The sequence below is a fragment of the Nicotiana sylvestris genome, chromosome 8, assembly GCF_000393655.2.
Source record: "Nicotiana sylvestris chromosome 8, ASM39365v2, whole genome shotgun sequence".
In the NCBI taxonomy this organism is placed as follows: Eukaryota; Viridiplantae; Streptophyta; class Magnoliopsida; order Solanales; family Solanaceae; genus Nicotiana; species Nicotiana sylvestris.
This window is the reverse complement of record NC_091064.1, coordinates 13,135,210-13,207,298: the sequence shown is the minus strand read 5'-3', so window position 1 is coordinate 13,207,298 and position 72,089 is coordinate 13,135,210. Positions and strand designations below refer to the sequence as shown.

The 72,089-nt window shown below is 39.9% G+C and overlaps 3 protein-coding genes and 1 pseudogene across 3 annotated transcripts; 1 reads left to right on the top strand and 3 right to left on the bottom strand.

Moving 5' to 3' along the window:
• Positions 1-20,454: 20,454 nt before the first annotated feature.
• On the top strand, positions 20,455-20,937 carry LOC138874702 (uncharacterized). The gene has a single exon (XM_070153480.1). The coding sequence runs from the start codon at positions 20,455-20,457 to the stop codon at positions 20,935-20,937; it is 483 nt and encodes a 160-aa protein (XP_070009581.1).
• Positions 20,938-26,610: 5,673 nt separating this feature from the next.
• On the bottom strand, positions 26,611-27,009 carry LOC138874701 (uncharacterized mitochondrial protein AtMg00810-like). The gene has a single exon (XM_070153479.1). It carries the CDS (start codon positions 27,007-27,009, stop codon positions 26,611-26,613), a length of 399 nt encoding a protein of 132 aa, XP_070009580.1.
• Positions 27,010-27,935: 926 nt separating this feature from the next.
• Positions 27,936-29,482, bottom strand: LOC138874700 (uncharacterized). Its single transcript, XM_070153478.1, has 4 exons — positions 29,073-29,482; positions 28,616-28,931; positions 28,300-28,369; positions 27,936-28,243 (listed from the first exon to the last, which is right to left on the bottom strand). The coding sequence occupies exons 1-4, from the start codon at positions 29,480-29,482 to the stop codon at positions 27,936-27,938; spliced, it is 1,104 nt and encodes a 367-aa protein (XP_070009579.1).
• Positions 29,483-31,412: 1,930 nt separating this feature from the next.
• Positions 31,413-32,281, bottom strand: LOC138874699 (phenolic glucoside malonyltransferase 1-like; annotated as a pseudogene).
• Positions 32,282-72,089: the final 39,808 nt, after the last annotated feature.

Below are 72,089 nucleotides of genomic sequence, written 5' to 3'. Positions count from 1 at the left end.
ATGGAAGAAACTCATATTTTAATACTAGAAAAATAAGTGATAAGTAGCAAGTTAAGGCATAGGAAGCAATTAAAGCATGTAACAGTTAAGACATGGAATAAAATAATTAATGGAATACGGGAAAAGCATGAAAACAATTATTTTGATGCCGTATATACACTCGTCACCTCGCATATACACTGTTACACGTGTAATTCACATAATACATAGCTTAAGGGTCCTCCCTCAAATCAAGGTTAGGCCCAACACTTACCTTGCTCCGCAAGCAAATCAACGCTCAAGCGGGACCTTTCCTCCAAAATTTACCTCCAAACCACCGAATCTAACCAAAATCGACTCAATAATATCAAACAATACTAGGGAAATCAATTACAATACTAATATCTTTATACTTTTCCAAAAAAGTTAACAAAAGTCAACGCCGGGCCCGCTTGGTTAAAACCCGAGATTCAGACCAAAACCCAATTATCCATTCACCCCCGAGTACGATTATGTAATTAGTTTCGAAATTCGACATCAATTTGAGGTCTAAATCTCAATTTTATAAAAATCCTCAATTCTTCCCAAATCCCTTATTTTCTACTACGAAAGAACACAGATTAAGGTTAGAAATTAATGGGTGTTGATGGAAATAGAAGAAAACGATTAAAGTATACTAACCTATGAAATGTTGATGAAATTTCTCTTCAAAATCACCTCTAGGCCGAGCTCTAATGAGAAGGTGGTAAAAAAGCGGTGAAATCCAGTGGTTGGGACATTTTAAATAACTAGCGTTAGGTCTTCATTGCGTTCGCGAAGGACCTGACGCGATCATGAAGCACTACGGCCCAAATGGCCTTTGCGTTCGCGATGGCTCTCCCCCTATCCATCGTGTTCGCAACCCAATGATCGCGTTCACGTAGAACATCAGCCCCGCTCCCCCCAAGAATCCCACAAACATTTGCGTTCGCATGTGGGTGGTCGCGTTCACAAAGGGTAAATCCCCCAAAGCATCACGTTAACGTAGAGTAAATCCATCCCTGCCCAGGTTACTCTTTGCTATTGCGAAGAAGAACACACCAGGTAACAAGAGACCCCAAAAGCTAGAAATTTTCTTAGTTCAAAACATCCGTAGCCTATCCGAAACTCACTCAAGCCCCTCGGGCTCCAAACCAAACATGCACAGAAGTGTAATAACATCATACGCACTCGTTCGTACGATCAAAACATCAAAATAATACCTAAAACTACGAATTAGACACAAAAACAAATGCAATTTTGAAAGAAACTTAAGAACTTTCAATTTTTCAACCGGACATCCGAATCACGTCAAATAAACTCTGTTTTGCACCAAGTTTTGCAGATAAGTCATAAATACTGAAATGAACCTATATCAAGTTCTGGAATTGAAATGAGAATCTGGTAGCAACAAAGTCAATCTTCAGTCAAACTTAAAAATTCTTTTAGCCTTCAATTTACTAGTTTTCAATAAATTACGTTAAATCAAACTAGGGACTTCCGAATTCGATTCCGGGCATACACCCAAGTCCCAAGTCACGATATAGAACAATCAAGACCATCAAAATACTGATCTGGGTTCGTTTACACAAAATATTGACCGTAGTCAACTCAATGAGTTTTAAAGAATGATTTCACATTTTCATCAATTAGTTTTCAAAATTCCTCTCCGGAAAAAGACACAGACTATGCACGTCAATTGAGGAAGGCTAAAAGAAGTTATTTGAGGTCTCAAAACACAGACATGAAGGGTAAAACTATAAATGACCTATCGGGTCATCACATTCTCTACCTCTAAAACAAACGTTCTTCCTCGAACATACATAGAAAGGTACTTGAACTGGTGAAAAGGTGTGGATATCTAATCTGCGTGTCCGACTCAGACTCCCACATTGCTGCCTCAATCGGCTGACCTCTCCACTGCACTCGAACTGAAGGGTAACTTTTAGACCTCAATTGCTGGACCTGCAGGGCTAGAATGGCCATCGACTCCTCTTCATAAGTTAAATCCTTATCCAATTGAACTGTGCTGAAATTTAACACATAGGACGGATCACCGTGATATTTCCAGAGCATGGACACATGGAACACCGAATGGAATGCTGAAAAACTAGGTGGAAAGGCCATCATGTAGGACACCTCACCCACTCTCTCAAGAGTCTTAAAGGGTCCGATATACATAGAGCTCAACTTCCCCTTCTTTCTGAACTTCATCACACCCTTCATGGGTGAAACCCGGAGCAATACTGTAACGACCCGACCGGTCGTTTCATGAGTTATAGCCCTGTTTCCCCCTTTTCTATTTCTTTATGTGTTGTTCAGCTGCATTATGTGGTATCAGGTGTTGATTCGGGTTCGGAGTGGTTTTGGAGAGGAATGAGACACTTAGTCTCTTTTGAATAAGCTTAAGTTAGAAAAGACAACCGGATGTTGACTTATGTATAGAAGGTCTCGGATGTGAATTCTGACGGTTCAGTTAGCTCCGTTAGCTGATTTTGGGCTTAGGGGCATGTTCAGAATGTAGTTTCCAGGTCCGCGGTAGATTTAGGCTTAAAATGGCGAAATTAGAAATTTGGCATTTTTCGGTCGGGAAAGGAAATCTTGATATCAGGGTCAGAATGGAATTCCAAAAATTGGAGTAGGATCGTAGTGTCATTTGTGACATGTTTACAAAATTTCAGGTCATTCGGAGGTGATTTGATAGGTTTCGGCGTAGTTTGTGGAATTTTAATGTTTATAAGTTCTTAGGCTTGAATCCGAGGTTGATTTGGTATTTTATGAATGATGTTATGGGATGTGTTGGCATTTTTGGTAGAGGTCCCGAGGGCCTCGGGTGTTTTTCGGATGTCCAACAGGACATTTTTGGACTTGAACAGTTAGCAAATTTTACTGGTTTTCTGTTGCAGAAGATTTGCTCTTCGCGATCGCAAAGAGGAGTTCGCAATCGCGTAGGCTTAATTGGGGTAGAGATGGAATTGTTCTACATGATCGCAGAGATGAGGTCGCGATCGCGTATGTGTGAGATGTTTTGCTTCACGAATGCGTGGCCAGGGTCGCATTCTCGTAGAAGGAAGTGAGCTGGTGATAAGTGGAGGTGGTTGCTCTATGCGACCACATGAAGCAGGTCGCGATAGTGTAGGTCTTGGTAACTTAGGTTCGCGAACACGTGAGGGTTTACGCGATCCCGTAAGATTAATATGAGGAGGCAGTCCATTTTGTGCTTCGTGATCACAAGGCAATTTCTGCGATCGCGATGAAGGAAATGTCTGGGCAGAATGTTTAAGTTCAAAAACGAGGGCTTGAGTTCATAATCCAAAATTCAGTAGAGAGCTCGGGGGAAGGCGATTTTGGAGGAGATTTTCAGAGGAGTGATTGGGGTAAGTTTTCTTCACTCAAATTTGGTTAAATTCCACGGTTCTGTCTTTATTTTATCATTTAATTTGGGGAATTTGGGGTAAAAATTGGGAAAAATGGATGAAAATTTGGAGAGTTGATTTTGGGATTTGGATGGTCATTTGATGTCGGATTTTGGTAAATTGGATATGGATAGACTTGTGAGTAAATGGGATTTCTAGTTTTGTAATATTTATCGGATTCCGAGGCCCGCGGGCCGGGTTTGAGCCAAATTCAGGATTTTTGGGCTAATTTGATATTTTTTATATGGAATTCATTCCTTTAGCATATATTGATGATAATATACTGATTTTGGCTAGATTCGAAGCATTTGGAGGCCGATTCAAGAAGCAAGGGCATCGTGGGTTAGAGTTTTGACCATTACGAGTTAAGTAATGATGGTAAATCTTGTCTGAGGGTATAAAACCGCGGATTTCACATCATATCACTATTTTGAGGTGACACACGTGCTAGATGATGAGCGTGTGGCATGCACTCTTGGGGGATTCTGACTCGGTCTATCACGTGGCGACTATTAAGTTGCGTATTTGACTGGAAACTATATGATATCTTTGTGTTTTGGAAAGAATTTCTATATTTGGGTTGAATTCCATATTTGTGCCTCATGCCAAGTTGTTTGGACCCTTAGGGTCCTTTTATTATTATTTCCTTACTGTTTTGACTTAGATTCGTACTCAGTCATGTTATGTTTTACGGATTTCATATCTGAGTATTTATTACTCCATTTTGATGCATAAAATGATATTTTGGGCTGAGTACCCTGTTTTATTGATAACCCGAGTGGCTTGAGAGGTTTTTGACTGAGTGAGGCCGAGGGCCTGTGTTGTGGGGATATTATGGGATCGGACTGCATGCCGCAACATGTTATAATGATATGTGATTATGAGAGGCCAAGGGCCTGATTGATTATGCCATAAGATGGATTGTTATAGTGCTTGGGCTGTAGGAGCCACTCTGGAGTCTATAAACCCCCAGTGCGCGCGGGTACCCTGAGTGAGTGATATGATGTTGCCCGATGGGCTGATTATGAGTGATTGTGAGGTTTGCCCAAGGGGCTAATTCTAAGTGATGTTATGCCTGATGGGAGGTTTATGATACATGTTTTGCCCGAAGGGCTATTTATGCTTTTCATCACTTTTAATCTAAATTTCATTGAACTCTATTGAAACTGTTGAAAAATATCTTCAAATGATTTTTACCGAAATTAGATTTTAAAAGAGATGATTTGACTTATATACTGATTTGAAAGCATATTGTACTCACTGATATTTCATGATGTGGATTTATGTGTTTCTTACTGCTCAGTCTTTATTTATATTTATGACTTACTAAGTTGGCATACTCATATTACTCCCTACACCTTGTGAGCAGATCCAGGGGTTGCTGTACGTGATAGCGAGCGCTGGTTCTTCCATCCGTTGCGGATATCTGGAGTTAGCAAGGTAGCTGCATGGCGACTGTAGCCTTGTTCTTCTCCCTCTTATCTCCCTTAGACTATATTAGTATTTTCCAGACTGTAATAGTCTTAGTTGTTTTCGGATATGTCCTAAGCAGACGCTCGTGAATTGTGACACCTCGATGTCGGGCTTGTGTTTTCCTTCCGCACTTGTTAATTAAACTTATGCTATAGGGTTTTATTAAATAATAGTTTAAAAACACCTTTATTATGAAATGACAAATTATCTTGGAAATATGTTGGCTGGCCTAGTTCCATAATAGGCACCATCACGACCGGGTTGGTTTTGGGGTCGTGACAAGTTGGTATTAGAGCCTAGGTTACATAGGTCTCACGAGTCATGATCGGGTTTAGTAGAGTCTTGCGGATCGATACAGAGACGTCCATACTTATCTTCGAGAGGCTGTAGAACCTTTAGGAAAAACTTCACATTCTGAATTCTTGTCGTGCGGATCTGTTCATTCTGGTAACTAAACTTCCGTTATTCTATTCTCTCACAGATGGTGAGGACACGTGCTACCGATCAGCACGGACGACCACCAGTCCCAGTTGTGGTAGGGGAAGGGGTGTAGCCCGCACAACAGCTAGGGAAGCACTCGCAGATCCACCAACTGCCCCAATTCATGATCAGGTCCCAGTTGTGGATGCTCCAACAGGACCAGCTCAGGCATCGGCTGTGCCTATTGTTATCCCAGGCCTTCATGAGGCCCTAGCTCAAATTCTATCAGTGTGCACTGACCTGGCTCATGCGGTCTCAGTTACTACGGCCGCAACTACTTCTTAAGCAGGGGGAGAAACTCGGACTCCCACCGCTCGCACACCTAAGCAGGTTGTTCAGGGACTTCAAACATCGGGGGGACCTCCAGCCCAGCCGGTTACAGCTGCTCGGGACTATGTATCTCCTGTTATGATAGAGGATGAGCAACGCATATTGGAGAGGTTTGGGAGACTCCAGCCTCCATCATTTAGTAGTGCTAAGGGTAAGGATGTACATGGTTTCTTGGATAAGCGTCAGAGGATGCTTTAGACCACAGGTATTCTAGAGACCAGTGGGGTCTCGTTTAGTACTTTCCAATTCTCTGGGGCTGCACTTAGTTGGTGGGAGGCTTACGAGAGGCGTAGGCCGGTTGACGCAGTGCCCCTTACTTGGCAGTAGTTCTCCGTTCTCTTTCTGTAGAAGTTTGTACTTGAGTCTCGCAAAGAGGAGCTGTGCAGGCAGTTCGAGCAGCTTTGCCAGAGTGATATGTCTGTTACCCAATATGAGATGCAATTCTCCGAGTTGGCTCGTCATACGGTCTGGTTGGTTCCCACTAACCAAGAGAGGATCAGGAGGTTTATAGATGGCCTCAGGTATCAACTTCGATTGCTTATGACCAGAGAGAGGGTGTCTAGTGCCACTTTTGATGCAGTGGTCGACATTGCTTGAGAGAATGAGATAGTTCGTGGTCAGGAGAGGGTTAAGAGGGAGTCCAAGAGGCCTCTTGGTCAGGGTGGATATAGTGGCGCTCCTCATGAGGGTCAGTTTCAGCACGACAAAGGCCGTCCATTCAGACATGCTTAGTCAGCTCTCCCAGTTCATCGTGGGGCATCATAGTCAGCATGACAAAGGCCGTCCTTGGTTCTCACAGTTCTCATTAGGGCCATTCATCACTTAGTGCCCTTCCATCCCATAATTCGTCCCTTGCTCCATCAGTTCAGGGATTTTCCATACCAGGTCCTTCTACTAGTCATCCCCCGGTGTTAAGGGTTCCCTTCAGTCCATGTCTCCAGCACCAAAGGGCTGTTATGAGTTTGGAGAGTTGGGGCACAAGTGGAGGCAGTGTCCTCATCAAAGTGGGGGTTCACCTCAGTAGAGGAGTCACCCATCGACTTTAACACTAGTTATCTCACCACCCACCCAGCTAGCTAGGGGTGGTGGATAGTCAGCTAGGGGTCGCCACAGAGGGGAAGTCGATCCGGTGGTGGTCAGGCCCATTTCTATGCACTCCCAGCCAGACTTGATACTATTGCTTCCGATGCTGTGATCACAGGTATTATCTCAGTTTGCCCCAGAGATGCCTTTGTATTATTTGATCTTGGTTGCACCTTTTCATATGTGTATCATATTTTGCTCGTTATTTGGATATGCCCCGTGAGTCTCTTGTTTCATTTATTCGTGTATCTACTCCGGTGAGAGATACTATTATTGTGGACCGTGTATATTGATTGTGTAGTGAATATTGGGGGTTTGGATACCCGAGTGGACCTTCTGTTTCTTTGTATGGTTGATTTTTATATGGTATTGGGCATGGATTGGTTGTCTCCATGCCATGCTATTTTGGACTGTCATTCTAAGACATTGACGTTGGCTATGCCGAGGGTGCCACGGATTGAGTGGCAAGGTTTGTCGGATTATGTTTCCAGTAGGGTGATTTTATTTTTGAAGGCCCAGCAGATGGTTGGGAAGGGTTGTCTTTCTTATTTGGCCTTCGTAAGGAATGTCAGTGTAGAGACTCCTACCATTGATTCAGTCCTAGTAGTGAGGGATATCCAAATATGTTTCCTACTGACCTGCCGGGCATGCCACCTGACAGGGATATTGACTTTGGTATTGTTTTGGTGCCAGGCAATCAACCCATTTCTATTCCACCTTATCGTATGGCACCGGTGGAGTTGAAGGAGAAGCTTCAGGAACTCCTTGATAAGGGGTTTATTCAGCCTAGTGTGTCACCTTGGGGTGCGCCTGTCCTATTTATGAAGAAGAAGGATGGCACGATGAGGATGAGCATTGATTACAGGCAATTGAACAAGGTCACAATCAAGAACAAGTATCATTTGCCTCGTATTGATTATTTATTTGACCAGCTTTAGGGAGCGAAAGTGTTCTCCAAGATTGATCTCAGGTCAGGGTATCATCAGTTGAAGATCAGGGACTCAGACATTCTTAAGATAGCTTTTAGGACCTGATATGGTCATTATGAGTTCCTTGTGATGTCTTTTGGGCTAACCAATGCCCCAGCAACGTTCATGCATTTGATGAACAGTGTATTTCATCCTTATCTCGACTCGTTTGTGAATGTTTTCATTGATGATATTCTAGTATACTCGCGTAGTCAGCAGGAGCATGTAGAGCATTTGAGAGTTGGATTGCAGCGGTTGAGGGAGGAAAGGCTTGATGCAAAGTTCTCAAGTGTGAGTTTTGGCTCAGTTCAATGGCTTTCTTGGGGCACATGGTGTCCCGTGAGGGTATTCAAGTTGATCTGAAGAAGATAGAGGCAATTCAGAGTTGGCCCAGACCGTCCTCAGCCATAGAGATTCGTATCTTCCTTAGTTTTGTGAGTTATTACCGTCGGTTCGTTTAGGGATTTTCATCTATAGCATCACCCTTAACCAAATTGACTCAAAAGGGTGCTCCTTTCAGGTGGTCGGATGAATGTGAGGCGAGCTTTTAGAAGCTCAAGACTGCCTTGACCATAGCTCCAGTGTTAGTTTTGCCATCACCTTCAGGTTCTTATACGATGTATTATGATGCTTCTCAAGTTGGTATTAGATGTGTATTGATGCATGAGGGTAGAGTGATTGCTTATACTTCTCGTCAATTGAAGCCCCATGAGAAGAACTACCCTATTCATGATTTGGAGTTGGCTGCCATTGTTCACGCGTTGAAGATTTGGAGACATTATCTCTATGGTGTGTCTTGTGAGGTGTTTACTGATCATCGTAGCCTCCAGCACTTGTTCAAGAAGAAGGATCTCAATTTGAGGTAGCGGAGATGGTTGGAGCTGCTAAAGGACTATGATATTACTATTTGTACCATCCGGGAAAGGCCAACATAGTGGCAAATGCTTTGAGTAGGAAGGCGGTGAGTATGGTCAGTCTTGCATTTATTCCTGTTGGGGAGAGACCTCTTGTAGTTGATGTTCAGGCTTTGGCCAATCGGTTTGTGAGGTTGGATATTTCGGAGCCCAGTCGGGTCTTAGCTTGTTTGGTTTCTCGATCTTCCTTGTTTGATCGCATCAGAAAGCGCCAGTATGATGATCCTCATTTTCTTGTCCTCAAGGACAGAGTTCAGCACGACGATGCCAGAGATATGACTATTGGTGATGATAAGGTATTGAGGATGTAGGGTCGGATATGTGTGCCCAATGTAGATGGGCTTCGGGAGCTGATTCTGGAGGAGGCCCATAGCTCGCGGTATTCCATCCATCCGGGTGCTGCAAATATGTATCGGGATTTGAGACAGCACTACTAGTGGAGAAGAATGAATAAAGATATAGTGGAATTTGTAGGTCGGTGTCTTAATTGTCAGTAGGTGAAATACGAGCATCATAGACCGGGTGGCTTGCTTCAGCAGATGGATATTCCATAGTAGAAGTGGGAGCGGATCACCATGGATTTCGTAGTTGGACTCCCAAGGGCTTTGAAGAAGTTTGATACTATTTATGTCACGACCCAAACTGGAGGGCCATGACTAGCACCCGACCATACTTGCCGAGCACCAACGTATATTTTATCTAACCTTTTTATTATCTTTTAGGGCTGATGAGATCAATATAAATGGTAGACATGGATCATGGACAACCAACCATAAAATATGATGGCATGAACATACATAACATGGGATGACCAGACAATCAATAAACTATATTTATATATATATGGTACGAGCTACCACGCTACCATGAAAGACTATAAAACAAAAACCAGCCGACAAGGCATACCAAACTATACATGAGTCGACACCTGTCTATGAGCATCTAAAGGAACATAAGTGCTGCAACATAGCCGGAACAGAGCCCCGACATACCCATAACGTCTATAACAAAAATGCATACCAAGACCATGGCAAGTCCGAAGAAGGGATCTCGCTAATCACCGCTGAACTGGACTGCCTACTGTGGTGGGGGAGTTGTGCCTGCCTGTCTATCAGGACCTGCAGCACGACATGCAGCATCCACAAATAAAAGGACGTCAGTACGAATAAAGTACTGAGTATGTAAGGCAGGGAACAATAAATACGATCAGTAATGTAAGCAAGGATAGAGAATATACAACCTGTAACATCTTAGTACCTCTGAGGGCTACTGACATGAAATGCATGATACATATGTATAAATACATAAACCTTTAAAACATTCGCCTCTGTGGGCATCATCATCATCATATCGTACCCGGCCACAATAGGCTCGGTAAAAACGTACCCGACCATCATAAGACTCGGTAGAATCGTACCCGGCCACGTGGAGCTCGGTAAAACCCAACTGATCAGTGGTTGCACAATAGGTGCCGTACCCGGCCAACTATAGCGTGGCTCGGTAGAGTAAAATAGATACATATATATAATGCATGCTCGACTCATGGAATCACATTCTAAACCTTTCGGAGTGACGTAAGGTCGGTATCCTCTGTACACGTTATTAGGACTAACTCTTCACTATGAACCTTATAAGAATCAGGAAGTACCAACAACATTGATAACATAAGAATAAGAGAAGCAACATTAACATCAATCGTTCCATAAGAGGGAAAACAATGTAAGTACTGCTAGCTTCTAAGAGTAGAGTATCTTGGAAGCTCGTTCATTACATTATGTACAATCGGAGTCGTGCAAAAGAAGGAAAGGGATAGCCTCACATACCTTGTATATACTTCCCCAATCTCAAGCTATGCAATTGTCAAAACTCCTTAGTCTACAATAAGAGAAACGATACTATCGTTATCATTTAAGCGTCATAACTATTATGTATCGACCACAACCTATTTTACGATGAAACGGACAGCACCTCCCCTATATATATGACCTCACACCATTCAAAACAATCACCAAACAGCCCAAACAACATCAATAATAAACATATTGAGCCTCCCAAAATAGTCCACACACAGCCTAATCACTCCATACATACGACGACCACCGTAGTCGTGTCAAACAACCTGGAAATGTTACGAATAACTATCAGCCCATAACCCTACATATATATGGTGTTTCTCCACACCCTTCCTCCTCCAAAACTCCACAAGATAGTAGTAAAATACGCAGCCCAACAACAACGCAAAACAGTCCACAAAACAATAACATTACTACCAAGCCTTTCGATATATATCTCACAAGTTCTAGCTTCAATGGCTTAGCCGCAACTTGGATAATCTTAAATACATATAGAGTAAGAGGTTCCTTACCTTTATACAGAAAGAACAACTCCAATTTGACCTTAAATTTCCATGAAATATCCCTCCAATGCTGCCACAACAACAAAAAAGCGAAACTAGCGATCAATTAGTGTTTTTCGGCACTAGAATCACTTTAGAAGGCTTGAAATCACCTAGGATTGATATTAAGAACATTAGGGAGTATTTAAAGAACATAAAACCTTTAAAACAACCTCCCACAAGAGCTTGAACAACACAAAAATTAGCAACAACAAGAAGAACAAGAGACTTACTAGCGCCACGGAATTCCCAACATTTGATTTGTGTTGTTTGCCCTTTTTTTGGGTCTTGAATCTTGAGAGAACCTTGAGAGGATGTTCCTAGGGTTCTAAGGTCTGAAAATAGTGAGAAGCAATGACTTAAAACGGGTTGGAGGCATCCTATATAGGTCCAAATATCTTAAACCGACTTAGTGGGCCCCATAGAGAGGTGCTTGGCGCAGTCTCGCGAAAACGCGAATATCTCTCTACTCCGAGATCGTATCGATGAACGGTTTAATGCGTTGGAAACTAGACTCATAGATCTTTAATTTGGTGGGTAGATCACCCCGTAATTCCTTGTAAATTATGAGAAAAGATTAGAAACATTTGACCTAATGTTTAAGTAAAATTATGAACCTAAGTTGCGACAACTTTTGTCGACTTTTGTTTCATAACTCGTTTGACTTCAAGACTTATGATACAGATATTATATGATTAAAATACCTTAATAAATGACCTCTTGAGTGTATTAAGCACCGCTAGATTACCTGAAAATACGAGTTACAACATCCTTGATTCGTTTAACTTCTAATACTGGTTAATCACCCTTATACACTCTTGTATCACTTAAGACCAATAGGATTGACTTCTTATCATCTCAAAGATAATTCCTTCTTGGATTTATGTTAACTAATATATGGCATGAACTAACACATGTGGATATGGGTTGTAACACCCTCCCCCCCTTAGGAACATTCGTCCTCGAATGTAAGGGTTCATGGGGAGTTTAAATCATCGTGGATTCCAATGGAAATTTCCGATCAATTTTCCCCTATAAAATGGTCACTAGCAAAACTTGCAAGCAATTAAGCCCAACATATGGCTTCACAAGGCTACACAAAGCATTATGCATATTTACATTATCTACATATCACCATTTTGTATTAAGGAGGAGTATTCTCAAATTATTGCTTACCTCATAGAGCCGTTTCACCTTCCAATGTATCCTGTCTTCCACCAGCATCCTTGTTATCTTCATTCTGGAATAGGTAAGGGTATTTAGACTTCATCTCCTCTTCTGCTTCCCATGTCATTTCTTCCATATTTTTGTTCCTCCACAATACTTTGACGGAAGCTACATCTTTTGTTCTCAGCTTGCGGACTTGTCGATCTAATATCGCCACTGGCACTTCTTCATATGATAGGTCCTCTGTAACTTGTACATCTTTGATAGGGACGACTCGAGAAGGGTCTCCAATACATTTCCTCAACATAGATACATGGAATACCGGGTGGACAAATTCCAATTCGGATGGCAATTCTAACTCATAAGCAACCTGTCCAATTCGTCGAAGAATTTTATACGACCCGATATACCTTGGACTCAGCTTACCTTTCTTTCCTCAGGAAAACCCAATCACCAACCTCAAACTCTAGATCACGACGTCGGACATCAGAATAAGATTTTTGCCTGCTTTGTGCCGTCCTCAATCGCTCCTGTATCACTTTCACCTTCTCAATAGCTTGGTGAATCAAATCTGGCCCATATAATTCTGTTTCACCGACTTCGAACCATCCAACTGGTGATCTACATCTCCTCCCGTATAGTGCCTCGTATGGGGCCATTTTAATACTGGAATGGTAGCTATTGTTATAGGCGAATTCTATGAGTGGAAGATGATCATCCCAATTCCCCTTAAAATCTAGAACACATGCTCGTAGCATATCTTCCAGTGTCTGAATGGTACGTTCAGCCTGTCCGTCAGTCTGCGGATGAAATGCAGTGCTGAGATTTACTTGTGTGCCTAAACCCTTCTGGAAAGACCTCCAAAAGTTAGCCGTAAATTGAGCTCCTCGGTCTGATATAATAGATATGGGCACACCATGAAGCCTAACAATCTCCTTGATATACAACTTCGCATAATCTTCAGCCGTGTAAGTTGTCTTCACTGGCAGAAAATGGGCACATTTTGTAAGTCGATCAATTATCACCCAGATGGAGTCAAACTTATGATAAGAGCGAGGTAATCCAATAATGAAGTCCATATTAATCACCTCCCACTTCCAGGTCGGAATCTCTATATTTTGAAGCAATCCACCGGGTTTCTGATGTTCTATCTTTACTTGTTGACAATTGGGACACTGGGCTACAAATTCTGCAATAGACTTCTTCATATTATCCCACCAATACTGCTCCTTGACATCATGATACATCTTTGTCGAGCCGGGATGGATGGAATATCGGGATTGATGAATCTCATTCATAATCTTCTCTCGCAACCCTGCCACATTAGGCACACACAATCGGCTCTGGTATCTCAGTGCCCCATCTTTTCCGATCCCAAAAGCCATACTTTTACACTGTTGAATGCTTTCTCTTAATCGTACTAAGATAGGATCTTCATATTGTCGTGCTTTTACCTCGGCTACCAAAGATGATTCTGATGTATTCTGTACAGTAACACCTCCGTCATCAGAGTCTAACAATCTGATTCTCATATTGGCTAGCTGATGAAGCTCTTTAATCAACCCCCATCTACCTGCCTCAATATGTACTAAGCTTCCCATTGATTTACGGCTGAGAGCATCTGCCACAACATTGGCTTTACCGGGATGATACAATATCTCGACGTCGTAGTCTTTCAATAATTCAAGCCACCTACGCTGCCTCAAATTCAACTCTTTCTGCTTGAAGATGTATTGTAAACTCTTGTGATCTGTGTAGATGTCAACATGGACGCCGTATAAGTAGTGCCGCCATATCTTCAAAGCATATATTACTGCAGCCAATTCCAAATCATGGGTTGGATAATTCTTTTCATGCTTCTTCAATTGTCTTGATGCATAAGCAATCACCTTCCCACGCTGCATCAATACGTACCCCAAACCTATACCTGAGGCATCACAATATACCACATAACCTTCTGTTCCTTCAGGAAGAGTGAGCACTGGTGCGGATGTCAGTCGATTCTTAAGCTCCTGAAAACTACGTTCACAAGTGTCAGACCACTGGAACTTGGTAGCTTTTCTGTGTTAACTTAGTCAATGGTGATGATATAGAAGAAAACCCTTCTACAAACCGCCTATAATATCCTGCTAGCCCTAGGAAGCTGCGGACTTCTGATGGTGTTGTAGGTCTCGGCCAATTCTTTACTGCATCGATCTTCTGAGTGTCGACACTAATACCCTCATCAGATATCACATGGCCAAGGAATGCTACTGAGTTCAGCCAGAATTCACATTTGGAGAGCTTAGCATATAACTTACGATCCTGAAGCGTCTGTAATACTATCCGCAAGTGGCCCGCATGTTCCGCCTCCGAACGAGAATACACTAGAATGTCATCAATGAATACAATCACGAACACATCAAGATAGGGCCTGAATATAGTATTCATGAGATCCATAAAAGCTGCTGGGGCATTTGTTAGCCCGAACGACATCACCAAGAACTCAAAGTGCCCATATCTTGTCCGGAAGGCCGTCTTTGGAATATCCTTCTCCCTAACCCTCACCTGATGATACCCTGAACGTAAATCAATCTTGGAGAAATACTTGGCACCCTGGAGTTGGTCAAACAGGTCATCAATTCTTGGAAGTGGATACTTGTTCTTTATAGTAGACTTATTCAACTGTCGATAGTCGATACACATCCGTAACGACCCGTCTTTCTTCCGCACGAATAGGACTGGTGCACCCCAAGGTGAAGTGCTAGGCCTAATAAAGCCCTTATCCAGCAAGTCCTTCAACTGCACCTTCAACTCTCGCAACTCTGCCGGGGCCATTCTGTATGGAGGAATAGAGATCGGTTGAGTGTCAGGCAACACATCAATGCTAAACTCAATCTCCCTTTCAGGAGGAAGGCCTGGGAGTTCATCTGGGAAAACATCTGGGAATTCGTTGACCACAGGGATTGATTGTAAAGTAGGCGGTTTCGCCTCCGCATCCCTAACGCGAACGAGAATGATAAATGTAACCTTTTGAGATCATTTTCCTTTCCTTAAGATAGGAAATAAACCTACCTTTTGGTGTAGCAATATTCCCTTTCCATTCAATGATGCGTTCACCAGGAAATTGAAACCTAACCATCTTCGTACGACAGTCAACATTTGCATAGCATGAGGCCAACCAGTCCATTCCCATTATCACATCAAAATCAACCATTTCTAACTCAAATAAATTTGCCGAGGTTTGACGACTACAAATCATCACAGTGCAACCTCTATATACCCTTCTAGCAATCACAGAATCTCCTATCGGAGTAGATACCGCAAGGGGTTTACTTATCAATTCAGGTTCAATGCCAAACTTATTAGCCACAAAGGGTGTAACATATGATAATGTAGATCCCGGATCAATCAGCGCATATACATCATAAGAAAACACAGATATAATACCTGTAACAACATCTGGAGACGACTCGAGATCCTGTCGACCTACTAGAGCATAGGTTCGATTTTGAGCACCACTCGAACTCGGCACTGCACCTCTACCCCTACCACGACCTGTCGACTGCTGAAAACCCCGTGCTGGAGGTCGAACTGATGAGGAAGAACCAGACACAGATCCAGTCGGCTGAGCCATACCATCACCTCCTCTATTAGGACAATCCCGCATCATATGGCCAGGCTGCCCGCACGAATAGCATGCATCAGAACCTCGACGACACAGTCCAAAGTGGGCCTTGCCGCACTGATCACAATGTGGTGTTGGGGGTCTCATTTGACTAGTATCCCTGTGATGTTGTGAGCCAGATGCCCGCGAACTCTGACCTAGATCAGAATAGGATCGAGCATATCAAGGCCTCTGAAACCGTGGAGGAGAACTAGCTACAGGTGGCGCCGAACTCCTCAAAAACTATGGCCTGACGCTGCCTCTGAAGTCATCAGAATACCCTACAAATCTCGCCCTCTTATGCTGGCCCCTATACTGCTCCCTAACTGCCCTCTGCTGGCACTTACGATCCTCTAGGGTCTGGACATAAGCTTGAATACGGGAAATATCCATGCCCTCCACCAAGGAGGCTGTCGTACACTCATTTATCAGATGTGGTCCCAACCCATTCACGAACATATGCACCCTATCACGCATCTCGGCCACCATATGGGGAGCATACCTTGCCAAAGAATCAAACTGCATATTGTACTCTTGCACACTCATATTACCTTGTCTAAGGTTCAAGAACTTATCAGCTCTAGATCGTTGTATCTCAACTGGCAAGTAGTGACGAAGAAAGGCCTCAGAAAATTCCTTCCACACAGCTGGAGGAGCGTTCGGACACCTGGATCTCTCCCAACTATCATACCAGAGAACCGCTAAATCCCGTAGCCGATAAGAAGCCAACTTTACTGCCTCTATATCGCTAACATGCATAACCCGCAGTGTACGATAAACCTGGTCAATAAAAGTCTGTGGGTCCTCCTTGGGGTCTAATCCGGTAAACACTGGAGGGTCTAAATTAATAAAATCACGAACTCTTATACTAACTGGTTTATCAGCAACACCTGTATTCTGCCTCTGAGCCTGAGCAGCTACCAAGCTAGTCAACAACTGCAAAGCACTCCGCATATCCTGGTCTATAGTGCCAGACGGAGGAATTGGAGGCGCTGGGTGCCTTCTAATATCCTTTGGAGGAGATGGAGTAGATGAGGTATGAGACGGCATCTCACTCTGAGCCTCACTTTGTCCTGCTCTGGCTTGGGACACCTGACTGGTACCCTCTCCTGCTGCTGTATCAAGCCGTCTACTAATCGTTTGCTTCCTAGTTGAAGGCATCACTGAAAGAAAACAAGGTGAATATTAGAGACGAACACTTACGACTCAACTCTACGCAAGATCTAGATTCAGGAAGAAGGTAACAACCCTAGATGACATGTAGCCTCCTGATTATAAATGTGGCGCGCTACATATCCATAATAAAGACTCTACTAGACACGGCTCATAGACAACCCGTAGGACAGACTTGCTCTGATACCAAGTTTGTCACGACCCAAACTGGAGGGCCATGACTAGCACCCGACCACACTTGCCGAGCACCAACGTACATTTTATCTAACCTTCTTTATTATCTTTTAGGGCTGATGAGATCAATATAAGCAGACATGGATCATGGACAACCAACCATAAAATATGATGGCATGAACATACATAACATGGGATGACCAGACAATCAAGAAACTATATATATATGGTACGAGCTACCACGCTACCATGAAAGACTATACAACAAAAACCAGCCGATATGGCATACCAAACATACATGAGTCGACACCTATCTATGAGCCTCTAAAGGAACATAAGTGTTGCAACATAACCGGAACAGGGCCCCGACATACCCATAACGTCTATAACAAAAACACATACCAAGACTACGACAAGTCCGAAGAAGGGATCTCGCCAATCACCGCTGAACTGGACTGCCTACTGTGGTGGGGGAGCTGCGCCTGCCTGTCTATCAGGACCTGCAGCACGACATGCAGCGTCTACAAATAAAAGGACGTCAGTATGAATAATGTATTGAGTATGTAAGGCAAGGAACCATAAATACGATCAGTAATGTAAGCAAGGATAGAGAATATACAACCTGTAACATCTTAGTCACTCTGAGGGCTACTGACATGAAATGCATGATACATATGTATAAATACATAAACCTTTAAAACATTTGCCTCTGTGGGCATCATCATCCTCATATCGTACCCGACCATAATAGGCACGATAAAAATGTACCCGACCATCATAAGGCTCGATAAAACCCAACTGATCAGTGGTTGCACAATAGATGTCGTACCCGGCCAACTATAGCGTGGCTCGGTAGAGTAAAATAGATTTATATATATATATATATATATATATATATATATATATATATATAATGCATGCTCGACTCATGGAATCACATTCTTAACCTTTCGGAGTGATGTAAGGTCGGTATCCTCTGTACACGTTATTAGGACTAACTCTTCACTATGAACCTTATAAGAATCAGGAAGTACCAATTGATAACATAAGAATAAGAGAAGCAACATTAACATCAATCGTTCCATAAAAGGGAAAACAATGTAAGTATTGCTAGCTTCTAAAAGTAGAGTGTCTTGGAAGCTCGTTCATTACATTATGTACAATCGAAGTCGTGCAAAAGAAGGAAAGGGATAGCCTCACATAACTTGTATATACTTCCCCAATCACAAGTTATGCAATTGTCACAACTCCTTAGTCTACAATAAGAGAAATGATACTATCGTTATCATTTAAGTGTCATAACTATTATGTATCGACCACAACCTATTTTACGTTGAAACGGACAGCACCTCCCCTATATATATGACTTCACACCATTCAAAAAAATCACCAAACAGCCCAAACAACATGAATAATAAACATATTGAGCCTCCCAAAATAGTCCACGCACAGCCTAATCACTTCATACATACGACGACCACCGTAGTCGTGTCAAACGACCCGAAAATGTTACAAATAACTATCAGCCCACAACCCTACATATATATGGTGTTTCTCCACACCCTTCCTCCTCCAAAAATCCACAAAATAGTAGTAAAATATGCAACCCAACAGCAACGCAAAACAGTCCACAAAATAATAACATTACTACCAAGCCTTTCGATATATATTTCACAAGTTCTAGCTTCAATGGCTTAGCCGCAACTTGGATAATCTTAAATACATATAAGAGTAAGAGGTTCCTTACCTTTATACAGAAATAACAACTCCAATTTGACCTTAAATTTCCATGAAATATCCCTCCAATGCTGCCACAACAACAAGAAAGCGAAACTAGCGATCAATTAGTGTTTTTCGGCACTAGAATCACTTTAGAAGGCTTGAAATCACCTAGGATTGATATTAAGAACATGAGGGAGTATTTACAGAACATAAACCCTTTACAACAACCTCCCACACGAGCTGTAACAACACAAAAATGAGCAACAACAAGAAGAACAAGAGACTTACTAGCGCCACGGAATTCCCAACACTTGGTTTGTGTTGTTTGCCCTTTTTTGGGTCTTGAATCTTGAGAGAACCTTGAGAGTATGTTCCTAGGGTTCTAAGGTCTGAAACTTGTGAGAATAAATGACTTAAAACGGGTTGGAGGCATCCTATATAGGTCCAAATATCTTAAACTGCCTTAGTGGGCCACATAGAGAGGTGCTTGGCGCTGTCTCGCAAAAATGTGAATATCTCTCTACTCCGAGATTGTATAGATGAACGGTTTAATGCCGTAGAAACTAGACTCATTTATCTTTAATTTGGTGGGTATATCACCCCGTAAATCCTTGTAAATTAGGATAAAATCTTAGAAACATTTGACCTAATGTTTAAGTAAAATTATGAACCTAAGTTGCGACAACTTTTGTCGACTTTTGTTTCATAACTCGTTTGACTTTAGGACTTATGATACGGATATTATATAATTCAAACATCTTAATACATGACCTTGAGTGTATTAAGAACCTCTAGGTTTACCTAAAAATACGAGTTACAACATCCTCGATTCGTTTAACTTCTAATACTTGTTAATCACCATTATACACCCTTGTATCACTTAAGACAAATAGAATTAACTTATTATCATCTCAAAGGTAATTCCTTCTTGCATTTATGTTAACTAATATATGGCATGAACTAACGCGTGTGGATATGGGTTGTAACAATTTAGGTGATTGTGGATCGGCTGACCAAGTTTGCTCACTCATTCCTGTGTATACTACCTATTCTTCAGAGCGATTAGCTGAGATTTATATCCGAGAGATTGTTCGCCTACATAGTGTCCCAGTTTCCATCATTTCAGATAGAGGTACTCAGTTTATATCGCAGTTTTGGAGGGTCGTGCAGCGAGAGTTGGGTACTCAGGTTGAGATGAGCACAACTTTTCACCCTCAAACGAACGAATAGTCTGAGCGTACTATTCAGATATTAGAGGACATGTTGCACATTTGTGTCATTGATTTCGAGGGTTCATGGGATCAGTTTCTACCGCTCGCAGAGTTTGTATATAACAACAGTTATCAGTCAAGTGTAGATCTCCAGTGGGTTGGTTTGAGCCGGGCAAGGCTAGGCTTTTGGGTACAGACTTGGTGCAGGATGCTTCAGACAAGGTCAAAGTGATTTAGGAGCGGCTTCGTACAGCTTAATCGAGACCAAAATTTATACGAACAGGAAGGTTCGTGATGTGTCTGTCATGGTTGGAGAGAAGGTTCTACTGAAGGTTTCACCCATGAAGGGTGTTATGAAATTTGAGAAGAAGGGAAAGTTGAGCCCTCATTTCATTGGGCCATTTGAGGTGCTTCAGAGGATTGGGGAGGTGGCTTATAAACTTGCTTTGCCATCTAGCTTGTCGAGTGTGCATCCAGTATTTCATGTTTCTATGCTCCGGAAGTATGTCGGCAATCCGTCTCATGTTTTGAATTCTAGAGCGGTTCAGTTAGACGGAGATTTGACTTATGATGTGGAGCTAGTGGCCACTTTGGAGTGGCAGGTCCGAAAGTTGAGATCAAAGGATATAGCGTCAGTGAAAATGCAGTGGAGAAGTCGGCCTGTAGAGGAGGCTACTTGGGAGACCGAGGGGGAGATGCGCAGCAGATATCCACACCAGTTTGAGGCTTCAGGTATATTTCTTGACTCGTTCGAGGATGAACGTTTGTTTAAGAGGGGGAGGATGTAACGACCTGGCCGGTCGTATCATGAGTTATAGCCCTGTTTCCCACATTTCTATTTCTTTATATGTTGTTCAACTGTATTATGTGGTATCGGGTTGGTTGGTTCGGGTTTGGAGTGGTTTTGGAGAGGAATGAGACACTTAGTTTCCTTTGAATAAGCTTAAGTTGGAAAAGTCAACCGGATATTGACATATGTGTAGAAGGTCTTGGATGTGAATTCTGACGGTTCGGTTAGCTCCGTTAGCTTATTTTGGGCTTAGGGGCATGTTCAGAATGTAGTTTGGAGGTGCGGTAGATTTTGGCTTGAATTGGCAAAATTTGAAATTTGGCATTTTTGGTTGGTAGTGGAAATCTTGATATCAGGGTCGGAATGGAAATACATAATTTGGACTAGGTCTGTAGTGTCATTTTTGACGTGTGTGCAAAGTTTCAGGTCATTCGGAGGTGATTTGATAGGTTTCAGCGTTGTTTGTGAAATTTGAAAGTTTATAAGTTCTTATGTTTGAATGATGTTATGGTATGTGTTGGCATATTTGATCGAGGTCCTGAGGGCCTCGGGTGTGTTTCGGATGCCCAACGGGACATTTTTGGACTTGAAAAGTTAGCAAATTTTGTTGGTTTTCTATTGCAGAAGATTTGCTTTTCGCTATTGTGAAGAGGAGTTTGCGATCGCGTAGGCTTAATTAGGGTAGAGGTGGAGTTGTTCTACGTGATCATAGAGATGAGGCCGCGATCGCGTATGTGTGAGATGTTGTGCTTCGCAAAAGCGTGGCCAGGGTCGCGTTCGCATAGAAGGAAGTGAGCTGGTGATGAGCGGAGGTGGTTGCTCTATGCGACCGCGTGAAGCAGGTCGCGATCGCGTAGGTCAGGGTGGATTAGGTTCGCGAACGCGTGGAGGTTTACACGATTGCATAAGGTTAATATGAGGGGGCAGTCCATTTTGTGCTTCGCGATTGCGAGGTAATTTCCGTGATCGCGATGAAGGAAATGTCGGGGCAGAATGTTTATATTCAAAAACGAGGGCTTGAGTTGATAATTCCAAAATTCAATAGAGAGCTTGGCGGAAGGCAATTTTGGAGGGGATTTTCAGAGGAGTGATTGGGGTAAGTGTTCTTCACTCAAATTTGGTTAAATTCCATGACTGTGTCTTGATTTTTATCATTTAATTTGGGAATTTGGGGTAAATATTGGGAAAATTGGAAGAAAATTTGGAGAGTTGATTTTGGGGATTTGGATGGTTATATGATGTCGGATTTTGGTGAATTTGATATGGGTAGACTAATGAGTGAATGAGCTTTCTAGTTTTGCAATATTTATTGGATTCTGAGACTGGACCCAGGGGTCGGGTTTGAGCCAAATTCGAGATTTTTGGTCTAATTTGATAATTTTCATATGGAATTCATTCCTTTAGCTTATATTGATGATAATAAACTGATTTTGGTTAGATTTGGGGCATTTGGAGGCTGATTTGAGAGGCAAGGGCATCGCGAGTTAGAGTTTTGACCGGTTTGAGGTAAGTAATGATGGTAAATGTTGTCCTGAGGGTATGAAACCCCGAATTTCACATTGTTTCACTATTTTGAGGTGACACACGTACTAGATGACGAGCGTGTGGCGTGCATTGTTGGGGATTGTGACTCGGTCAATCCCGTAGCGACTATTAAATTGCGTATTTGACTGGAAATTATATGACATCTTTGTCTTTTATAAAGAATTTCTATATTTGGGCTGAATGCCATATTTGGGTCTTGTGCCAAGCTCTTGGATTAGGGGTCTTTTATTATTATTTCCTCACTGTTTTGACTTAATATTTGTACTCAGTCATATTATATTTTACTGATTTCATATCTCAATATTTGTTACTCCGTTTCGATGCATAAAATAATATTCTAGGCCGAGTACCCTGTTTTACTGATAGCCCGAGTGGCTTGAGAGGTTTCTGACTGAGTGAGGCCGAGGGCCTGTGTTGTGAGGATATTATGGGATCGGGCTGCACGTCGCAACATGTTGTACTGATATGTGATATGAGAGGCCGAGGGCCTGATTGATTATGTCACAAAGTGACTTGTTATAGCGCTTGGGTTGTTGGAGCCCCTCCGGAGTCTGTACACCCCCAGTGAGCGCGGGTACCTTGAGTGAGTGATATGATGTTACTAGAGGGGCTGTTCTTGATCTATGTTGTGCCTGATGGGCTGATTATGAGTAATTGTAAGGTTTGCCCAAGGGGCTGATTCTGAGTGATGTTATGCGCCCGAGGGGTGGTTTATGATACATGTTTTTCCCGAGGGACTATTTATGCTTTTCAACACTTTTAATCTAAATTTCATTGAACTCTGTTGAAATTTTTGAAAAATATCTTCAAATGATTTTTACCGAAATTGGATTTTAAAAGAGATGATTTGACTTATATACTGATTTGAAAGCATGTTGTACTCACTGAGATTTCATGATGTGGATTTATGTGTTTCTTACTGATTAGTCTTTATTTACATTTATAACTTACTGAGTTGGCGTACTCACATTACTCCCTGCACCGTGTGTGCAGATCCAGGGTTTGTTGTACATGATAGCGAGCGTTGATAACTGACTATCTCTCAGAGTGTGAAGTACAATCCAAAGATGATGCTCATGGTCATCTCGATTGCGGGAGTAGATGAAGATATCATCAAAGAATACAATCACAAAAGAATCCAAGTAGGGCATGAACACCCAGTTCATCAAATCCATAAATGCTGATGGGACATTTGTCAACCCAAATAACATCACTAGGAACTCATAATGCCCATACCAAGTCCAAAAAGCCGTTTAGGGATCAGATGCCCTAATCTTCAAGTGATGGTAGCCAAACTTCAAATCAATCTTCAAAAACACCTTGGCATCCTGAAGCTGATAAAATAAGTCATCAATCCTTGACAACGGATACTTGTTCTTGATAGTGACTTTGTTCAACTGCCAATAGTCTCTAGACTCTAAATGGTAATTCCACACGTAAAAAAACGTTTTGGGTAAAATTTAAAATACTAAAAAATAAAAATGTTGGAAAAGTTATTTTTTTGTTTTTTTAAAAAAAATTCATAAATTATTTTTTAATCTCTAAGTTGTTCAAACACACTTTGGCGCTATTTTAAAACTGTAAATTCCCCATTTTATTTTTTAAATTTTCACACAAAGCTCTTATATCTCTCTAATTCTCTCTCTCTCTCTATCTCTAATTGCAACTAACGTTCTAGCATTCATATTAATTTTCGCATTTATTTTTGTTATACTTTTGTTGTTTTTTGTTGTAATTTTAATTATTTATTATTAAAAATAACTCCTAAACTGGTAAAACAAATGTATAATAGATTGACTAAGAGTAATGCTAAGGAGGGGGATAATGTATACACATTATTGCATGTGATATACACTATGATATATAAAAAATACAATTATTTTTGTAATAGACACTTGGATATACAAACAAATTTAAATTATAGACAACTATATTTACAATTTTATATTTTAGATATACAAAGAATAAAGTTGTTATATACATTTTGATATACACACACAATATCAATTGTTCTTGATACTTTTTCTTTCATCTTATCCTTTTTATACATTTGAACCTTATGGGTTTGAAACATCTTATATCTCTAATTGTTCTTGATACTTTTTTTATTTCTATTTTAATCCAGAACACCCTTACCCTTATCTTTTTCTCAATGGTCGCATCATTACCTTATCTTTTTTCTCTCATCTTGTCCTTTTTTTTACTAAATAATTATATTTTATCATTTACCCTACCTTTTTATATAATAATATTACCTCGTACCTTATTTTTGTTTTACTATTAATATTGCAAGTTTATTCTTCATATTGTTGGTGCATAACATCATGAAACAACGACAAATAATATAATTTATCCAAATATTGTATACATCAACAATACAATACAATAAAATACAATGCAATACAATACTATATGACACATTATGAAACGATACATAACAATCATCCAAATAAACTGTCAAATTTGATGAATTCGACATTTAAAGTTTTTAATACCGAGTTCATTACGTTTCTATGATATAAATTCCCTTATTTAAAATGTATGCATAAAATATATTGAGTTCGAATGAACATGATTAATTAAGAGTCAAATTTATGAGTTAAAACAAAAATAATCAGAAGATAGTTCTCCTCAGAAATTATTTCCGTTTCTAGAAAGACTGTACTACTAATTAGGACCACTGAGTAGTTTGGTCGTTTTTCTATATTGTTGGTTCCACTCGTTTCTGGTGTCGTCACCTTTTCATTTTATCCCATATTCTGTGACTAGATTTCCTAGTTTAAAATAAGTGGCTTAAACCCAAATGATGAAATTTTTAAAAGATAAGCTGTAACTACAAATTTTATCCCATATGAATTGAACTTACGAAAGTTAATAATTTGATCACCATTTAATTTTCTGTTTAGAGTTTCGTGCTATTATAATTAGTATAGATAGTTTTTGAATATGTATTCTATTTTGTAATCTAGGCAAAATCAATAAATGAATAGACAGTAACATGACTGCCACTGTCCAGTCCGTGACACTAAGTAGGCATTTGGCCATAAGTTTTGGAAGTATTTATTTATTTTCCTTTAAATATGTGTTTGTTTATAGAATTAATCTAATTTTAGGAGATTTGAAAATAGGTTAAGACCTCTTTTTGGGCCAAATCATGACTAGTTGAGACTTTTAGTTGAAAAAATAACTTTTTAACATGTCAAAACTTGTCCTAAAATTTATGTCCAAACACATTTCACATCAAACTTCACCCAAATCAACTTTTTCAAAAAATATTTGGGATTCTATGTCCCAAAGAGTCCTAAATATTCCCCGAGTTCTTTGTATACAAGATGACATGATTTCTACTAATTGGAGGAATTGGTAGTTTGAGTCGCGCTCTACAATCTGCAACACATAACAAGAACTCCAATCCATTCTCGTCTATCTCATTTTAGATCACGGCTTTTGATTTTATTAAACAAGTCCAAACACAAGCACATATTACTGTGAAAAATATTACATGAGTTATTCTCGATCATCTCGATAAGATTAAATTCATGAGCTTTACAATGCCCATCGAGTCCCATAATGAATGTACCTCGAACCTTATCAAGTGGAATACTCAAATGCCACCCATCTCCACCTTGTATTAATTTTTCGATTTTGTCTCATTTATATATCCATGAGGGTCTTTGAAATTGATGAAATCTTAGATCCAGATTGAGCTACTGAACTATGGAGATAAAGAAGCAGTTACGCAGATACAAAGAAGAAAGTGATTCTCTTCATTTTCTGTTAAGTTGGTTAATACATTGTACGTTGATGTATATATACTGAGTAAGCTATTAGTTAAGTATCTGCTTAGGTATCTAATGCTCCACTAACTTAATACAGCTGGCATCTAGTTGTACATTCTAACACCATAACTAACACTCTAACTTACATTTCAACACCCTCCCTCAAGCTAATGGTTGAAACAGATCCTTCAACCTCAGCTTGGATATCAGATAGTCGTGTTGTGCTGTCCCAAGACTCTTAATAACCAAACAACTTGTTGCGCTTTGGTGGGTACATGATGTATCTCGATCAACCCTTGTACAATCTTTTCTCTCACAAAGTGGCAATCAATGTCAATATGTTTGGTTCATTCATGGAAATATGGATTAGCTGCAATCTGAATTGCAGCTTTGCTGTCACAGTGTAGGTCTATAGGCAAAGTGACCTTCACACCCAACTCTGAGAACAATACTGTAAGCCAAGTCAATTCTGCAACAGTTGAAGCCATGCTTCTAAACTCTGCTTCAGCTGAACTTCTAGCAACTGTTTCCTGCTTCTTGGACTTCCAAGACACTAATGCATTACCAAACTTAACCACATATCCTGTTATTGATCTTCTTGTTTGTAAGCAACCATCCCAATCTGAGTCACAATAAGCTTCAAATTTCCCAGATCCTTCTGAGGGCATCAGTAGGCCAAATCCTGCAGTTGTCTTGATGTACCTGACAACTCTTAGAGCAGCATCCATATGAGATTGCATAGGCATGTGCATAAACTAACTAAGTACCTGAACTATATAAGAGATATTAATTCGAGTCATGGTAAGATACAGAAGTCTACCTATCAACCTCTGATAAGGACCAGCATTTTCCAGTTCTTTGTCTTCTGTATCAGCTTTATTAGAAGGACTTTTGCTCATGAAACTATCAAACTTAACATAGATGAGTTTGGATCTGGTCTCCAGGGGTGTACCAGCAGGTTTTGGCACCACCAAGTCCCAGTTCAACAATTAACTCCAATACATACTTCCTTTGGCTCATCACAATCCCTTGCTTTGACCTAGAAAACTCTATCCCCAAAAAGAATTTAAGTTCACCCAGATCCTTCATCTTAAACTTGAGCTTTAAATCATTTCTAGTTTGTAAGATTAGACTTGGACTGCTTCTTGTTACCAGTAGATCATCAACATAGACTAGTATAAGTATTGGTTCCGTCTTCACCCTTTTTATAAATAATGAATAGTTAAAATAACTTTGAGTGAATCTAAGCTAAACTAATGCATCTGTGAGCTTCTTGTTCCACTATCAAGGGGCATGTATAAGTCCATACAAGGACTTATGAAGTTTGCAAGCCATATGTTTCCCTCCCTGGCTTGCAAAACCAGGAGGAACTTTTATATATACTTCTTCAAGTAACTCTCTATGCAAAAAAGTATTGTGGACATCCATCTGATAGATGAACCACTTCTTGGCAGTAGCTATGGCCAGAATAGACCTCACAGTTGCCATTTTAGCTATTGGAGAGAAAGTTTCAGTGTAATCTAGACCCTCTTGTTGACTGTAACCTTTGGCTACAAGCCGAGCCTTATATCTTTCTACCTCTCTTGTAGAAGTGTACTTAACTTTAAAACCATTTGCAACCAATAGGTATCTTTCCTGGAGGCAAAGCAACTATACTCCAGGTGTTGTCATCCTACAAGGCTAAAATTTCATCCTTCATTGCAGCAACCCACTTAGGATCTTTGACACCTTTAGAAAATGTCTTTGGCTCAATAATGGATGAATAAGCTGTCAAGGCAATGCCAAAGGATGAGGAGACATTATCATAGCTGACATAGGTGGAAATAGGATAGCAGCAATGAGCCTTCCCTTTGTCATGAGTGACATAGTCCTTTATCCAAATAGGAGGTCTGCTATTTCTGCTGGACCTTCTGGTAAGAGGAGCCTTAGGAGAAGGCAATGGTGAGGATAAGGGCAAGCTTGGCTCAGCTAGTAGAGACACTGAAACATCATGATCACAGCAGATAAAGTTTCACCAGCATCTACTGCAGTTTCACCTGCTGTGTTATGGAGAGAAAATTCACCACTAGGTGAAGAAAGTGAAGGGGTAGAAGGAATAAGCTGAGACTGCTAAGAGGATGACTTATTTTCAGGAAAGGAGAGGAGAACAAAAGTAAGATTCAATACCGAAAATATAGAAGAGGTAGTATGAGCAAAGTTGAAAGGAAACGCATCTTATTTGAACACTACATCTCTGGTGATAGTAAAGGTCTTGGAGTGAATACCATACATTTTGTAACCCTTTTGTGTCATACTACAGCCTAGGAATACAACTGGGATTTCTCTGGGAGCAAATTTATCACACTTCCTCACCTCTGTAACATAACCAAGACAGCCAAACATTGTCATATGTCCCAAGAAAGGAGCATGACAAAGTAAAACTTCAAAGGGAGCTGAGGGCAGTCTATTGATGATATACATAGCTATGGTAATACACTCCCCCCAAAATCGAAGAGGAACAACTGCCTGAAACCTTAGAGACCTGGCAACATCCAGAATATATTTGTGTCTCCTCTTCACAACTCCATTCTGCTTTAGAGTATATATGCAAGAGGTTTGATCAATAATTCCCTTAGACCTTAATAACTCAACCACTTGAGAGTTAAGAAATTCACTCCCACTATCTGACCTAAATATATTTATAGAAGCTTAATTCACATTCTAAATCATTAGAAGAAAGGATCTAAGAGCAACAATCATTTCTGCCTTAGTAGGCAACAAGAATATCCAATAGTATCTAGAGTCGTCATCTACAAGAGTAAGGAAATACTTATTTCCATGAAAACAAACAATAGTGTTAGTAGTCCTCAAAGGAAAAGGAAGCCTGATTTGTTTAGCTAAAGGACATACAGTACAAGACTCGGTAGTGTTTTTGCATGCACAATTCTGAAATACAACAATGCTCCTCAAGGTCTTTTCAGGTGTATGCTCTAATCTCTTATGCCTCAAGGCTATATCCATTATTCTATGATTTGTGATCATATTTACAGTAGGTGGTGGTTTAGGAACTACAAATTTAGGAATTGTACTAGGAGCTTGAAGTCTAGTTGTATTGACATCTCCATAGTAGAACACATATAGCCCATCATCTTCTCTACCAATCCCCTTCACCAGTCCACTGAAGAGTTCCAGAAAAATATAGAAATTAGGGAAGAACATCACTGCCCATCTCATCTCCATAGTTAGCTTTGAGATAGAGAGTAAGTTTTATTTGAAATCAGGCATGTGTAGGACATTACTAATCCTGTGACCCTAAATAATGTATAAAGATCCTATATGACTGATGTGAGCTATGTTTCCTGTAGGAAGTTGAACTGTACCACATTTATTATTAGTAATCAACTTAGGATTAATCAACAGATTAAGGCTATGCCCCATGTGACTCAAAGCACCTGAATCTACTATCCATTTAGCCAACACTTCTGAGTTCATTACACAAGATGTCATATATGTTGATCCTGATGTACTTGTACTGTTGCCTTCACTTCCTTTAACCAATAACTGAATTATCTATTGATATTGTTCCTAAGTAAATTAAGGAATGTTGAATATCACATTCCGAGTCCCATGTCCAATCGTAGTATTATGTTGTACCTGTAAAGAACCTGAAAATTAGTAGCAGTAGCAGCTTGGCTATTACCTATATCATTTGATGCATCCTGAACATGATGTACTGCATTCCCCGAGTCAAATTTTTTCTTAGTCTTAAAGTCAGGGGATATCCATTTAGCTTATAGCAGTTCTCCCTGGTGTGTCCCTTAAAATTGCAATAATCATAGTATAGAGAGTTCCTTTTCTGTCCATAATTGTTTCCTCTAGCATAGACCTATCCACCAGAGTAGTTATTTCCCCTTGTAGAGCCTCCTAAGTTATTGTGACCTTTCCCACTGAATAGACTTGTGTTGTTGTTTGTAACACCTATATTTTTGCTACTGAACAAAGCAGTTACCTCAGTTACTTCAGTACTTTGAGATGTCTGACACATAGATCTTCTGCTCTCTTCAGAAATAATCATAGAATAGGCTCTATTAATAGAATGTATGGGCAACATGTTCAATATTTGGTTGCTATACTGTGAATAAGACTCATTCAACCCCATCAAATATTAAAATAGCCTTTGGTATTGGAAATGCTCAACATACTTCTTTGACTCCTCACAGCCACACCCATGGTAGGGCATAAGAGCATCAAATTCTGCCCAAAGTTCCTTCAACTTAGAAAAGTAAGTTGACACAGAGGATATTCCTTGAGTAAAAGTGGCAATCTGTTTGTGAAGGTACAACACACGAGAGCCATTGACCTTATCAAACCTCTCTTTGAGGTCCATTCACACTTTGTGAGCACTTGAGGCATACACCATGCCACTTAGCAATTCAACACTTACTGAATTCATGATCCGTGAGAGTACTATAGTTTTACACTTTTCCCACAATTCATGAAGAGTTATATCAAACTTCTCCTTAGGGTATCTACCATCCACAAACCCTATCTTACTTTTTTCTAGTAAACTCACACACATTGTAATACTCCACAGTATATAATTCTCAGGTCCAGTTAATTTGACTAAAATTAGAGAACTACCTGGGGTATCATATGGTTGAAGGAACAATGGATGATGTTGATTTATTAAGATAGGACCTCCTCTAACCGTTGCTGCACTTGCATCAATTTCTTCATTCTCGATCTCTATTGTTGAACAATAATTGATCTTAGATGAAGAAGAATAGAGGAAATGCAATAGTTGACTGCCGATTAAGCCCTAGCTTCCAAGATATCGAAAAATTGCTTTAACTTACTCCAACTCATTTACTGGATGCAGCTAAGACTCTAGGAATTTGATAACGATGCGTAGATTTCCAACTTGAGCTCTGATACCATGATGAAATCCTAGATCCAGATTGAGCTGATGACCAATGTAGATGAAGAAGCAGTTCCGCAGATACAGAGAAGAAAGTGATTCTCTTCATTTTCTGTTAACTTGGTTAATACACTGTACATTGATGTATATATACTGAGTAAGCTATTAGTTAAGTATCTACTTAGCTAGCTAATGCTCTACTAACTTAATACAGCTGGCATCCAGCTGTACATTCTACCACCATAACTAAAACTATAACTTACATTTCAACAGATATACAAACCTATCATAAAATGGAGTGAACTCATTTGCTAAGAATTTTTCATCTCCACTATATTTTTTTGATCAAAGCCCATGCCCTTTTAAACCCTACTACTAGCTCCATCACTAGCGATGTAATGGTTAGCGAAACCAAGATTTGGAAAAAGTATCATTTGAATGGCTAACAGTGGAGCTAATTTGGCGCCGGGTGCATCTTTAGTTTATGCTAACTTGGGACCAAAGGGAGAAAATTATTAGCTTTACGTGGATGGTTACTATATATATATATATATCAGTCTCAAAGATATAAGGTATAACACATAACAAAAATCAGGATATCCGCTTAAATCTAGCGGACAAACAACATTTCCAACGAGGAGAATATAGTGTTTGAGAGTGAGGGAGAGTGAATCTTTAAGAGTAGGAATCCGCTTAAATCTTTAAAGGAACGCAATAATATAAACATATGAGATAGCGCTTAAATTATGAACAAAGAACTTACTTGTTCTTTGAAGCGGAAGACTAAAACAACTAGAGTTATTGCAGCCGAGAGTGGTTGTCATGATATTAGATCAACCCCTATTATACAATCTAAACCCTATTGTTATTAACAGAGAAGAGCATAGAAAAATATTATATTCAGTATATTTAGTTGTACACTATATGTGTACTTATATAGGGCCAACTAGGATTATAGTAATAACTAAAGTTACTAGGTCTTACCCTAGTAGACCTTAAGAGTGTCCTTATGGGTGGAATCTATTTCTTACAGTAGTTTTAGAGATGGAAAGCTTGTAGAACAGAATCTGCTGTATACGATGGAAATTTAACCACATGAAATTAAAATACGTAAGGGAGAGTGTCAGATGTCACAACTTGATATTGCTTTGTCATGACCCGGAATTCTCACCCTCGGAACCATGATGGAGCCTAACATTTCACTTGCTAGGAAAGTCAAAGTTAGATTTAGTCATTAACCATTTTTAACAATTAAAATCAAATGAAAATGTGACAACCCGACAGGTCGTCTTAAGAATTTTCGCCTCGATCCCCTATTAACTGATTTTCCCAAGTTTATTTCTGCTATATTGATTTGTGGGATGTTCAGTTTTGAGTTTCGGAGAGTTTTAGGACACTTAGTCCCTAAATGAGAGCTTAAGTGTTGGAAAGTTGACCGTAGTCGGAACAGTGTGAAGGCCTCCACAGAATGGAAATCTGATGGTTCCGTTAACTCCATTGGGTGATTTTGGGCTTAGAGGCATGTTCGGATTGTGTTTTGGAGGTCCGTAGAAAATTTAGGCTTGAAATGCCAAAAGTTGAACTTTTGAAGTTTTCGGTCCAATAGTGAGATTTTGATCCTAGGGTCGGAATGGAATTCTGGAAGTAGGAGTAGCTCCATTGTGTTGAATGTGACGTGTGTACAAAATTTTAGGTCATTCGGACGAGGTTTGATAGACGTTTTGATCAAAAGCGTATTTTTAGAGTTTTTGGAATTCTTAGGCTTGAATTCGATGAAAATAGGTATTTTGATGTTGTTTTGAGCGTTTCGAAGGTTGGAACAAGTTTGAATGATGTTTTAGGATTGGTTGGCAGGTTTGATTGAGGTCCCGGGGGCCTCGGATGTGTTTTGAATGCTCAACGGGTCATTTTGGAACTTAGAGAAATTGCAGAAAATTGCAGCAGCCCAGTTCTGGTTCCCTTCTTCGCGTTCGCGAGTGGGGTCTCACATTTGCGAAGAGGAGTTGGGGCTGAGGGAGATTTAATGCTTCGCATTTGTGAAGTTTCACCCGCGTTCGCGTAGGAGGAGGAGATTGTGCGTCGCGTTCGCTATGAAGGAAAGCTGGACCAAGCGAAGTTGTTCTTCGTGAATGCGAGGGTCCTTCCGCATTTGCGAAGAAGGAAATACCTGGGCAAATTATAAAATTTCAAAATCGAGGGTTTAGCCATTTTTATCAAAACTTAAGTTTGGGAGCTCGGATTTGAGCGAGATTTTGTGGGATTTTCATAGACATCAATTGGGTAATGATTCTTAACTCCTTTTTGCTTGTAACCCATTAATCAATACATGAATTTATCATTTAATTTTGGATTGGAGATGGAAATTGGGGAAAAGTTGGAAGAAAGTTCTTAGACCTAGAATTCGACTTTTGATTGGGAATTTGACCTTACATTTGGATAATTTTTGTATGCATGAACTTGTGAGAGCGTGGGAATTCTGAAAATATAAATTTTACCTGATTCCTAGACGTGAGACCGAGGGGCATTTTGGTCATTTTACCTAATTTCGCATATTAGCTTAGCATTTAATTGTAGAATCAATTACTTGAAGTGTTATTTACATTATGAAATTGAATTGAATAGATTTGGGTCATTTGGAGTTGAGTACTCGTGGCAAGAACGTAGTCTTGGGTTGATTTTGAGCCGGTTCGAGGTAAGTGACTTGTCTAACCTTGTGTGGGGGACCTTCCCCTTAGGATTTGGTATATTTGATATTTGAAATGCCCTGTACGTGAGGTATCGAGTGCGTACTTGAGCTAATTGTTGAAAATCCGATTTTCTTTAAGTAATTCAATTGTGTTCCTTTCCTGTTTCATTTTACTTACAATTTAAACCTGCTGTTAGCTTAGAAAAAGCGTGTCTAATTGACTTAACTGTTTATCTGCTTAACTGACTTAATTGAATTATGTGAAGCTTGTTATATTAGAATTACCTGTTTACTTGCTACGAAATTGAGCTTAATTGAGTATTCTTGTGTTGTTGTTGTGTGTTTTACTTTGGGACTACGGGACGGCATCCCGGGAGATTCCCTGTACGCATTTATGATTTGAACTGAGGCTCAGGATACCAAGAGATCCCTGGCATATATTGAGGATACCGAGAGATCCTCCCTTTAAGTTTTCTCTTAATTAACTAGTCTTTTTAAAATGAATTGAGGTGAGCCATATCATATAACACAAATAGCTTATGGCCTTCCAAAACTTAGTTTGAGCTTCCCTCTAAAATTGGAATTGAGGTGTGCCATGCCGAATAAAATCTTAAAATGCACGGCCCTTATTTAATTGATCTTGAATATTTGAATCCTTAGAAATCGAGGCGTGCCATTTAGCGAATTTTCCATGGCCCTCGCAAAGTTGCAAATGCGTAGTTGCTTTAGGCGCGTTATTTTAATAATTTATCTTCCTAAACTCGGGTGCGCATTTATGTGACCCAAATCCAAATCTCAACAACGTTAGATAAAATATATCGAGAGTCGCGGGTGCATTTATGTGACGTGGTTCGAGACTTATTTTAAATGACGTTGCAATTTCCTTAAAAATAATTAAAGCGATTAATAAGTTAAATATACCATAGTCTAAAACATGTATTAAAATCAGATAATAGGCCAATTATAAAAGTTGAGCGACCGTGCTAGAACCATGGAACTCGGGAATGCCTAACACCTTCTCCCGGGTTAACAGAATTCTTTACCCAGATTTTCGTGTTTGCGGACTGTAATACAGGGTCAATCTTTTCCTCGATTCAGGATTTGAACCGGTGACTTGGGACACCATAAATTTATCCCAAGTGGCGACTCTGATAATTTTAAATAAAAATAATCTAATTTCGATTGTCACTTAAATTGGAAAAACTCTTGTATACCCTTTACGGGGGTGTAGGAAAAAGGAGGTGTGACAACATCAATTTTTTCATCATCGGATTGTTCACAACCGTATTTATATCAATATTGCTCTTAAAGGAAATAAATTGTTGGCCTTCAAGATGTTGCTAAAGACGATAAACGCTTGGATACATTTCACTAATAGGAAAACCAAAGAGACGCCATAAGGATTCCGGAGGTGATACCCATCTGGCAGTTCGATATTCTTTTACTTCATCTATCTCTATGTTTGCATCATTATTTTGCACACTGAATGTAATTTTGTCATGTCTTTTACAAATATACTTATAAAGATGTTTTACGACTTTGATATTAGAGCAAACTTCAACATTTATGTGACAATTGTATTTGCCAAGTAAATATGGATTGTATAGAACAACCCAAGAGTTATCTAAATCTTGCCCTCTCACATGCACAACATTCCCTGTGTTTCATTTTCTATATATAGGATACGAATAATTTCCTTCCGATGTTTGATTGGCAAACTTTTGTGGGTATTTGAATTTGAAGCAACCTTTTTCCATACAACAATTTGTGAGGTTTAAATTACCACAATGGTTGTGCATCATATGCTTAAGAACAAGTTTGCGCAAATTTGGTTCTCTATTACTATCTGGTAATTATGTTTTAATTATTGCTCATTACATATTATAATAAGAAAATGAGCATGGGGTAAGCCGCGTTTCTGAAATTCCATGGTATACATACTTCAGGTGTTCAGGAAGAAGTGTGATGACCTGGCCGGTCGTCTTAAGAATTAATGCCCCGATCCCCCTATTAACTGCTTTCCCCAAGTTTATTCTGCTATTTTGATTTGCCGGGATGTTCGGTTTTGAGTTTCGGAGAGTTTTGAGACACTTAGTCCCTAACTGAGAGCTTAAGTTTTGGAAAAGTGACCATAGTTGAAATAGCGTGGAGACGGCCTCGTAATAGAAATCCGATGGTTCTGTTAGCTCCGTTGGGTGATTTCGGAGTTAGGAGCATGTTCGGATTGTATTTTGGAGGTCAGTAGCTAATTTAGGCTTGAAATGCCGAAAGTTAAATTTTGGAAGTTTCCGGTGCGAAAGTGACATTTTGGTCTGAGGTCCAGAATTGAATTCCGAGAGTTGCAGTATTTTCGTTGTATCATTTGGGATGTGTGTGCAAAAGTTCAGGTCATTCAGACGTGTTTTGGTTGGGTTTTTGATCAAAAGCGGAATTCGAAAGATTTTAGAAACTTAGGCTTGAATCCAATGTTTTTTGGTTATTTTGATGTTGTTTGAGGTATTTTGAAGATTGGTACAAGTTTGAATAAGGTTTTAGGATATGTTGATGCCTTTTGAGGTCCCGGGAGGCCCGGGGTGATTTCGGATGGTTAACGAGAAAATTTAGAAAATGTTGCAGCTGCTGTATTTTTGCTGCTTTTAGTATTTTTGCATCTGCGGTTTGGGGACCGTAGATGCGACGCCGCAGAAGCGGCTAAGGGACCGCAAAAACGGATTTTGACCTTTCCTTCAGGTTCCGCAGATGCGGAAGGGACACCGTAGAAGCGGTGTCGCATCTGCGAAAATGTAATTGTAGATGCGGTTTCTGGTATTTAAATGAAAGTCACAGATGCGATGAAGTTTCCGCAGAAGTGGGACAATAGATGCGGTCCCAGGGTTGCAAATGCAGAAATCGCTGGGCAGAACATATAAATAGTTGTCTTCGCGAATTTGAGGTATTCTTTCACCATTTTCATCCGGGTTTGAAGCTTTTGAGAGAGATATTTGAGGAAAATAAAGGGGAATCACTTGGAGGTAGCATCCTGGATTTCATAACTCGTATTTATGTGATTAAGGACATAATTAGTGGTGAAATAATTGGGAAAATAGGTAATTAGGGCTTGAGTCTAAGAGATCTTTGAATAAGGATTTGAGGGGTCATTTGGACTCTGATTTCAGTATTCATGTTATGTATAGACTCGTGAGAGTACGAATTTTCTGAAAATGTAAAATTCACCCAATTCCGAGATGTGGGCCCGAGGGGCATTTTGGTCATTTTACATAATTTCGCGTATTAACTTAGAATTTAATTGTAGAATCAGTTACTTGATGTGTTATTTATATTATGCAATTGAATTGAATAGATTTAGGCCATTTGGAGTCGAGTACTCGTGGCAAAGACGTGGTGTTGGGTTGATTTTGAGCCTCGAGGTAAGTGTCTTGTCTAACCTTGTGTGGGGGACCTTCCCCTTAGGATTGGTATGTTTGGTAATTGAAATGCCTTGAACGTGAGGTGATGAGTGCGTACTTGTGCTAATTGTTGGAAATCTAATTTTCTTTAAGTATATACTAGCATGTTTCCTTTACTGTTTCTATTACTTGCACTATTAAGTGTGTTGTTAGCTTAGGAAAGCATGTCTAAGTGACTTAATTGCTTTATTTGATTCAACCTGCCTTACTTGAATTCTGTGTAGCATGCTAGGCTAGAATCACTTATTGCCTTAATATGAAATTTTGCCATTTCTATATATCTTCTTGCTGCTGCTGTGTATTTACATTGGGACTACGGATGTGTGATTCCGGTAGCTCCCCTTGTCTGTTTACTTTGGGACTGCGGGTTAGATTCCCGATAGAGCCCCCTGCACGTTTACTTTGGGACTGCGGGTTAGATTCCCAATAGATCCCCTTGCACACTTATATGGAACTACGGGAATGCACCCGGTAGATTCCCCCAGTACTGGGTATTTACATGAGGGACTACGGATCGGGATTCCGGTACATCCCTGTGCATTAATAGTTGGACTACGGGACGGGATCCTGGGAGATCCTTCGGATATATATATTATGGACTACGGGACGGTATCCCGGGGGATCCACTGGACAGTTGTAATTGGGACTACAGAACGGTATCCTGGACGGTGTCCAGGTTGTTATCTTTGTGTTGAGCTGTATTTTCCCGTGGCTTGTTTTGTCTCTGTTCTAGTTGTTGTTGTTCTGTTAATTCTATGTTATTGCTTACTGTTGCACTTATTTATACTATTTTATTCCACACTGTTAACCCTTATATTGTATTTAACCTCAGTAGGGCCCTGACCTTCATTGTCATTACCCGACCGAGGTTAGGCTTGGCACTTATTGAGTACCGTTGTGGTGTACTCATGCCTCTTTTGTGCATGTTTTTCATGTGTAGATCTAGGTACTTCTAATCAGGCCTACCATCCTTGAGGGAGGCGACTATTTAGATACTTTGAGATACATCTGCCGCGTCCGCAGATCGAGGAGTCCCTTTCTATTCCTGCCTTTTATTATTTAGCCCTTTTGCACTTTCTGTTCTTATTAGACAAATTCCGGAGTTAGAGCTATGTAGTATTTCTTTTTTCTTAGCTTGTGATTCGTGGGTTTTCGGGTCTTGGATTTAGATATTGGCTTTGAGATCTATATAAATATGGTGCATGTCGAGCGACACATTTAACATTGTTATTGCCTTATTTCTATTTTTTTAATTGTTTTACTTCCGCGAGTATAGGCTTACCTAGTCGTAGAGACTAGGTGCCATCACGATGGTTCACGGAGGGTAAACCAAGGTCGTGACAAGTTGATATCAGAGCTCTAGGTTCATAGGAGTCACAGATCACAAGACAATTTATTAGAGTCTCACTGATCGGTACGGAGACATCTGTACTTATCTACGAGAGGTTATGTAACTGTTAGGAAAAAATTCCCCTTCATTTGATTTCCTTGTCGTGCGATATTTGACATCACAATTCTAAACTTCTATCTTCTATTCTCTCATAGATGGTGGGACATGTGTTACTCAAGATGATCAGGCACCCGCGCCCCCTACTACAGCCGTCAGAGGCCGGGGCCGGGGTAGAGGCCGACGACAAGCACAAGGTGCAGCTAGAGCACCTGCGCGAGCTACTGCTGAGGTACCACTAGCGGATCCAGCCGGAGTCCAGGCACTTGACACGCCTACTGCTACTGCCACTCCAGCTCTTCAGGAGATTTTGCCACAGTTCATGAGTATGTACACCACCTTGGCTCAGGCAGTGTTGCTTCCCCTTGCTGCAGCTACGTCTCAAGCCGGGGGAGGAGCACAGATTCCCTCCGCCCGCACTCTTGAGCCGCGAGTGCATGTTGAGCAGGTCCCTAAAATTATTCCTGTGTCACCTGCAGTGTTAGTTCAGCCCGAGGACAAGGCAGTGGCTTCCGAGGATGAGTAGTTGAGGATTGAGAGGTTCAAGAAGTACAAGCTCCCTGTTTTTAGTTGTCTAGCATCGGAGGATGCTCTGGTATTTCTTGATGAGTGTTACCGCATTCTCCGTACCATGGATATCTCAAGATCGAGCGAGGTTTCTTTCACTACCTTCTAGCTTCGAGGAGCTGCCTATAAGTGGTGGCGCACCTATGAATTAGGCAGTCCAGATGAGGCTGCTTCACTAACTTGGGCTTAGTTTTCAGATCAGTTCCTGACGGAGTATGTTCCTTAGAGCCTCAGGGACGCATGGCACACAGAGTTTGAGCATTTGTGTCAGGGTGCTGTGACTGTTTCAGAGTATGCTATCCGTTGCACCTGTTTGGCTAGACATGCACCAGCCTTGGTTTATATTGTTCGCGAGAGAGTTCGCCGAGTTATTGAGGGCCTTATTCCCAACATCAGATCTAGCATGGATCGTGAGTTGGAGATGGATATTTCTTATCAGCAGGTGGTGAGCATTGGATTGAGGGTATGTATGCTAGGGAGAGAGAGAAGAGGGAGGCCAAGAGGTCTCGAGAGTCGGGCCATTATTCTGGTGCCTGTACCCCAACTACAGGTCATCATGGTAGGGGTTATATGAGTTGCCCTATTCATTCAAATCTTCTAGCAGCCAGTGGTATTCCAGCTCCTCCTAGACTTCAGGAGCCTTATTATGCACCACCGGTATTTACCCCGCCTCCTGCGCGGGGGTGCTTTTAGAGGTCAGTCGAGCAGACCTGGCCCTAGCCAGTCGCAGCTACCACGTCCTCCTAGAGCTTGTTTTGAGTGTGTTAACACATGCCATATGGTGAGGGATTGCCCCAGACTTGGGAGGGGTGGACCTCTACATACTTCTCAGCCACAGCGTGCCCCGCAGAGTTCTCAAGCTATGATTACAGCTCCAGTTTCTACCCCACCTGCTCAGCCAGCTAGTAGTGGAGGTCGGGGAGGTAGATGTTGCCCTAGAGAGGGAGGTCAGGCTAGATACTATGCCCTTCCTGCCAGTACCGAGGCTGTTGCCTCTAATTCTATCATCATAGGTATTATATTAGTTTGCCACAGAGATGCACCGATTCTATTTGAATCAGGCTCTACTTACTCTTACGTGTCTTCTTATTTTGCTCCGCATTTGAGTGTACCTCGGGATTTTTTAAGTTTCCCTATTTATGTTTCTAATCCTGTGGGAGATTCTCTTGTTGTGGACCGCATTTATCGGTCGTGTTTGTTGCTCTTAGTAGTTTTGAGACTAGAGCTGATCTATTATTACTCAGCATGCTTGATTTTGATATTATCTTGGGCATGGATTGGTTGCCACCCCATTATGCTATTCTTGATTGTCACGAGAAAACCGTGATGCTAGTTATGCTAGGTGTACCACATGTTGAGTGGAGAGGTACTTTAGATTACACTCCTAGTAGAGTTATTTCTTTCTTAAAGCTCGGTGTATGGTTGAGAAGAGGTGTGACGTGTATTTAGCTTATGTGAGAGATGTCATTATTGATACCCCTTCAATTCAGTCCCAGTAGTATGGTATTTTCCCGATGTGTTTCCAGCTAATCTTCCAGGCATGCCGCCTGATAGAGATATTGATTTTGGCATTGATCTGTTGCCGGGCACTCAGCCCATTTCTATTCCTCCGTATCATTTCGCTCTTCTTGAGTTGAAGGAGTTAAAGGATCAGTTATATGAATTGCTTGATAAGGGTTTTATTCGGCCCAGTGTATCAACTTGAGGTGCTCCTATCTTGTTTGTCAAGAAAAAAATGGTTCTATACGTATGTGTATTGATTACCGCCGGTTGAACAAGGTTACAGTGAAGAACCGTTATCCTTTGCCTTATATTGATAATTTTTTTGACCAGCTTCAGGGCGCACGACTATTTTCTAATATTGATTTACGCTCAAGTTACCATCAGTTGAAGATTCAGGAGCTAGACATCCCGAAGACTACTTTCAGGACTCGGTATGGTCATTACGAGTTCCTTGTCATGTCATTTGGGTTGACCAATGCCCCAACAACCTTTATGTATTTGATGCACAATGTGCTCCAACCGTTCCACCGAGGTTCCGGTCCGCAGTCCTCTTATTACATCAAAATCAAAAGAAATGAAAAAGATTAACTAAGCCTGTCAACTATGAGTTACAAGATTCCTATCTATAAATCTTCTGAAACTTGATCTTAAGTCTTGAATGGTTCTTCATGCAGACTTTAGATTTCAACCTTAGCGCTTGTTACCTGCAGGTGCTAGTTCATCCTTCTTCAGCTTTTCGGATCAAAACCGGCATGTAGTGCTTGTGACCTCAACCATGTCTTGAGAAGCTCATATCTTTCATTAACTTCTATATTTGGATTAACTTCTTGCCTTTCTCTTTTTTTTTCTTTATTGTGACTAACTTCTGTTGATCACCTCGGACTGTTGACTCGTATTCTTACCACGCTGACTTAAATTGTAATCTGAGATGTTTTCCCTTTCCTCCAGGTAGATGCCTGACCGCTAAACTTGAATTATACTCCCATGCTCTCTAGGTGGGCTCCTGATTGCTGAAACTTGAATTGTATTCCCTTGCTCTCCAGGTGGGCGCCTGATTGCTGAAACTTGAATTGTATTCCCTTGCTCTCTAGGTGGGCGCCTGACTGCTGAAACTTGATTTGTATTCCTTTGCTCTCCAGGTAGGCGCCTGATTGCTGAAACATAAATTGTATTCCCTTGCTCTCCAGGTGGGCGCCTGATTTCAATAAAATAGACAAAAACAAAGAAAACTTTCTGCCCTATTTTGGTAGCTAGGCACATATGTGAGTTTAAACTGAATCATATTACCCAATATCAATAAGAACTTGAAAGCTGAAACTTGAGCTGTACTCCCTTGCTCTCCAGGTGGGCGCCTGATTGCTGAACTTGAACTGCTTCTCTTGTTCTCCAAACGGGTCCCTGATTTCAACAAAAATAGACAAAACAAAGAAAATTTCCTGCCCCAGTTTGGTAGCTGGGCGCATATGTGAGTGTTAAACTGAATCATATTAGTTGTACACCTCCTTTTTCCTACACCCCAAATTATCCTAGAAAATTAAATTAATTAACTTAATAATTATTACAACTAATTAAAACCAAATTAAGGAAAACCAACAAAATTCAAATCAAAAAATTGAATAATGCAAAATAAACTATTTTTTTGTAATTTTTCTATTTTTTTTGTAAAGCAGATAAATTACTAACTGATTTAAAAATGCAAAATTAAATCATAAATGCAAATGCAACATATTTTTTGTATTTTCAAGATTATGTAAAAATAAAAATAAGGAACTATTTTTTATATTTTTTGATTTAAATTTATGAAAGATACGTAAGCTAAAATATTTTTTTGTAATTTTCTATTTTTATGGCGAAAATAAAGTAAAGAAGTCAAAAATAGTTGAAATAGCTATATTAGGCCTACATTAAATATTTACATGCTAAAATATAAAAAATCTTGGGGATGGTCAAAAATCACATGTCTATAGCGACCCCTCTTTGACTGGAAATACGAAGTGTTTTCAGACAAAGAACGACAGGATTTTTGACCCGACCCTTATTTGAGGAGACAAAAAAAAACTAAGAGGAAGGAGAATGTGACCGAGCCCTGGTATCTGAGCTGCCTACATATCCTTGGCTATAAAGGAATCAGGCCACGTGTAGTTTAGAGGTGAGTGAGATGATGGAGTATGCCGAGGTGGAGAGCCAGTCGAGGTGTCATTCCGGTCCGCAGTCCTGTTATTAAATCAAAATCAAAAGAAATGAAAAAGATTAACTAAGCCTGTCAACTATGAGTTACAAGATTCCTATCTATAAGTCTTCTGAAACATGATCTTGAGTCTTGAATGGTTCTTCATGCAGATTTTAGATTTGAACCTTAGCGCTTGTTAGCTGCAGGTGCTAGTTCATTCTTCTTCAGCTTTTCGGATCAAAACCGGACATGTAGTACTTATGATCTCAACCATGTCTTGAGAAGCTCATATCTTTCATCAACTTCTATATTTGGATTAACTTCTTTACTTTGTCTTTTTTTTCTTTATTGTGACTAACTTCTGTTGATTACCTCGGACTTTTGACTCGCATTCTTACCACGAACTTCTTTTGTTGCTGACTTGAATTGTAATCTAAGATGTTTTCCCTTTCCTCCAGATATATGCCTGACCGCTGAACTTGAATTATACTCCCATGCTTTCTAGGTGGGCTCCTGATTGCTGAAACTTGAATTGTATTCCCTTGCTCTCCAGGTGGGCGCCTGATTGTTGAAACTTGAATTGTATTCCCTTGCTCTCCAGGTGGGTGCCTGACTGTTGAAACTTGATTTGTATTCCCTTGCTCTCTAAGTGGGCGCCTGATTGCTGAAACTTGAATTGTATTCCCTTGCTCTCCAGGTGGGCGCCTGATTTCAACAAAATAGACAAAAACAAAGAAAAATTTCTTCCCCAGTTTGGTAGTTGGGCACATATGTGAGTGTAAACTGAATCATGTTACCAAATATCAATAAGAACTTGAAAGCTGAAACTTGAACTGTACTCCCTACCTCTCCAGGTGGGCGCCTGATTGCTGAAACTTGAATTGTATTCCCTTGCTCTCCAGGTGGGCGCCTGATTGCTGAACTTGAACTGCTTCTCCTGTTCTCCAAACGGGTCCCTGATTTCAACAAAAGTAGACAAAACAAAGAAAATTTTCTGCCCCAGTTTGGTAGCTGGGCGCATATGTGAGTGTTAAACTCAATCATATTACCAAATATTACTAAGAATTTGAAAGCTAGGTCCCATTATCCAGGAGGGTCCTGGCAACATTTAACTACGACAATTTTAAATCTAAGTTATATTTTCTAAAGGTGTGACTTTCGCTAAATCTTATTATCTAAGAGGGTCTTAAACTATTCCCCATTATCCAGGAGAGTCCTAAAAATCAAAAGTCAAGTTTTATCCTAAGAGTGACATTTCTTTACGGCTGAATTATATTACCCTATAACAGAACTTACGCTAAATCTTGTTATTTAATGGAAATCTTAAAGTTGGGTCCTATTATTCAGGAGGGTCCTGACAACTCTTAATTAAACGAAAATTTTAAACCTAAGTTATATCTTATAAAGGTATTATTTTCGCTACATCTTGTTATCTAGCAACAATCTTAAATCTAGGCCCCATTATTCAGGAGGATCCTGAAAACTGCTAATTGAATCCTATCTCCAACATGCGAACTTTAAAATCATCTTATATTCCTTGGGATACATTTATGCTAGATTTTACTACTCATGACTGTTTTGAATTTTAAACTAGGTCCCATTTTCCAGGAGGGTCCTGAGAATTTACGGTCAAACCTGTCTAATACTTTGCCTTTCCTTACGGATGGTTCTCCGAAATAAACGAAATTTTCTGCCCCTGTTTCAATCAAAGAAAATCTTGTCAGTTTAAAAATATGGTGGTTAGTTTGTGGCCTTGAATTTCTAGGGCGATTGCTCCTTCACTTCCCATGATCACTTTGATTCCCACTCGAAAACCTTGCTTGTTTATTGACTAATCACTTTCTCTGTCACCCTTATCACGGAAAATACCTCTAATCCATTCAAACCCAATACCATTGACACGTACTGAACCTTTGTGTTTCCCATGAATCCCAAAGCACGTTAATTGTCATCCACTCAGTGCCCATTCTGTTCTTTCCTGACTTAAAACATCGGCATTGGCCTTGAGGTCTATTGCTCCATCGCTTGCCATGCTAACTTTGACTTCTGCTTGGAAGATCTTGCTTATCACTGATTTACCACCCTTTTCGTCAATCTTATCACAGAAAATACCTTTGATCCGTTCACCAAACACCCTCCATCTTGTTGCATTGTTCATGGATTGATATGTACCAAAATTTCATGTTTCACCGAAAATACCTTTGATCCGTTTGCCTAACACCCTCCATCTTGTTGCATTGTTAGTGAATCGATATGTACCAAACCTTTGTATTTCACAAGGATCCCAAAACATGTTGATTGTTACCACCACAATGTGGTTGTTGTTTTTTTCCTGACTTATGACATTTTGATGTGTTAACCAGACCCCGTTTTGTGCAATTGGAAAGCTGGTCGCAAATTTTGAAGTCATTTCTCACTTGTTTCAACTGCAAAGACTTAAAGAGAGGAAGTAACCTAGACAAAAGGCACAGAGTAAAGGACAAAGGGAAGAGATAATTCCTAATAAGAAAACTACAAAGTGGAAACCTATCAGATGTGGATACCAACTCTAATGACCATGACATACACCTGTGGCCTATTCTGTCAAGCAAGTCTGATGTTCAACTCTTGCTGTACCTTCAAACCGTGAAACTAGGCTTCAATGCTCTGATTATCCAATCTGATTCACAATCCTTATTCGACTTGTAGTGCACGAAGGGTTTTCACAATCAAGCCTCTCTCATTTTGTTCTTTCTCTCAACTTACAGTCGCCTCAAGGTGCCCGTGAAGGTTTTCACCAATAAGACTCTCTCATTTTTTATTTTTCCAATTTGGATCAGAGTGTCGCCTTTGAAAGAGCCCTCAAAGACTGATCAGAAGGTCTTTCTTTGGCCCGTAAGGTGGGCTTTTGGATAGGGTAAGAAAGAAATGGTATCAAAGGCTCAAAACAATTCAACATGGGTTCAAAATTACAACTTTCAGAATTAGATTTCTTACAACTACCATAACTTCTGTCCCAGTTTCTTGCTTGGGGATTTTTGGATTTTATTTTGAAGGGACTGAACCGTGAGGTTGCCTACGTATTCTTAAAAGGAATCAGGTCAAATGTAGTTCATGCCATAGAAATTACTTTGTTGTTGTGATTTTTCTTTCCTTTTTCTTCCTCTTTCTCTTCTTTTCTTTTCCTTTTTTTTCTCTTTTTGTTATTTTGTTGTTTTTTCTTTTTCTCTTTCTTTTTGTTCCTTTTTTTTCTTCTTCTTTTTCCTTTACTTATCTTTGATGCTTGCGTTTATGATCTTTACTACTGATTCCGAAAAAGGGGTATGAAAGAAAATAAATAAGGCTCAAAGGGGTAACGAAGGATAAAGTGTTTAGATAGCAGAACAAAATGCCTTCGTCATTCCAATCTCCAAAACATGTCAAGTACAAACAACATAATTAAACAAACCAAGGAAAGCATTCGTAACATCTTTTGATTGTTCCAGACTTGATAACCATATCCACACATTCTCCTTCTACATTTGTTACATACAAAGCACCATTGGACAACACTCTCACTCTCATTACCACGAATTCCCCCCTATAAATTTGGGGCAAACTTGTCATTATCTTCACCCAATGCAGCATGATGCACTTCAATAGTGTATTTCTATGTTCTATCTGCCCCAGTTTCACATGGTTCGGGCTTCAAATGATCTCAAAATGTCCAAATCTATTTTTATTTCCCTCAAGTGTCCCTATCATCTTCAAAATTATTTCCTGACTAAACTGACTTTTAAAGATCAAGCTGAGAATTATGCGTGCATGTCATGTCACTAGAACCAGCATGAAAAGAACTGTAAGAGGAGAAGAGAACTAAACAAAAATGACTAGAAATAGCAGAAAACAGAGAATTGCATTAGACACACGGTGAAAGGGTTTGAACAACAAACAAACAAAATAAACTAGGGTACAACCCTAAACAAACCTAGATAACACTAAATGAGATACTATGACTAAAGGAACTAGACAAAATAAAAGGATGACAACAAATAAACCACCAAAACTCCTCCCTGTATAACCAAGAAAAGAGCGTCTTTCCAATCATCAAACTCAACATCTTAGCCACTGATTTCTGCATCAACAAACTAGGACCTTCACAAGTCTCCATCACATTGTTCTTAACAGATTGCCTTTGGGCTCCCTTTGCCTGCTCGTTCTTAGGATCAACCTCTGATAGCACTGATAGCTTCGTAGCACATGGACCTACGAGGATCCCAGAAGAATTCTCACATTCCTTTTCAAAATAAATCATACCCATCATATGTGTCTCATTATGCATAGGTGACAGACTTTGGCTAGTGTCTGCTGCATTTGGATTTTGCACGACAATGTCGCATGCATCAATAAGCTTCAGAATCGCGTTCTTCAGATTCCAACACTTCTCTATGTCATGCCCCGGGACATCTAAGCAATATGCGCACCTTTGAGAAAAATCAAACTTCTTTGGAAGAGGGTTTGGCATTTTTATCTAGATCGGCTTCAACATGTCCAATTTCCTTAGCCTCTGGAACAGACTGGCATATGACTCTCCCAATGGAGTGAAGGTTTTCTTCTTCCGTAACCTCTCATTCTTAAATGCTTTATTGGGCCGAAAACCTGATCCGGGGGGTTTTCAGTAGGCTCGTGGGGGTAGATAGGCATTTTGTGGAGCTGGGTACTGGGAAAGTGATGTATGACTTTGGGAGTTCTGTAGAGAGAAGTGGCATTGGGGAGGATCATCTGGTGCACAAGGATTTCCACGGGGATGATGTCGAGGCTGGAAGTGTTGATCGGGAAATCCCATCGGATCATCTTTTCTGCTTCTCTTTCTTCCAACCAAGCTTACTAGGATGTTCTGAATGTCTTTCGAACAACTCATGATTTTGCCTGACTTGATTCCCTTGTCTACTAGCTCCCCCATTTTTAACACATCATTGAAAGGCTTTCCCAAGGCCGGGATCTAATGACTGAAGTAGGTGGGCCCCTGGGATTTTAGGAAAAGCTCAACCATTTCTTCTTCACCAATCGGGGTATTGACTCGAGCAGCCTGCTCCCTCCATCTGAGCCCAAACTCTCTAAATCTTTCCTCCGGCTTCTTTTCCATTTTAGATAGGGAGGAGCGGTTTAGGGTAACACTTGATTTGTATTGAAAATATCAAACAAAATCTTGAGCCATGTCACCCAATGTAGGCCATTTGCCAACATCTTGACGAGCATGCCAGTCCAAAGCTGCCTCAGTCAGGATCTTACTGAAATACGCCATCATCAAGTCATCTTTCTCGTCAACACCTCTCATTTCACTGCAATAAACCTTCAGGTGGTCTACCAGATCTTCACACCCATCATACAAGTTAAATTTTGGCACTTTAAACCCCGCGGGCAGGCGAACTTCAGGGGACACAGATAGTTCTTTGTAAGTTATGCTACCCTGGTCTCCCATTCCTTGCTTGTTCTTTAAGGACTGTTTTATGCCTTTCAGCCTCCTAGGTGTCCCATCTCGCCCTTCTCTTCCTGTGAACTTTTCATTTTCAACATGAGGCTTATCCTGCGGGCCCTGCTTGTATGAGTTAGGAACCTTGTGGGCAACCTCTGAGGGGTAATATTGGGAATCATGAGCTTTGAGTGAGTGTTCATTGTCGAGGATAGTGTATGTGACAGGAGGGCACTTTTGGGAAAAGATAGTTGGAAGACGAATGATTGAGCTACTAGGGTGGTTGGGAAAGCTGTGATAAGCGGGTGGATATGGAGAGTATGGAGGATCATCTGGCATTGTGTCCGGAGTTTGGGTAAGGGCAGCATCTAGGAAGCTAGGTGGTGGCGGGGGTGGTGCCTCCCCAGTCATCCAAGCCTGATACATGTCCGTCATGTGTTGTCTTAACATCTTTACTTCTTCAACCAACTCATTGTCCTATTCAACCAACTGCGTTCGTGCACCGGTATCAACCAACTCAGTTCTGTTGTTGTCTGTCATTGCCTTTTGACTTTGTGTTGTAGAGAAGAGTTACCACTTTAAAACCCACAAATCAACCAACCTTATGCTATGAATATAACAAAATGAAGCCATCACGTTAGCGTTAGGGCTTTTAACATAAGATAATCTCACTTATGTGCAATGCACCTAGCCACAATTATCGGTTCTAAAATGACTTCGAGGGTACAAAGGTCAGTTGGCATCGTCCCAATTTGTTCATTTCAACCTCTCTTTTATTTGCTTTTCTAGCACTTGCTTGTTCATTTTCCTTCATTTTCCCCTTCTAATTATCACTCTTTTCTTTCCTCTCATTTCTTACATCCCATAATTTCACTTTTTTCTCTTTTTTTTCTCCTTCTTTTAATAATAAAAATAATGATTCGATCAAATCCTATGTAGGTTGCGTACGTATCATGACCCCGCATGAATCAAATCTTTGCGTAGTTCTGGACGAATAGGAATTGTCACACCTCCTTTTTGCGCGCCTACCCCGAAGGATAAATGCGTAAGGGAGTTTTTCCAATTTAAGTGACAATATTTGAAATGGGATTATTTATTTAATTTAGAGTCGCCACTTGGGAAAGGTTTGGCTTTTGGTGTCCCAAGTCACCGGTTTATCTTGAATCCCAAATCGAGGAAATTTTCGACTTTCCAAATGAAGTATGCGAACCAGAAATTCTAAGTAAGGAATTCTGTTGGCCCGAGGGAAGGTGTTAGGCACCCACGGATCCCGTGGTTCTAGCACGGTCGCTTAAATTGTTATAATGGCTAAATATCTGATTTTAATACATGTTATAACTTGTGTGCTTTTATTAAGTTTAAATCGCTTTTATTATTATTTTTTAAATGAATTGCAACGTCGTGAAAATGCATCTCGAACCACGTCACAATCAATGCACCCGTGGTTGTTAATACATTCCGATTTTGTTGAGATTTGAATTTGGGTCACATAAATGCGCACCCAAATTTAAGAATGTAATTTAATTAAAATCGCGCCTAAAGAGTCTAACGCGTTATTATCTTTGGGGAAAAGTCGTGAAGTTCGCTAGACAACTCATCCCGTATTCTAAGTATTTTTAATATATACATTTAAAGAGGGCCCCACAAGTTATGCATTTTATTTGACGAGGCTCGTCTCATTCGTTTTAAGGCCAATCCTAAAAGACTATGATTTTCTATACTGTTTGTCTTTAGAATATAAAGAAAAAGGGGCCTGATTGGTTAACATTGTTTGATAAGTCGCCAAGTTTGAACCTGAAACGGCACATAATTGAGCATGACTTGGGCCGTCCGGTTGAGTATTGAGGCCCAGCCTGTGAGGACTGATTACTGAAGCAATGACCTATACCAAACTGCCTATGGATTTTAATGCAACAGGGTCCAATAGCTTATCCGATAAATTCAAAGACTACTCAAATAAAGGGAAAGCTTAAGAATGTGTGCTATGGTAATATAACGTTTTTATTTTTTACCTTGAACCAATTAGTCGAGAATCCAAAATGATTCTTTGCAGTATTATAGCAAGTTAAGTTCCCTGAACACATTTGAATCACTAGCTTCCAATTATAACTCGAAGACAGATTTTAGTTTGGACACACCAATTAACTTGATTGTTTCACTAATGCTAACATAGGTAAGCTAAATCAACCTTCATTCCAAATCTTCTTGTACACCCACGAAACAACCATTGATGACTTACTAAAAAAAATTCCATACGAATCTATGCGAATGCAAACTAAACTTAAAACCAGAAATGTCATGAATGTTGCATACCAGTTCACATCAGCTATATATCTGCATTATTTCAAGTTTAACTTTAGCTAGCTAAGTATTAATTACCATGAAGCTACAGCATGGTTGATTACCAAGTAAAGTAAACTAAATAGTCCAAATGTGGCTCCAATTAACAATTCGTAATACTATTCAAATCAAACAAGCTGAATACATATCTCTACTTATCAACTTAAACAAACTGCACCTATATATATCCAGATTAACACATGATTACAAATCTGAAAGTCGACTCATTCCGATCTCATTTGTGATTACATCAATTGCTAATTCGAGTGTGTACCTGAATTGGAAAATGAGAAGAAGGAGAGGTAAATCAGCAGTAGATTGCACTCAACAACCCCAAATTATGTCAAGCTTGAACCCAGAAACACATATAGAAACCAAAAGTGTTTTGAAAATCGAACAACACTACTCAATAAACCCAAAATCAAATGAACATCAACCAAATGGATGCCAGTTGAAAACAAGCAGCAATCTCATACACTTAACCCAAAGAAAACTGAAAGTGAACTCTTATATGTCTAAGAATAAACCCTTTTTAGTTTGATCCCTGAATTTGATTTCAAAGAAACAAACTTCAAACTCAAACTCTCAATAGACTGATTAGAATCACTAGATATTCTTTGTGTTTCTGACCCCTAAAATGAATTTAGTCTGAACCCTTTTTTTCTCTCTCCTTTTCCGTCCAGTTTTGCCTATCAATGGCTCTCTATATATGCAAAACAGAACCTGCCAGCTCTTAAGAGCACTCAAACAAAATTAAGAAACTAATTCTGCCCGCATCATCTTCCTTTTTTTGCCCACTATTGTATGTCCCATTCTATTTTTAATTCAAAGGTTATGGACACATATTTATTTAATCACTCCCCATCAAACCTCCCCATACCATTATCTTTTGCTCCCCACATTTATTGAACAACTACATTAGATTAATGGAATATTGGTACTTCCTGACAGTCCACTCAAGTTAACCCTCTTTTTTCAAGTTTTGAAATCCCCAAATTACCCCTGAAAAACCCTGTGATTCACTGTCCTACCCCAAACCCTCCTAAGTTCTGGATACAAACTTTCGATCAACAACCTATTCAAACCTACCCATTCACTAAATTGAAAACAACTAACTAACAAACAACTATAACCAAATCAAATCAGCTAAATAATTCAAGATATTAAAACAGATGGCATTAGAATGAAGCCTAAGGGCTCAGGGCAGCACATGTTGAACTAACTATATTGGGGAACCAATCATATTTAAACTCAGCAAACATATGGACTGAGATCCTGACCAGCATATGCCCTAATCAGATTTGGAATGCAAAAGTAAGGAACAACCAAGCAGGGTTTCAAGGGGATTGACTAATTCAGGCTGACAAACGAACCACAAATTCAGCTCAATGAAATGAAGACAACCACAGGCTCAATTCTAAACTCAAATATTACCCACGAGCCCATTTTAATACAAAATTCAGAACACAAACGAGGCAGGAGGGGACACAGACACGAATGAACCAAACATCAGACTATTATCATGCCACTCTATCATTCAAACATATCAGACTAATTGACGACACATTACAGCATACAACAAATGACAATAAACAGAAATGATAATAAAATTGGACCCAATAAAAAGGTCTGATGGGGCAGGATGGAATCAATCAAACGAAGCTAAATTATAACCACCTAAACACAATTAAACTTAACACAAAGAAACAAGAAAATAGGAAAGGGGTACCTTAAACAAAACAAAACTAGACGAACCCAGGTCGAACACTTGACTCGAATCTTTTGAGGTCGAAGGGACCTTAATCGAGTGTTCTCAACTGAGAACGCTTCGACTAAGGTCCATTGGACACCCAAATTTCTCCGTTTCGGACCGATTCCAGCTTTGGTTTTCTAGGGCTCTTGGTTTGATTTTAGTGTTCAAATGGTTCTAGCCAGATTTGAAAGGAACCAAGTGTGTCTCAGGTACGAGGGAGGTCAGGGGATGCCAGTGTGTGAGTTTAGGGAGGATTGGGGTAGGTACAAGTTTGCTCGAATCTTCAAATAAAGATTCAAGAAGCTCGGGATGATTCGATGCAAATGGGTACTGGTGTTGGATTGGGGGTGGTTAGATGATCCAGGGGTGTTAATTCGGGGGTCATCGGATGAACTAAGGTCCTTAACTGATTTTTCGATCTGATATTCGAAGTGAACGCTGATGATTCGAGGACAATGGAGGGTGGATCTTGAAAGAGGAGGGCGTGTCGGTTTAGGGGTGTGAAGATGGGGTTGTTTGGACCACCGGAACCGCCGTGAGGCGATTTCCGGTGGGCAGAGCAACGATGGTTGAAGGCGGAGGGTTTATTTGGTCTCTAAGGTTCAGAGACGAAGGTGAAGGGGGGGTTTGGTTTAGGGGGCGTGGGGCAAGGAGTTAAGGTTATATACTGAGGGGTGTTTTAATCCTGGTCATTGGATCAAACCCGACCAACGGCCTGGATCAAATCATTTAACAGTCACGACGTCGTTTGGTTTAGTGTTGGGAATGGGTCGATCTGGGTACCAGTGGGTCGGGTATGGGGTGTGGTCTTGGACCGTTGGATGAGGATGGATGAACGGTCGAGATTTACTGGTCTCGAAACGACGTCGTCTGATGCGTCTTTGAGAGCTGAGGGTTTGGACCGGGTATAGGTCTCGTTTGGGCCTGATTTTGGCCTAAAAAATGAAATGGCCCAGTCCAATTTCTTTCTATATTTTTGTTCTTTTCCTTTTTTTAATTTTTTAGTTTAATTCCGAATTTACCAAAATCCTAAAATAAATTATAAAACAATAATTATATTACCAAGATATTAATTGATTCTTAACAATAATTAACAACAACATCAAATATTAATTAAACAAAATCAACCATTAAACAATAGAGATGATAAAATTACCAAAATAATATTATTATTTTTTTGATTTTCATTCCAAATATGATTTAATTAATTCCTAATAGCAGAAAAAAATCCTAAATTCATACGATATTTTTTTTTTTGTATTTAAGCAATCAGAGACAAAACTACAAATAACTATCTGAAATGTCACACAGATTTTAAAAATTACGCATAAAGAAAAATTTGTTTTATTTTTTGATTTCTTTTGGAGTAATTATCGTGAGAGCAAATATCACGTGCTCACAGCTGCCCCTCTTTGTTCGAAAACATGCAGGGTTTTCGTGCAAAGATAAAGTGAGCAGATACGAGCGATTTTTGTCTGTTTGACTACTCCGTGTGAAGCATTTTTGAAAGATTTGACAGAACCTCTGCTTCGAAGGTTTCCTACATATCCTTGGCTAACAAGGAATCAGGTCAATGTAGTTCGGGAAGTTTTGGTAGCTGGGACTACCAGGAGCTGTGGTCTTACTGTTACCGTTGTTGTTGCTACTGCTACTGCTTGCTGACCTCCTTATTACACCAAAAGGGAAAAATCGAAGCTAAGCTAGCTATGCCTATCAACTAATGAGTTACAAGATTCCTATCTAATTCTCTTGAAACTTGATCTTGAGTCTTAGCTGATTTTGCTGTAGACTTCGATCTGAATCTTGATGCTCACAAGTTGTAGGTGATTATTTATTTCTGCAGCATTAAGTAAGACAGGATTGGCGGAGTTTGTGACTTCAATCAGATTTCGAGCAATCCGCACCTTTGTTTGCTCCAATATTCGAGCTCATTTCTTTTATCTTTTTTTTTTCTTCTTTTCTTTATTCTGGATTAAGACTCACTCCATAGGTCATCTCGATCCCTGTGCCTCGAGGTCAAACCTGCTCAGACAACAAAACAAACGAACGAACAAAAATTTTCTACCCCAGTTTCACTAGGAAAATTTCGTGAGTTAATTGCCATAAAAATCTACATAATTGATGAGGGGATTGGAAACCTCAAGTCTAAAAGACGCAACTCAGGGATTGGAGCCCTAATGTCGGCTGAAGAAAACTTGCTCAACTCAGGGATTGGAGCCCTAATGTTGGCTAAAGGAAAAATCGCTCAACTCAGGGATTGGAGCCCTAATGTCGGCTAAAGGAAAAACAACTCAACTCAGGGATTGGAGCCCTAATGTTGGCTAAAGAAAACTCGCTCAACTTAGGGATTGGAGCCCTAATGTCGGCTAAGGAAAATGCTCAAATCAGGGATTGGAGCCCTAATGTTGACAAAGGAAAACGCTCAACTCAGGGAGTGGAGCCTTAATGTCGGCTAAAAGGCGACTAGGGAATGGAGGCCCTATGTCTCAAATCTCAACTCAGGGATTGGAGCCCTAATGTTGACAAAGGAATTGCTCAACTCAGGGATTGGAGCCCTAATGTCGGCTAAGGAAGAATTCTCAACTTAGGGATTGGAGCCCTAATGTCGGCTAAGGAAAAACAAAACGCACAACTCAGGGTTTGGAGCCCTAATGTTGGCTAAAAGGCGACTAGGGAATGGAGGCCCTATGTCTAAAATCTCAACTCAAGGATTGTAGCCCTAATGTTGACAAAGGAAACGCTCAAGTCAGGGATTGGATCCCTAATGTCGGCTAAAGAAACGCTCAATCCAGAGATTGGAGCCCTAAAGTCGGCTAAAAGGCGACTAGGGAATGGAGGCCCTATGTCTAAAATCTCAACTCAGGGATTGGAGCCCTAACCTTGGAAACATGTAAAAGATTGATTTTGGGGCTTCTAAACTACCTTTTTTTTAATTTTCTTCTTATCTATTTTCTTTCAATTCATTTTTAGTAAAAAAAATGCAGGAAAGAATTTGGAGGAGACTTCCCTTTTTGGTTGATTATTGTTGCTAAGCTATTTCTAGCGCTTGCACATTTCTTTTTCCATTTTGGTTACGCCTGCTTCTTGCACTGTTGCTTTGGATTGCACTTGTTTCAATTTTCAAACAAAGAACAATTGTTAGTTTGAAACGGTGGTCGGTTTTGTGGCCTTCATTATTTTTGATCACTTGATCTCGGCCCAACTCTTTTGGCGAGAACCTCCGCCGCTTGCTGGCTTTTCTTAAAGATTGGTGTCTCTCCTAAAACCGAGGAACTCAACTTTTCAAAATTTATCATGACGGTTCAACCGTATTGGGCTTTGGCCCTTTCATTTTAATCTGCTTCTAGGGGCTTTTGACTTTGGATTTCTTTTCATTTTCAATAACTCTGATTTCAGAGCATCGGCTATCATGGCCAGTTGGGATCGACTTGATGCACCCACTGAGGCTGGGTACTTTTCTTTGGACTTGGATTTTATTAAAAAAAACCCTGTAAAACCAATCTTGCCACCTTTTCTTTGTACTAGTTTTGGAACAGAGTTAGACCGAAAGGGATTCAAGGAAAAGTAAAGAAAGGACAAGAAAAAAATGAATTTAAGGAGAAGCGTCCCTTTTGGGGGAAAGAAGGACTTATCTGGGGTGCATGGAGACTTCAATAGACATGACATGCTTCTTGGACTGGATACCCGATATGCACAACTATCCAACTCATTGTGAACCACATCTCCAATCGAGAAACCTGGTCAGGACTCTTTCAGTGGTGGGGGAGTGTCTTCTTTTCGATCAACGTCGCCCTTTGCGGGTTTTCGCCAATCGACCTCTCTCATTTCTCTTCTCACCGTCTCCTGATTGCACTCTTTACGAGTTTTCACTAAACAAGCTCTCTCATTTTCGATTTTCTCTGCTCACCGTCGCCTTATGGTGCCTGTGTGGGTTTTCACCAATAAGACTCTCTCATTTTATTTCTCTCATTTTTTATTGCATCGGATCCAAGTAGTTGTATCCTCTGATCCTTGAACATTCTCATTGATTGATCGGAAGGACTTGAAAGGATTTGGGTAAAAATGATTTGGATCGAATTACAACTTTGGAACCATTCAAACGGGATTATCGCAGGACCAATACAACATCTTCCCCAGTTTCACTTTTGAGGGAATTTGGATTTTTATTTTGGTGTGACTGAACCCCAGAGAGAGGCTGCCTACGTATCCTTTCGGAATCAAGTCAGACGTAGTTCAGGAAACTTTGTTTTTGATTTTTCTTTTGTTTTTCTGTTTTGTTTTCTCCTCTTTTTTTTTAAATGACACTTTCAGGTTCCAAAGAGGGTAATGAAAGAAAGGTAAACGGCTCAAAGGGTTAGAAAAGGATTGTAGTGTTTAGGGTAACGAGGATGAAAGCCTTCGTCATCCCAATCAGATAATGTTATTGCTGTAGAAGGATTAGACATAGTACCTTTTGACCGCATCTGCATTTACAGCTGTTTCAGGATCATTTCCTTCGATATCGCCAGATACAATGCTCCACTTGGCAATATTTTTCTGATGACGTATGGGCCCTTCCAATTAGGAGCGAATTTTCGTTTTGCTTCCTATTGATGGGGAAGAATGCGCCTTAAAACGAGTTGCCCCACTTCAAAATTTCTAGGTCGCACTTTCTTGTTATAGGCACGAGCCATTCTTTGTTGGTACAACTGCCCGTGGCAGACCGCATCCATTCGTTTTTCATCGATCAAGGTTAATTGTTCCAGACGGGTTTTAACCCACTCATTGTCTTCAATTTTGGCTTCAACAATGATTCGAAGAGAGGGGCTTTCGACCTCGGCGGGTATTACGGCTTCCGTGCCATAAACCAAAAGATACGGGTAGCTCCAATTGATGTGCGCACAGTAGTGCGATATCCCAATAATGCAAACGACAGCTTTTCATGCCACTGCTGTCACACTTCCTTTTTCGCCCGCGCCCCCGCAAAGGGGCGCGGAAGGGAGTTTTTTCCAATTAAGGGACAATCGAAACGGGATTTATTTATTTATTTCAGAGTCGCCACTTGGGAGATTTATGGTGTCTCAAGTCACCGGTTGAATCCCGAATCGAGGAAAAGAATGACTCTGTTTAACAGTCTGCGCACCAGAAATCCGGATAAGGAATTCTGTTAACCTGGGAGAAGGTGTTAGGCATTCCCGAGTTCCGTGGTTCTAGCACGGTCGCTCAACTGTCATATTCGGCTTATTTATCTGATTTTTAATACATGTTGAATCTATGTGCAAATTTTAACTGTGTACCGCTTTTATTATTATTATTATTACCGAGAATTGCAACATCGTGAAAATACATCTCGAACCACGTCACATCAATGCACCCGTGGTTATTGACACATTTCAACTCTGTTGAGATTTGAATTTGGGTCACATAAATGTGCACCCGAGTTTAAGAAGATAAAATTATTAAATATGCGCCTAAAGCGACTAGCGTATCATTATTTTGGGTAGGAGCGTGAAATTTTGCTAAACGGTCCATCCCGAAGTCTAAGTAATTTTACCAACACGTATAGAGGGCCCCGCAACTTGTGTATTTTTGTTTGTCAAGGCTCGTCTCATTCATTATTTTTTAAGAGGAATTTGCAACGTCGTGGAAATGCATCTTGAACCACGTCACAATCAATGTACCCGTGATTAGCGACATATTTCGACTTCGTTGAGATTTGGATTTGGGTCACATAAATGTGCACCCGAGTTTAAGAGAGTAAATTATTTAAAGCACGCCGGAAGTGATTTGCGCGTTGTTATCTTTTGGGGAAGGCCGTGAAATTGGTTAAACGGATCGTCCCTAAGTCTAAGTATTTTAAAACAAATATTTATTGAGGGCCCCGCAATTTTGTATTTTTTGTTCAGCGAGGCCCATCTCATTTTTTATTCAAGGATATCCTAAAGCGACTATGATTTCCTATTTATTGGTCTCTAAGAATAAAGACAAATCCTAATCAATTAGCATTAATAATTCGGGCTTCAAATTCAAATCCGGGTCCAAACAAAAAGGAAACACCTTCTAGTTTGAACCCGCTACCTAACTTAAGATCCGCCGCCTGCCGTTGTAAATATTAACAAACCAGCTACCATTTCGATCCAGTTCAACTTTAGCTTTATTATATGAATTGGATTATTAGAGTTAATCTATGTGGAATACAAAGCCATTTTTTTTTCTTTTACGGTTATGTTGAAAAATGCATCAATGCTTAAAACTGACATCAAGCTAACATTCGAGAACTAACATTAGTTACTAAAATTATTTACATTGCTATTTAAAATGATGTTATTTACTCAAGTGAACTCGTGATTTCAGAATTAGACCTATTTAACCAACATGCTAATTTCCATAAACTATTTGAACCTGTTTTGTGACATAAACTTTTTGAAACTGTTTCACGACTACTGAACAAAAGAATTAAATACAGTATATTTCATAACTAGTAATCACCAACTAAGATTAATTACAATTGATGTTCCATGTTTGTAGAAATAGATTCAATCAGTCCAGTTTATGCATTTCAAAATCATTCCAATACATACTATGAAATATCAAGTGAACTACTGCTTATACATCAAATTAAACACAAAGAAATAGTTATTTTCAGAAATTCATTCCAATAACTCTTTACTTCCTTTCCTTTAAATTTGAGAGTTGTAGAACATGTACCTGGATAATGGAAATACAAGAAGATAAAGGAGCAGTCAGCAACAGTAGTAACACAGCAAAATACAGCAGCAGAAAGCCCAACACAATATCTTCAACACCTCAATCCAGAAATCCCAGCAACACGGAGAAAACTAGTAAAAATGGAGAAGAAAAATAGTCCGGAAATCTCTCTTTGTTTTATATTTCTAGCTTTGAACTCTCTCTGGTGTTCTTCCGCTCTCAATATTTCAGAAAATTTGGTTCTATCTTTTTTACTCTCTCCAAAATGAATTTTGTCCCTGTATATCCAGAGTATCCGGAGTGTATATTGAGTGTATACCGCTCTCTCCGCCCCCTCTTTTTTTCTTCTCTCTATCTATTTTCCTCTTTTTTGAACCCACTTTTTCCTAAATTTTCTCTTCTATTTATAGCAAAATTTTCGAAATTTTCAGATTTATTTTTTATTATTTTTTATTTTTTAATTAAAAGAAATCCCACTTACAAATTGCTTTTATTTTTTTAGAAAAAGAAAGCCCACCTTTATTTACTTTTATTTTTAAAATTCCAACTTTAATTGCTTTTATCTTATTTAAAATCCCACTTTTTATTTTTTTAAAAGATAATCTTACTTTATTTAACTTTTCTTTAAAAAAACAAACCACTATCTTTTCTTCTTTTTTTTTTTAAAAAAATGCTACTTTCAATTACTTTAAATTTTTTAAATTTTCAGATACCTTTATATTTATTTTTTAATTCCAACCTTCTTTTACTTTTTAATTATTTTAAAATTTCCACAAAACTTTTTTATTTTTTTAAATTTTCTACATTCTTTTACCTTTTTTAAAAGAGAATTCCACCTATTTTTACTTTTATAATTTTTTATTCAATACTTCCCTTTTTCTTATTTTTTAAATCATTCTCGAAATTATTATTTTTTTTAAAAATAAAATAAAATAAATATTTTCGGATATTTTATATAAAAAAACAAAAAATAATAAAAAAAATATTAATAGTGATAATTCACCTTTTAATTTTGTTTTGGTATTTTTATCCTATAATAAAAAGTGTAATAAAGCTAAAATAATAGTAGGTTAAAACCCCCTAAAATATTTACATAAAAGAAGTGATAAAAAATTAATTGTTGTCAAAAATTAGGTGTTCACAACTACCTGGAACTTTGAATCATCTTTCTCAAAATCTTTTTGATGTTTTTGTTTGCTGCTTCAACGGCACCATTGCCTTTAGGCCGATAAGGAGTAGAGTTTCGGTGCATTATCTTGAATTGCTCACATATCTCCCCCATCAAATGGCTATTCAAGTTTGCAGCATTGTCTGTGATAATAGTTGCAGGAATGCCAAAATGACAGATAAGATTGGAGTGCACGAAATCTACCACAGCTTTCTTGATGACAGACTTGAGAGTGATTGCTTCAACCCATTTTGCAAAGTAGTCAATGGAAACTAGTATGAATCTGTTTGAGGCTTTTGGCTCGATTGGCCCAATGACGTCCTTGCCCCAGGCAACAAATGGCCAAGGTGCAGACATGGGATGCAGTTCTGTGGGAGGTGCATGAATCAAATCACCGTGCACCTGACACTGATGACACTTCCGAACGAAACTAAAACAGTCCTTTTCCATGGTCATCCAGTAATAACCCGCTCGAAGGATTTTCTTTGCTAAAACATACCCGTTCATATGGGGCCCGCATACTCCCGCGTGTACCTCATGCATGATTCTTCCAGCCTCTTCTTTGTCAACACATCTTAACAAATTGAGGTCCGGAGTTCTCTTGTATAAGACATCCCCACTCAAAAAGAAACTACTCGCGTGCCGCCTAATGGTTCTCTTTTGGTCTCCATTGGCTTGCTCGGGGTATTCTTGAGTTTTCAGAAACTTTTTGATGTCATGGTACCATGGTTGGGTATTTGGTGCTGCTTCAATTGTATTACAATAACCATGCCTTTCCCGGATTTGAATTTCCAAGGGATCTATGTGAGCATTGCCGGGATATGGCAGCATTGAGGCCAAAGTAGCAAGTGCGTCGGCTAATTCGTTGTGACAACGAGGAATGTACCTGAACTCTATTGACTTGAATCACTTGCTGAGGTCTTCCACATGCTTTTTGTAAGGAATAAGCTTAACATCTCGGGTTTCCCATTCTCATTGGGCTTGCCGGATAATCAGATCTGAGTCTCCCATATTCAACAACTCTTCGACATTTTGGTCGATTTCCATGTTTATACCCATAATGCAAGCTTCATACTCGGCGGTGTTGTTTTTACAGAAGAAACGAAGCCGAGTTGTGGCTGGATAGTGCTGACCAGTGGGTGAGATCAAAATTGCCCCAATTCCAACACCTTTTGCGTTTACCGCCCCATCAAAGAACATTTTCCAAGCATGAGTGTCTTCAGATATTGCCTCAACTGAATTTACTTCTTCATCATAGAAGTAAGTTCTCAAAGGTTGGTACTAATCATCAATCGGGTTCTCAGCCAAATGATCTGCTAACGCCTGGGCTTTCATTACCGTGCGAGTGACATAGACTATGTCAAAATCTGTGAGCAAGATCTGCCACTTCGCTAATCTCCCAGTGGGCATTGGTTTCTGAAATATGTACTTTAAAGGATCCAACCTGGTTATGAGGTAGGTGGTGTAAGCTTGCAAATAATGTCTCAGTTTCTGAGCGACCCATGTCAAAGCGCAACAAGTTCTTTCCTTTAAAGTATACTTGGCTTCATAACTAGTAAACTTCTTGCTCAGATAGTAAATGGCCTGCTCCTTCTTTCCGGTCACGTCATGTTGCCCGAGGACACAACCAACAGAATTTTCCAAGACGGTCAGGTACAAGAATAGAGGCCTCCCTGGCTCAGGTGGGACCAAGACTGGCGGATTCGATAGATATTCCTTGATTTTATCAAAAGCTTCTTGACATTCAACTGTCCATTTGATTGCCGCATCTTTCTTTAACAACTTAAATATGGGTTCGCACGTGGAGGTCAACTGAGCGATGAAACGATTGATGTAATTCAATCTTCCCAAAAAACTCATAACATCTTTCTTGGTTCTTGGAGGAGGCAAATCCCGAATAGACTTTATCTTTGTTGCATCTAACTCGAAGCCCCTCCGACTGACTATGAATCCCAAGAGTTTGTCAGATGGTACTCCAAATGCACATTTGGCTGGGTTCAGTTTCAAATCATATTTGCGCAACCGCTCAAAGAATTTTCTCAAGTCCCGAACGTGGTCGTCCTGGGTTTTGGATTTGATGATTACATCGTCCACATACACCTCTATCTCTCGGTGCATCATATCATGAAAAATGGCAGTCATGGCCCTCATGTAGGTTGCCCCGGCATTCTTCAGACCAAATGGCATGACTCTATAACAGTAAGTGCCCCATGATGTGGTAAAAACGGTCTTTTCTGCATCTTCTTCATCCATCAACACCCGATGGTATCCTGCGTAACAATCCACAAAAGACTGTATTTCATGTTTGGCATAGTTATCAACAAGGATGTGGATGTTTGGCAAAGGGAAATTGTCCTTGGGGCTTGCTTTGTTAAGATCTCGGTAGTCAACACACACCCGGATTTTCCCATCTTTCTTTGGCACATGAACTATATTAGCCAGCCATGTGGTGTATCGGACCACTTGAATCACCCCCGCCTTTAATTGTTTTGTGGCCTCTTCTTTAATCTTGTCACTGATATCAACTTTGAACTTCCTCTGTTTTTGCTGGATAGGGGAATAATCGGGGTAGGTTGGCAATTTATGGAACACTAGATCGATACTTAATCCTGGCATGTCATCGTATGACCAAGCAAACACATCTTTGAATTCAAACAAAAGTTGGATCAATGTGTCCCTAGTTCTTTCATCTGTATGAATGCTTATCTTGGTTTCTTTGACTTCTTCAGAGCTACCCAAATTAACTGGCACTGTTTCATTTAAGTTTGGCTTAGGTTTATTCTCAAATTGTTCCAATTCTCGATTTAATTCCTTAAAAGCCTCTTCTTCATCATATTCCGGTTCTTGGTTCATTATTTTGCAGTTAGACAGCGTGTTTGGATCTGGGCATGAAGTCCGGAAGCATGTCATGTTATTTAAAGCCGCATTATTAGAACTGAAAGAAAAAATAAGAAAAAGTAACAAAATATGAAAGAATGAAGAGAGATGAACGATGAAATATTAATTTTATTTTATTGAATTTTGAAGATAACAGGGTTCACATTGGTAATTAAAAGACAAGAAACTAAAGAAAAACATCCGAGTTACACCCTGACATAACTCGTGATGCAGAAAAAGTGGCAGGACAGGTCTACCGGGACTCCTGCCTGATTGGGAATGGCGTAGCCTTCCAATTCTGCAGCTTGGCATTGGGACCCATATACAGCACCTCAGCGGTGCTTGAGCCCTCCCCTGGCTGGACCATGTGGGTTTCATATAGTATCTTTCTCATTGCCTCACAGATCTCCTCAATCTTTTCGGCAGTAAAGGCCTCATTTTCTTCTTTCTTCTGGTATTTTGGCTTGACAAACGTTCTGTAAAGATACGGAACCGGCTGAGGCAAGACCCAACCATCCTTCTTTCTATCATTTGCCCATCCTATATCAGCTGGAGTGGGTCTGAAGCCTACCCCGAAGAATTTTTCACTGGTGGGCAGGGTGATAAGTTCAACTATCCCTTGCAATGATTTCCCAAGTCCCTTCCCTAGTTTGAAGCCATGTCGGATCATTTCTTTGGCCACCATGATTGATGCATTAGAAAGGAAAGATTGGGGGCAAAGTTTTCCTTCTTTGTATTGGTCTGCAACCACAATTTCAAAAGCCTGATAAACTATGTGCTCACTCCTCTCTCTTGCTTCAAGACATGGGACTGATGGGTCCCGATAAATTGATTGCTCATCTTCTCCGTGGACCACGATCTCTTGGTCCTTATGCTCGAACTTCACCATCTGATGAAGGGTAGAGGGTACAGCCCCCGCTGCATGAATCCATGGCCTCCCCAAAAGAATGTTGTAGGATGTGTCCATGTCTAGAACTTGGAAGGTTACTTCAAAGTCTACTAGGCCGATGGTCAGAATTAGATCGACCTCTCCAATTGTGTCCCTTTTGATGCCATCGAAGGCACGTACACAGACATTGTTGGGTCGGATTATTTCGGTCCCAATTTCCATGCGCTGTAGAGTTGAAAGTGGGCAAATGTCTACTCCAGAGCCTCCGTCCAACATCACCCTTTTCACGTAGTGCCCTTCGCATTTGACTGTTAGGTGCAAGGCTTTGTTATGTGCGGCCCCTTCTGAGGGTAAATCATTTTTGCTGAAGGCGATCTGGTTGGATGCGAAGAATCTTTCTGCCATTCTCTCCAACTGCTCTACGGAAATGTCAACAGGCACATAAGCTTCGTTAAGGGTCAGGATCAATACCTTCTGATGTTCGGCGGAGTTCATCAACAAAGCCAACAAGGAGACTTGTTCGGGAAATTTTCGAAGTTGGTCAATCACCTCATAATCTGCCATTTTCATGTTCTGGAAGAAAGCCTCCGCTTCTTCGGCACTTACGGGCTTCTTAGGTGGGAAGCGCTTTCTAGTAGCGTTGTTCACCTCTTCCAAATTGGAATACTTTTCAACAGGGTTATTTTCTTGAACTTTTCCTGGGATTTCTTTGCATTTATAGGTCACCACCGTTTTGTTGTAGTTCCAAGGAACAACGGTAGGATCTTTCATGGGCTTCTGTGGCGCGCGTCCAATAACCACGGGCTCATTCAGCCTTGATGGTTTAATTGGCCCCCGCATCACATAAACCCCTTTGTGCACATACATCTGGGTTGTTTTGTTCAGCTCGAATCTCCTCGGAGGACTCAATGTCATCTACTTTTCTTTACGGCCTTGAGGGACGTAGAGAACAACATCTTTGAGAGGCGTTGCCCTGGTCTCAACTTCCATGTTCTTCTCTGACTTTGGAGGGGTAGTTTCTTTCTTTTTCTCCCCTTTATCTTGCTTCGAGGGAACTTTTTGTTTCTTTTCTTTGTCAACAATGGCAATGATGGCCTTCAATGCTGGGTCAAATTCCTTATCCTCACAAATCATTCCAATTACCGGCCCGTTGTTGTGGGCTGGAAGTGGGTTGTTGGTCACATTGGGAACCTCTTCATCCCTCAACACTATCTTCCTTTGTTCTATCAAGTTCTCCACGGCTCTCTTCAGAGTCCAGCAATCATCCGTGTCATGCCCTTCTGCCCCTGAGTGATAGGCGCATCGGGTACCGGCTCTATAAGCGGGTGATGCTGGGTTTTGCTTGGTTTGAGGAACAGGCTGTAGCAGACCCATTTGAACAAGCTTCGGTAACAATCTGGAGTAGGTTTCACCAATTGGTGTGAAATTTGGTCTCTTCGGTGGTTCATGAGGGCGAAAATTATTCTGTGGAGGATGGGGGTTGTAGTGGGTTTGGTAAGGAGGTTGGTTTCTAGGAAATGGAGCTTGATTTCTGTTGGCTTGTTGTTGTGACCGGACATAAGGCTGAGTATTCATGACCGAGTATGGCTGAGGAGTATATGCCAAATCTTGGTGAGGGTAATAGTGCTGCGGGGTCCTCTCTGAGAAAAGGGATCTGGGAGTATAAGTTCTCCTTGTACCCGACGCGGCCATGAATGTTTCTTCCCTTTTCTTTCCCTTTGTTATTCCTCCAGGCCCACCCTGAATGGCTTGGGAGGTAGCTCTGATAGCAGATTGGCTTAGAATTCGACCCGTTTTTAGCCCATTTTCAACCATTTCGCCAATCTTGATAGCTTTAGCGAACGGTTTACCCATTGCGGACATCATATTCTGGAAGTAGTCAGCTTCCTGAGCTTGAAGGAAAACTGTGACCATCTCAACTTCATCTATCGGAGGCTTTACCCTAGATGCCTGCTCACGCCATTTAACTGCGTACTCTCGGAAGCTTTTTGAGGATTTCTTTTTCAAGTTTGTCAATGAGTTCCTATCTGGAGCAATATCAATGTTGTACTGGAACTGCCTGACGAAATCTCTAGCAAGATCGTCCCAGATGTGCCAGCGGGATATATCCTGGTCCATGTACCACTCAGACGCGATGCCAACCAGACTTTCTCCGAAATAGGCCATGAGTAGTTCTTCCTTTCCACCGGCTCCTCGTAGCTGATTGCAATATCTCTTGAGATGAGCAATAGGATCACCATGCCTATCGTACTTCTTGAATTTTGGGGTTTTGAATCCCAATGGTAGGTGCACATGAGGGAACATGCATAAATCAGCATAGGATACACTTTCTGTCCACTCAAACCTTGTATGCTTTTGAGACTCTGTTCCATACTCATCATCTTCCTCATAATCTCTTCTTGCTCGGGAGTTTTGGTGGTCTTTTCTTGCCCCCCAGCGAACTCAAATTGGGGTGGTTGAGGGTATGTATAATTAGGAAACTGAGGAGGTTCCACTTGGAAAGATGGTGCTTGAAATGTGAAGGAAGATGAATCAAAGTTAGGCCTGGGTAAAGCAGGTTGTGTCGTAGCTGAACAAGGTGGCGCGGTGAATATGTTTGAAGCCGCGCTTGAAGCTAAAACCTGGGGGCGAGACTCAGAAGGTGTTCCAGCAAAGTGGGCGGAAATGGTGGGATACCCCAGTGGGGTATTTGGATAACTTATGGGGATGTTGGAGGTCCCACTTGCCCTGGGGAAAAGCTCAGGGAATCCAGGGATCGCACTTGGCGGTTCTTTTCCATTGGCCCAGGCGTCCCACATTTCCATCATGCGGAGACGCAGAATTGTATTTTCCTCAAACGTTGCTGACTCAAAAGTTGTGATGGCCGAGATCGGACTATCCTCTGGAATAGGAACTGTTGGCAGAGGAATTTCCGAAGACATTTCAACGCTTCCTTTTGACCTTGTGAAGTATGAATGTGAAGCCAGACTACCACAAAACTAACCACCTTACTATAGAACCTCTAAATTGGAAGACAACAAACCAGTTAGTTTGAAGCAATTAACACATAGGAAATCGCACGTTGGGGTGTGATGCACCTATACAGTTAAATATGTTTCTACATGTTTCGCAACGGCTGCATGTTTCATCCCGGCTCTGCTTATTTTTTCCAATTTTCTTTTTCTTTCCACTTTTTTTATTTGAAGTTAAAAACGTGACCGAATCCGATGAGGATTGCCTACATATCACGACGCCGCGTGAATCAAATCATTACGTAGTTCAAGAAGATTGAGAATGGAGTAAATAAGCTAAATCTTTTTTTTTGAATCTTTGAAAGAAATGCTTTAAAAGAAAAAAAGGAAATATTTTTGATTTTTTTTTTTGAAATTTGATTTTTGTTTTGTTTTTGAAAGAAAGACTTATAAAAAAATTAATTTTCTTTTGATTTGAACTTTGGGAATTTTAAAAGTTAAAAGAAAATATTTTTGTTTGAATTTTTATTTGTTTTCTCCTTTTCTAGAGAAGAAAGAAAATTGGATTTTGGATTTTGGATGTTGCCTCTTAATTTTCGAAAGAGAGACTTTTAAGAAAATATTTTGGATTTCTGAGTTTTTTATTTATTTACAAAAGCACTTCTAAAGAAAGGCGAAAATATTTTTGGACTTAATTTGTTTTTCAAAATGTTTTTATGGACATTTACAAAAGAAAGACATCTAAAGAGTATTTTTTTGGATTTTTTTTTTATTTTGATTTTTGAATTTTTTGGAAAAATACTTAAAAATGAAGGAAACCCGTATTTTGGATTTTGATTTTTGTTGATTTTCTTTTTATTTCTTTTTCCGTATGAAAAAAAAAACTTCAGAAAGAAGGACACTACTTTTTTAGTTTTTTTTTTAAAACCTTTTTATTATTTGAATTTTCTAAGAAAAAAAAATCTAAAGAAGGAACTAAAAAAAAATTTTGGATTTTTTTTTTTGAAAATTATGGGCCGGAACCGATGAGGTTTGCCTATGTATTTCACATCCGGTGAGAATCAGACCCGCGTAGTTCGCCCGGTTTTGACAGAACATAGCAGTTGAAAAATTTGGCTCATTTGGAGATTTCGGAATTTTCTAAATACCTACCTCTCATTCCTATATTATTATTATTTTTATTTATTTTGATTTTCTCTTCTTTTTTTTTTGTTCTAGAAAGCCGGTCAACATTCAAGTCGAAACAAATAGATGCGCAAATAGCACGTAAGATGCATCAGGATGGTCTTTTTCATTTGGGTACCTGTCCTAGACAGACCCAACCCCTGTGTTGAGACTTTAAGGTCAAATGCACATGATGCAAACAAAACTTTCCTACTAGGGATCCGGCATGAGGCTTGTTATAGTAGGTTTAAAAACCTGGTTTTATTGTTCTAGACCTGGCTTACCCGAGCGGACAGCTCGAGCCGAGGGTGGGCAGCGTATCGGGAATACAGAAGCTTCACCGGCTTTGCAACTTGTCCGAACCTCGTTCTAAAATTGGGATAAGACTCTAACAGAAAAGAAGTCACACGAAGTGCACACTTCCCAGATGATTTAGAAAACTCAGAGAGAGGAGGGTTTCGTAGCAATTTATATACAGTCCAAACAATATCAAAGCGGTAAAAGCGGCATTTAGCACATTAGGCTCAACATGTAAAATCAGATAAAACAAGCCAACTATAACAGTTATTCTAAGCTCGAATTCTTGAACCCTGAACCGAAGTTCTGGGTCTTTTCCCCAGCAGAGTCGCCAGAGCTGTCACACCTCCTTTTTGCACGCCTACCTCGAAGGATAAATGCGTGAGGGAGTTTTTCCAATTTAAGTGACAATATTCGAAATGGGATTATTTATTTAATTTAGAGTCGCCACTTGGGAAATGTTTGGCTTTTGGTGTCCCAAGTCACCGGTTTATCTTGAATCCCAAATCGAGGAAATTTTCGACTTTCCAAATGAAGTCTGCGAACCAGAAATTCTAAGTAAGGAATTCTGTTGACCCGAGGGAAGGTGTTAGGCACCCACGGATCCCGTGGTTCTAGCACGGTCGCTTAAATTGTTATAATGGCTAAATATCTGATTTTAATACATGTTATAACTTGTGTGCTTTTATTAAGTTTAAACCGCTTTTATTATTATTTTTTAATAGAATTGCAACGTCGTGAAAATGCATCTCGAACCACGTCACAATCAATGCACCCGTGGTTGTTAATACATTCTGATTTCGTTGAGATTTTGGATTTGGGTCACATAAATGCGCACCCGAATTTAAGAATGTAATTTAATTAAAATCGTGCCTAAAGAGTCTAACTCGTTATTATCTTTGGGGAAAAGCCGAAGTTCGCTAGACAGCTCATCCTGTATTCTAAGTATTTTTAATATATACATTTAAAGAGGGCTCCACAAGTTATGCATTTTATTTGACGAGGCTCGTCTCATTCATTTTAAGGCCAATCCTAAAAGACTATGATTTTCTATATTGTTTGTCTTTAGAATATAAAGAAAAAGGGGCCTGATTTGTTAACATTGTTTGATAAGTCGCCAAGTTTGAACCTGAAACGACACATAATTGAGCATGACTTGGGCCGTCCAGTTGAGTATTGAGGCCCAGCCTGTGAGGACTGATTACTAAAGCAACGACCTATACCAAACTGCCTATGGATTTTAACGCAACAGGGTCCAATACCTTATCCGATAAATTCAAAGACTACTCAAATAAAGGGAAAGCTTAAGAATGTGTGCTATGGTAATATAACGTTTTCATTTTTTACCTTGAACCAATTAGTCGAGAATCCAAAACGATTCTTTGTAGTATTATAGCAAGTTAAGTTCCCTGAACACATTTGAATCACTAGCTTCCAATTATAAATCGAAGACAATTTTAGTTTGGACACACCAATTAACTTGATTGTTTCATTAATGCTAACATAAGTAAGCTAAATCAACCTTCATTCCAAATCTGCCTGTACACCCACGAAACAACCATTGATGACTTACTAAAAAATATTCCATACGAATCTATGCGAATGCAAACTAAACTTAAAACAAGAAATGTCATGAATGTCGCATATTAGTTCACATTGTGAGCACGTGATTTTTGTCTCACGAAAAATACTCTAAAATAAATCAAAAAATAAAACAAAATTCTCTTAGTATGCAATTTTTAGAATTTATGCGGCGTTTATTAATTGTTTGTGTTTGTCCGAAAATGTTTGCTTTGTTATAATTAAACGAAACTAAAATAAAAATACATGTTGCATGCATATCTAGAATTTAATTATGCATTTAAAAGATAATTGAAATAAAATCACAAAAATATGCATTTGTTCTAGTTTTAATGTTTCACTGTGTGATTAACGCTTTGTCTATGTGTTAAATAGTTGTTAAAAAGTAATTAATATTTTTGTAAGGTTAAAATTGATTTATATTTTTTTATTAGGATTTTTATACTTAGGATTAAAATTAGGAAATGTAAAATAAGTTTTTTTAAAAAAAACTAAAAAAAATCGGACCTGGACTGAAATCCAGGCCCAAACAAATTTACCCCCCCCCCCACAGCCCAATCCAAACAACCCAGGTCGGTCCAACTCAGGAATAAATCCAAACGACGACGTTTGGTCACATTTCATCAAGGACCGTTGGATCAAATCCATCCAACGGCTGAGATCCCACATCCCTTACCCGTAATCCCTACCCGATCCATTACCCGGGCCGACCCATTCCCCAAAACGACGCCGTTCATGTAAGTAGATAGATCCTGGCCATCCATTCTGCCTGATCTAACGGTTAGTATCAATCCACCCCATCCCTATATAAATCCAAATCCCTACCCCGGCCCCTAACTAAACACCCCCCTCTCCACTGTTCATCATCCTCTCCGAATCACACCCCTAACCCTAGCCGCCTTAACTCTCCATCGCCTGAAACCCGGCGGCAACAACACCGCCGGTCACCACCTGAACACCCTCGACTCCTCACAACCCCCTCTTCACAGATCTAATATTAGTTTCCTTCGAATCAGGCCCCAACTCTTCGAATCTTAAATCGAAGGTTGGTCTGAAAACTCGACCCTTTCCGAAGACTTCCAAATTAACATCGTAGCTTCCCTTAACTACCCTAGCTATGGATCTGGTGTTTGTTTGGCTCGAATCACCTCAGAGTTCTTCGAATCTTCTTTTGAAGGTTCGAACCAAACATGAACTCACTCAGATTCGTTCCAAACTAACACCAAATGACCCCTAGGCCTCCCTCACCCTTGTGTCATCTTTGGTTCCCTTCGAATCTGCCCAGAAGTGTTCGAATTTAAGATCCAAGAATCAGAAACCCTAAAAATTTCAAAACATGGAATTTGCCCGAATTAAATAAGGGATTGAGGTCTAAGAGACTTTAATCGAGGTATTCTCAATTGAGAATACTTCGAATAAAGTCTGTTCAGCCTCAAAAAGGTCCGAATTCAAAGTCAAGCTTGAGTCCGTGTAAATTTAAAGATTCAGAGGTATTTTTCTTATTTCTTTTTGTATCCTATGTGTATATTATTGCCTGTTTCAGTAGCTTGTGTAATTTATTTTTCACATTTTTGTTTATTTAAATTCTGCAATTCTGTCTCATACCCGTATATTTGATCAAATAAGTGAATTGTTTCTGTTGGTTATGTTTGTTTACAATGTGTGTAATCGACTCGATTAAGTTCGTCGATTAGTTACATTATGAATTCCCGTTTATGATAATACATTGTAATAACCTGCTCACCTGTTTTAATTGACTATTATCATGTTGTTGTAATCAGTTAATTAGTTCTTGCTAATTAGTTGGTTCTTGTTTAATAAGTCAGAAAGTTTATCAAACATTTGTGTATTAATTTCTGAGCAGTTGGTTTCAGGCAGTGTCAATATACTGACAATGCCCCTGCATTCATACATATTTCAAATTCAGTTTAAATTGTTCTGTTGAATTCTGTGTGATGTTGTTGTGATGTTA

Excerpts from the sequence above, each read along its gene's own strand:
- LOC138874702 (XM_070153480.1), top strand. The coding sequence starts at position 20,455 with ATGGTTGGAGAGAAGGTTCTACTGAAGGTTTCACCCATGAAGGGTGTT.
- LOC138874701 (XM_070153479.1), bottom strand. The coding sequence starts at position 27,009 with ATGCCTATGCAATCTCATATGGATGCTGCTCTAAGAGTTGTCAGGTAC.
- LOC138874700 (XM_070153478.1), bottom strand. The coding sequence starts at position 29,482 with ATGGAGATGAGATGGGCAGTGATGTTCTTCCCTAATTTCTATATTTTT. Across the intron at positions 28,370-28,615 it reads GTCTTGGTTATGTTACAGAG|TCTCAGCTTATTCCTTCTAC; the intron begins GTGAGGAAGTGT and ends TCCTCTTAGCAG. Across the intron at positions 28,244-28,299 it reads TTCTCTCCATAACACAGCAG|TGTCTCTACTAGCTGAGCCA; the intron begins GTGAAACTGCAG and ends ATGATGTTTCAG.